General features: G+C 42.2%; 1 protein-coding gene across 2 annotated transcripts; it reads left to right on the forward strand.

Annotated features, from left to right (window-relative positions):
• Positions 1 to 328: 328 nt before the first annotated feature.
• Positions 329 to 24,720, forward strand: LOC112245248 (hepatocyte growth factor). Of its 2 annotated transcripts, none has more exons than XM_024413259.2 (18): positions 329 to 602; positions 1,943 to 2,099; positions 3,061 to 3,173; positions 3,486 to 3,600; positions 4,513 to 4,655; positions 5,253 to 5,373; positions 10,288 to 10,406; positions 11,559 to 11,724; positions 11,812 to 11,945; positions 16,183 to 16,276; positions 22,020 to 22,156; positions 22,272 to 22,304; positions 22,401 to 22,506; positions 22,664 to 22,738; positions 22,848 to 22,997; positions 23,099 to 23,205; positions 23,311 to 23,453; positions 23,576 to 24,720. In XM_024413259.2, exons 1-18 carry the CDS (start codon positions 554 to 556, stop codon positions 23,753 to 23,755), a joined length of 2,142 nt encoding a protein of 713 aa, XP_024269027.1. In that variant the 5' UTR covers positions 329 to 553; the 3' UTR covers positions 23,756 to 24,720. The 2 variants fall into 2 exon arrangements, with proteins under 2 accessions (XP_024269027.1, XP_024269028.1); XM_024413260.2 differs by having other exon boundaries at positions 330 to 602; positions 22,404 to 22,506.
• Positions 24,721 to 72,089: the final 47,369 nt, after the last annotated feature.

A 72,089-nucleotide genomic window follows, 5' to 3' on the forward strand; every position in this document is an offset into this window, starting at 1 on the left:
CTACAAAAAGAGAGAGATAAAAATGAAGATGCATAGTGTGTGTGTGTGTGTGTGTGTGTGAGAGATCGATTATAAAGGAGGCGAGGTGATTCCCCAAGTCCCAGGAGATATGGAGGAGAGGAGGTAGTTCATCCTGGTTGAGGATGATGTGTGTCACCCATCAAGACAGAACTGTTTATAGAAGCTCTAATAACTCTGATACTTTTGCTCATGTGTATCATGCTGTCATCACTGGAACTTATCCACTGATATTCCACTGATATACCTACCCAACATATTGTTCAACAGTGAGTGAGTGGGGGAGAGGAATAAAGTGGGAGGAGAACTGACAGTGTGTAATATGGCTGGCGCTGAGAGAGAGAGAGAGAGAGAGAGAGAGAGAGGTCCACACAGTGTGTTTCTACTCAGAGGCATCTCTGCTGTAGCTGAGTGAAAATCCCCAGTCTCTTCGTACCGTCGTCTGGACTTTATCAACGGACGGCAATACCTTTACTATTATTGGGATATCATATAGGTAATAGTTTGGATATCGTGAACAGCCTTTGAAACAACCATGTGGATTTACAACATCATTTTTATGCTCTTAATTGTCCACTATTCTGGTAAGTTGAGGAGACAGTCGTAATAGAAATTCAGCCTTGCAGCTTGTTATTGAGATTCAGCATAGTTGTTTAACTTTTCTCCAGCCTGGTCCCACCAAACTTATCTCAGCCTACATTGCATTTGTGATTTAATAAAATCTTATTTTACGAAGGTAGGTCCTGAGCCTAATGTCGAATGGTGGAGTTTATTGATATTTTCTTTTTTTTGCAGCACAGCACAATAACCTGTGTAAAATCTCTTACCTTGCAGTCAGCTGAGCAAGTTTTCCATTCTAACTGAGTACCATCTCTTCGATCTTGCTAATGTAACATGTCAGGGCAGAAGAGCTTTGATTAGATAAAAAAAAACTGTCCTCCTACAAAATTAAACTGTAAAAATAAACAACAAAAACATTTTGCGACGCTCTCTGTGGTGAATGGAGAAACTGTGAACCCCATCTCTATAGACTTTCAGTGATGATTCTACAGCAAACTTGCATAACATTATTTTATTTTTGAAAAGCCCAGAGAACCCTGTGTGCTTGGCGGCCCGCCTATTTTTATATATATTAAACTGCGTCTAACGATCTGTAGCACGAGATGCAGCCTCTTAGGTAGAAGCACGTGCACCATCTCCAGCTCTCATCTCTCCATTCAGCTATAGATGTGCTGGTGGAAATATAGACAATGTAAATTTGTGGTTCTCTCTCATGATAATCACTCATTCTAAAGCTTCTAGAAGAGTCTGACGTGGACTCTGATCCCCGTGCTTTCACTATTTAGAAGGAAAGTATATCATGTTTGTTACAGGCTATTGATAATACTTGTGTAGACTAGGTATTTGTCCATAATATGGTTCATATTAACTTAGACTTTTTTCTACTTTTATTGAGGAAGAAAATACCGGAGTTTTAAGAAACATACACATAGCCTGACTGTCTGCTACTGGGCTGTTTATGTATTCACGTATGAGTCAACACAGCATGGTGTGGTGATGAGAAACAACATAATTAGTCTATCAATCCCTGCTGGAGAGAGGAAGGGGGATTGAGAGAAACTGTGTGTGTGTGTGTGTGTGTGTGTGTGTGTGTGTGTGTGTGTGTGTGTGTGTGTGTGTGTGTGTGTGTGTGTGTGTGTGTGTGTGTGAACGTGAGAGAGAGAGAGAGAGAGAGAGAGAGAGAGAATGCATCCCATTAAGTCATGTGGCAGTGGAACCAGGCTAATTGACACATCATGATGCTGCTGGTTTTGTCTCAGTCCTGATGGGAACATCAACACAGCCTCACTGGCCAGGGGATGGACACTGCATTCAACACCTTTATTTCATGCTGTGTATGTGTGTGTGTGTGTGTGTACACTAGAGTGCAGGAGGAATGCATTGCAGGACTACCAGAGAAGCGATAGTGTGCGATTGGTCCAGCTGCCAGACTCTGCCCTCCAGACTATAAGCAGGAAGTTGAGCATAGTGAAGTGTGCCCGGGGCTGCAGCCGCAACAAGCGACTACTCTTCACCTGCAGGTACGTGTGGTGCATCTGTGAAAAAACTCCTGGGGTTCTGTGCCTGTAGCTTCACCTGCTGTGTTTCTATAACTTTCCCATCTCCGTATGATGTTTTGGCTACTCTGGGGATTGTTTTTCACCTGTAGGTAAATATATGTATTGTCCATGCCAGTATGACATCATCCCCTGGCTTTCCTTGGCAGCAGTCCAAACTCTCCATTGTAAATATGGCAGCTCTAACTCTTACTATAGTCTAATACCCTCCCATTCTCCAATGAGAAGTCTGGTTTCTCTTAGTGTCGTTCAGCAGCAGCAAGCTTGAGTCTGGTTTGCAGGACTAGGTTTCCCCTGGCAGACTGAGTCCTCTCTGATATCTCCTCTCAGCAGTAGCAGGCTAAGGGTCAATCCTATTTCAATTCAGGACATATACTGTATAGTCTCAGCCAGATTGATCAAGATCCACTTCGAAATCCGACATCCGTCCAGGTAAGCAGGACGTTGAGAGATGACTTCAAAACTGGCCACTAGGGCCAATGGTGAGCACTATTATCATCAAGTAGCTTGGGGTTTGCTAGGGTGTTCTGCGCGGGGATGGTGGATAGACGCAAGCCATGAGTTCCGGCTCTGAGGTTCGCATGTTCAATCTCAGTGCTAGGCACTCATTTTTTAATTTGTTTGTTTAAAACCTATCCCAAAACTTAACCCTTACCTTTACCATTCCAAATGAATGCCTAAACTTAACCATTATGTCAATTTTTTTTCCTTATCCCAAACCTTAACCCTTAATTTAACCATTCAGAATGAATGCTTAAACTTAGCCTTCGAAATGTGACGTTTCTTCAGTGAGACTGAGACCATGTTAATAGTCTACTATCTGCATGTTAATTGTAAGTTGCTTTGGATAAACATGCCTGTAAAATTATTATATTACGTAAATCGATCAATATCTCTCTCTTTCTCTCTCTGTTTCTCTCTCTAGAGCATTTCTGTACGATCAGAAAAACAGGAAATGCCAGTGGCTTTCATTCGACAGGAACTCACCAGGAGTCCATAGCCAACACGACTTCAACTACCAACTCTACCAGAAGAAATGTATTGTACTATATTCTCTCTCTCTCTCTCTCTCTCTCTCTCTGCGTCAGTAGAAAGGCACTGCAGTGCTTACACTATGTGTCTAAAGCAGGGCTGCATCTCTTTCTCCTTGTATCATCAGAGTTTGGTTGCCGGGTTAGCATTCTCACATATTGGAACAGTGAAATGGAGCATTATGGTAGATGTGAGACCTGTCTTAAAATGCTCTGTCAGATGAGTAAAACAGAAAAACATATTTTTCAGATTCTGTTCTTTCAAACACTCACAGTCTGTTTTTCCATTCCTTTGTTGACTCTTTCTCTCTCTCTGTAGCCTATGTGCAGGAGTGCATAGTAGGGACAGGAGTGAACTACAGAGGGAGGAGGTCAGTAACAGCCAGTGGAATAAAGTGCCAGGCATGGGCCTCTCCTATCCCTCACGAACACAAGTAAGCTAGAGCCTGTGTTTGTGTGTGCATGCGTGTGTGTGTGTGTGTGTGTGTATGTATATATAAGTTGGTGATTAGACCTAAGGGACCGGTTATTCATCAGTACTAGTCCTCTCTGACCTCACTCTAACACTACACAGTCAGGGATCATTTCCTGTTGTAGTCACACTGTTTATATATGTGTGTGAGAGAGAGAGAGTTTACACTATAGTAAAACCTAATTAATTTAGTGGTAAAGTATACAACCTGTGACAAACAGCAGCCCTGATACAGAGATAGTAGCAGAGGATGATGACATGCAGCCTTGTTACGGGAACAGAGAGAGAAAGTGAGTGAGATAGAGAGGGACAGGGAGGAGAGGACAGCGAGAGAGAGATAACAGAGACATCTCGTGCCAGAAGTTCATTAGAGCAGCACAACCAGAGGACAACCAACCATAACAACCCCCGCCTTCCTCATCCTTACTCTTCCTCCCATGTCTTCTCGTGTTCCCCTCTTACCTCCCCATTCTCATCTTTTCTCCTCTTCTCCTTCCTCCTCTCTCCTCTCCAGTGAGCTCACACTGGGACAAGCACACACACCTCCATCACACCGTTACCATATGTTGCATTATGTTGCCTAACTCTGTGCCTTCCAAACTGTTTCAGCTGTGACCCATATAAACCAAATGATCATGTGACTCAGCAAACAAAACCACAATCTAGTGAGGACCTCAGTCAGTACGTAGATGTGTATGACTCAGTGTTGTTTAACTACCACATGTTTCACAACACATGGAGCAGGCCTGGTCTACACTACGCAATGGAGATTTCCCTTCTGCTTCTCAACTTTCTGCACCAGATAGAAAGGGAATATTGTCCTGATGTTGGGAGGTATTGATTAACACTAACTGAAGTCCTTCTTTCGCTCCAGTTTCCTACCAAGGAGGAACAGGAAGAAGGACCTGAGAGAGAACTACTGTCGTAACCCTGACAATGCTACCTCAGGACCATGGTGTTTCACTACAGACCCCAATGTCAGACACCAGGACTGTGGAGTACCTCAATGCTCACAAGGTAGGACACATACACGCATGTCCATTTCCAGAATACCATTTAAGTGTACTGTCAGATATGAGCTCTCCCTTCTCCCTGTGGCACTGGACCATAGCCTGCTGTGGTATCTACAACTGAAGGACACAAACTGTCACAGGATAAATTATCCTCTGTGGATATTTTTTTATGTATGTATAGTGATGTGATTAGGTGTGTATGAGAATATACAAGACTATCAGGGATGTGTGTGTGTGTGAGTGAGGAATCTACTGGGTTGTTTTCAGTCTGAGGAAATGTAGTGGGTCTGTCCAGAGAGAGTGTTCTGGTCAAAGGAAAAATGACTGGTTAAGTTGATTTCAAAACAGGTTTCCAGTAATGACGAACACTGGAACCCACAAACAGACGGACGGACGGACGGAGAGACGGACGGACACACACACACACACACACACTGATTGTTGACTCATTTTACATTACATTCTAAATAGATAGACGGGACAATTATCCGGAAACATTTGTGGTACAGCACCGCATGTTGATTATGTATATTACAGTATATGCAAAAATAATGTCCATGGCATGTGAGAAGATTAAAATATCACCCTTGTGTGTGTCCAGTGGAGTGTGTGAGCTGTAACGGGGAGAGCTACAGAGGTCCCATGGATCACACAGAGACAGGATGGGAGTGTCAGCGCTGGGACCTGGAGGAACCACACAAACACCTCTTCCACCCCAAGAGGTAACACACACATATGCACGCACACACACACTCACTTTCTCTCAGTATGAGGCTCTGGGGCCTCTTCATTACAGAAACAAAGGGATGATTAAAGACGTGTTAACAAGTCTAACACTAATCCACACCACCTGCTGCTGGGGCAGGACACACACACACAATCACACACACACGCACACACCCTTCACCTCTGTGATGAAGATGCCCTCAGCACCTCTGAATCTCTGTTAGTATTACATAAAATAAAAAAATATTATTATATATAGATGTGTTTTTTTTCAGGGGAGCCCAATTGAGACCATGGTCTCATTTCCAATGGTGCCCTGAGACCATAAAGTAAAAGAACAAGCACACTACACCAGAACATCACCAACATCACAGCCATCATAAACAAGTTATTACATCAATGTTTCAAAACAAATGCACACCTCGGTGAACTCATTTATCATCAGGGTTTTAAAATGCCCTAGTGGCACCAGGGAATCCAAATGTAATTAATTGTATAAGTGATTCCAAAAATGTGGCGCATGAAAACTAAAAGCTGATTTCCCAAATTCCATGGAGACTCAAGGAATCTGAATAGTTACCAAACCTGTTCACAGGGTTGGTTATCTCATTCTTTTATACGTTAGCAATTAAGTTCGGGAAGTTGGAAGCTTGTGTAGTAGGGCTTTGTAAACACAAATGGAGTAATGCATTTATCTAAGGGACTTTAATGAGGGCCAGCCAACCTTTTGATACGGGATGCAGTGGTGAATATTAAATCTATCACCAGGAGGAATGAGATGGAGAACACCTGCACTATAAAAAGTAATCACTTCTGCTAACATTTTTGGCTGGGAACCAGTTGCCTAGAACCATTCAAGTAACCCAACTCAATGTATTTCAATGTTCAATACGCACAAAAAGCTTCTTTCTCTCAAACGTTGTGCACAAATTTGTTTTCATCCCTTTTAGTGAGCATTGATCCTTTGCCATCTACCTGATATGTGTGGCATATCAAGGGCATAATCATTACACAGGTATACATTGTGCTGGGGAGGATAAAAGGCCATGCTAAAATGTATAGTTTTGTCACACAACACAATGCCACAGATGTCTCAAGTTTTGAGGGAGCATGCAATTGGCATTTTTTATTTATTTTATTTTACCTTTATTTAACTAGGCAAGTCAGTTAAGAACAAATTCTTATTTTCAATGACGGCCTAGGAACAGTGGGTTAACTGCCTGTTCAGGGGCAGAACGACAGATTTGTACCTTGTCAGCTCGGGCATGATTACTGCATTTTAGAGAATTTGGTAGTACCTCCAACCGGCCTCACAACCGCAGACCACGTGTATGGAGTCGTGTGGGCGAACAGTTTGCTGATGTCCACATTGTGACCACAGTGCCCCATGGTGGCGGTGTGGTTATGGTATGGGCAGGCAGGCATAAGCTACGGACAACGAACACAATTGCATTTTCATCTATAGCAATTTAAATGCACAGAGATACCATGATGAAATCCTGAGGCCCATTATCGTGTCATTCATCCGCCGCCATCACCTCATGTTTTAGCATGATAATGCACGGCCCCATGTCACAAGTATCTGGAAACAATTCCTGGAAGCTTAAAATGTACCAGTTCTTCCATGGCCTGCATACTCACCAGACATGTCACCCATTGAGCATGTTAGGGATGCTCTGAATCGACGTGTATGAGAACGTGTTCCAGTTCCCGCCAATATCCAGTAACTTCGCACAGCCATTGAAGAGGAGTGGGACAACATTCCACAGGCCTCAATCAACAGCCTGATTAACTCGATGCAAAGGAGATGTGTCGCGCTGCATTAGGTAAATGGTGGTCACACCAGATACTGACTGGTTTTCTGATACACGACCCTAGCTCTTGGTATCTGTGACCAATAGATGCATATCTGTATTCCTAGTCATGTGAAATCCATAAATTAGGGCCCTATAATGTTTTTCAATTGGCTGATTTCCTCATATGAACTGTAAATCAGTAATAAAAACTGTTGCATGTTACATTTGTTTTTGTTCATTAATACTTTTGATGATCTGAAATATTCTGCTTTTAAAAATGTTTATGCTGTTTTCAAATGAAACACAATACCTTGCTCTTGTTAAAGTTTTTTTAATTTATTTTTTCTATGGCAAGACCTGAAAAGAGTTGTCTAGCAATAATCAACAACAAATTTGATAGAGCTTGAAGATTTTTTAAAAGAATAATGGGCAAATGTTGCACCGGGTTTCGAAAGCTCTTTACATGCTGACTAGACCGGGCACGCACGTGCATCTGCGTGCGCAAACACGCACATATTGATTTTGTTCATTCACACTAGACACGATCAGGACACACAGGTTGAAATATCAAAACAAACTCTGAACCAACTATATTCATTTGGGGACAGGTCAAAACACATAAAACCATCATGGACATTTAGCTAGCTAGCTTGCTGATTCTAGCTAATTTGCCCTGGGATATAAACATTGGGTTGTTATTTGTGACCGACAGCCTTGATTCGGTCATATGAGGCAAAAATATGAATAGTGTTTTTTACATTTGATAAAAGCAGAGACACAGAGCTACAAACTGGTATATCATACACTGCATTTGAGGACCAATGTGAAAGTAATTCTGCTTTGAAAGTTGATAACCTCTACAGGATTTGTGTCCCTATACCAGGACTGTTGAGCTAACGTGCACTAATGTGATTAGCATGATTTTGTAAGTAACAGCAAACTTTCCAGGACATAGACATGTCTTATATGGGCAGAACGCTTAAATTCTTGTTAATCTAACTGCAGTGTCCAATTTACAGTAGCTATTACAGTGAAAAAATACCATGCTATTTTTTGAGTAGAGCGCACAACAACAAATAACTTTTATCACGGCAACTGGTTTGATACATTCACCTCTGAAGGTATATAATGTACTTACATTCAGTAATCTTGCTCTGATTTGTCATCCTGAGGCTCCCAGCGATAAAATGTAGCATAGTTTTGTTTGATAAAATAAATCTTTATATTCAAATGTAGGAACTGGGTTCTAGTTTGAATACCTGCTGTCTTTGGCTCCACATCCACCCCGCCATCTAGATTTGTGAAAGTTAGTGTAAGCTAATGATCCATAATGTAAGACATTCCTGGGAGTGTGTAAACTTACATGTTGTATTACCATATACCATTACCATCTGCAGTTATTAACTTGAAAATGTATAAATTGACCAATTCGGCACATTTGGGCAGACTTGATACAAAATACAGTGCAGTATTGCAATGCTCCACTGGATCAATCTGAAACTTTGCACACACACTGTTGCCATCTAGTGACCAACATCTACATTGGGCCTAAACTGCAATATTATATTATGTCCTTCAGGTCCTGAGCAACAGGCAGTTAGATTTGGGTATGTAATTTTAGGCTTTTTTTTTAATGGTCAGATCCTTGTAACCACAGTTTTGAGAAAATGGTCTATGAATGTTTTGGTATGCACTGGAGACCTCATAGTTGTCTACACCCATTCAGCATTTTTTACACCCTCTTAAGCTTTAGCACCACCCATCTCTTTAAGGATTGATCCAAGTGTTCTGTCCTAACAACAGCAGTCAAGCACCTAAGCTAGCTAGCTAACGTTGTTTTTTTCCAGACACAAATGAGAGCTCAGTGACCATTATACTCACCCTAGCAGAGCTGGTTAGGCAATTTTTTTTATGTTATCCAGAGCGTTGGTGACTGCAGCTGCGCTCCTTGCAACAGTTAACACTTTTTCCCAAACATTTACTGACACCGGCCATATTCAAAGGGTGTTGAGCGTTCATAAATTTGTCAGTTATTCTGCACTCTGGCACAATCCGAGTGCACTGAAATTGGAGAAGATAGACATAGCTGGTAAAGTCGCTCTGGCTATCAACAGTTATGAATAATAAGATCATGCTGGTGAGCCAGCCAGCTAACGTTAGCTAGCTAGCTAACAGTATACTTTAACTTGAAATAAAAACAATTTTCTGCCAAAATTAGAAATGTGTAATATCTAAAAATGTAGCTTGCTAGACTATCGTATACATCATCCCTGTCACAGATGCCAATGTTGCCCTTTGTTTGAAGATGTAATCCATAGACGGGTGTTTTCTTCTTCTCCTTAGCTATCATACTCTGATTCCACTGATTTCAAAACTCGGTCCTCCAGAAAGTGGAGAGCAACACTTACGCAGTTCTAAAAGCTACGTTAGACAGGATTATCTATGCATACTGACCAGCTCAAATAGACAGAAGCGTGCTACAGTATATGGCAGACCAATCCAAACTCATCTCTCGTCATGTCCAGCCCACTCATTATCTCAGCCAATCATTGCTGTCTTTTTCTGTGGCTAAACCAACTAGGCTTTTAATTTAACAATTTTACTCATATTTACAGATATTATTAAGGCACAGGAAGGTTTGCCTTTTCCAGAAGTAGTTTCTGCCAAAAAACAAATGATTTAAAAAAAAGTTTACGTTCTAATGCCTCTGCTGTGAAGTAGTGACCAGAGACATATGAAATGAGTCACATTTTACCTGACATGCACAAGGTCCTTTTTTTCTGGGTCTTTGTAGAATTTGGACCCATTTTGAGTCATACAAAATTGCGTGTTCTCTACTCAGACAATTAATCCACAAATTAAAGGGAAACCTAGTTAGTTTCTAGTAATCTTTCCTCCTTCTTCTGTGGACTCGGGGCGGCAGGTAGCCTAGTAGTTAGAGCATTAGGCCAGTAACTGAAAGGATGCTGGATCGAATCCCGGAGCTGACAAGGTAAAAATCTGTCTTTCTGCCCGTGAACAAGTCAGTTAACCAGTTAACCTCATTGCTCATGTGTATCTCTGTCACAATGACTTGTTGAAATCCTACTCTTCCCTCTGTATGTTGTGTTGCAGGTATCCTGATAAAGGCCTGGTTGATAACTACTGTAGGAACCCAGATGGACGTCAACGACCGTGGTGTTTCACCACGGACCCACACACACTCTGGGAGTACTGCAACATCACAGCCTGCTGTGAGTGTCTGTGTGTGCATGCATGTGTGTCTGTGTGTGGTGTGAGTAACTACTCCAAATGTACAGCTTCCTTTACCTGTCATTCCGCCCCCTCCTCTCTCTCTGATTGGCTAAGGGTGAGGAATGCTGTTTGAAGGAACACACACCCTCTCATTTTACTCTGGTGTCCTGCTTCATTCACTGTTTATTGTTCTAAACAGGCCCTTGCAACTGTTCTGTAATTCTAGTACTTTTCACACACACAAACACACACGCACGCACAAGCATGCGCACACTCACACACGCACACATACAGTACATGCGTACACAAACACAAACGTATGTGCACACACACTTTAGAAAGCTCAGGTACTCTGCTATATAAACCTCATATCAGACACACAAAGTCACACATATTATGGTCCAGTTACATATAAGATGAGGGGTGTGTGTGTACCTGTTTATACAAGAGAGGAAGAGAGAGAAATACATCTCTATAGTCATCATATTTCTGCTTGTTGAGGGCTGAAGTGAAGAGAGTCTATCTATAGAAGGTTGACAGAGAACAGCACTTAAACGCTGCAAGTGTGTTTTGTTTTTCTCTGTTTGGCTCTTCACTGCTCTGTTTGAGTAATCAGGAGCTCTGGAACTCGGTCTTTACAAGATGGCGTCTTTTCAGTTGGACTCTTTCTTTGTCTCATTGTAGTCTGATACAGGCCTTGGAAGTCAACCCAGTCTAGTTTTATGGTCTAACCCTTAAACGTGGTGTTATTGAAACCCAAGGCAGAAGGAAAGACATAGAAACAAAGAGTTATATTGTTTTGGCCTGTTCTACTCCCTGTACCTGTCTTTATTATCCTTACTAGTAGCAGTCTATTTTCAGACAGATCCACAGATCCACTGTGAGTTTAGATTCTGGACAGCTAATATGCTACCGTATATTTCTGGGAAAATTGAGTCAGAATTATGTCCTTCTTATTGCAACTTAATTCATCAGCTAATTGAGTACAATGTATTGTATAGAGCAGTTAAGTCCAAGTCAGCCTTGTCCTTGTTACAGTGTCCGAGTGGCACGTTGGCCTCAAGGAGAAACTATTTCAGTATAACAGAGGGTATAGGTGATATGGCTATGTTTAATCTGTCTCTGTCTCTTTCTCTCTCTCCCTTTCTCAGCCACAGACAGTGTGGTAGAGTTGGAAGTGACTACTATGTGTTTCTGGGGTCAAGGTGAAGGCTACAGAGGGTCAGTAGCAGTAACACCCAGTGGGGTGATCTGTCAACGCTGGGACTCACAGTACCCCCACAACCACTCATACCTTCCCCAGAACTACCGCTGCAAGTGAGTGAACCGCACTTGTATCGACAGCCCTACACACAATATGTTTGTCTTTGTGTGAATCTATCTTTGTGTGTGTGTGTGTTTCAGAGACCTGACGGAGAACAACTGCAGGAACCCAGATGGACGTGACCTCCCATGGTGCTTCACTTCAGACCCTAACGTTCGCACAGCGTTCTGCACTAACATCCCCCGCTGTGGCAAACAGAACACTGAACCTCAAGGTGAGAGCCTATTGTAACATAGCTCCAGGAGATGATACAAGTCTTCAGGTCTCAGACAATCATAGTTCAATGAGTGCTGTAGAGTGTGCAAAGCTGTCAAGGCAAAGGGTGGCTAATTTGAAGAATCTATTTTGATTTGTTTAACACTTGTTTGGTTACTACATGATTCCATATGTGTTATTTCATAGTTTTGATGTCTTCACTATTATTCTATAATGTAGAAAATAGCTATAGATAGATAAATAGATAAATAAATAGATAAATAGATAAATAAAGAAAAACCATGGAATGAGTAGATGTTTCCAAAATTTTGACTGGTACTGTATATTTAAGACCAAAAACTTTTACTGAAGTAGTATTTTACTGGGTAACTTTTACTTGAGTAATTTTCTATTAAGTTAACTTTACTTTTACTCAAGTATGACAATTGGCTACTTTTTCCACCACTGTGAATTATTTTGCTGTAACAATATTGGTAAAATGAAGATCCCACATCTGTAGGACTCTGGTAATGGATAGCCCACTACACATAAACAAACTAGCTCTGACACATTGGACAGTGAGGTGAGGCTCTGTCCCATTGGATAGAAGCTATAAACCATGGGATAGAGAGGAGAAAGAAGCTACTGTATGTCCCATTGTATAGTATCAAAAAGGAGGAGCTGTGAGGGACTCTGTGGGATTCATATTATGTAGGGTTGTGCTTTTCTCACACTCACATGGGAACCTCGTGCCTGGGACAGTTTTGTGACAGTTGTTTTATGGTCATACTCGACTCGCTAAAAGTACAATAGCCCTTATTCAGCTATCCAGTTAGCTAAACACTCATTCAAATAACTCTGTGAGAAGCAGGGTGCCGTTTTGGAAGTTTCTTGAATCACAGTGTGAAACTGCAACAAACACAAAAGTATATGTTTTCAGTTACAGTAATATAGAGCACAGAATGTCTTCCACAATAACTGTACTAAATGTATGAAATAAGGAATAAGAGTATTCACTCGAGAGCCAAGTATAAAATAAAGTTACTAGAATGCAACTGTATGCTTGATATTGCTCAGCTACGTGTCCCTAGGGAGAAATAGCATTAAAGCTTATGCAAAGTACTTAAACTACCACAAGGGGGTGCTAAACAACTAACAGGTCCAGAACACTCCACGCCTGGGGTCTTTAACGATCCCCATTAACCTAACTCTGACCACTGGGGTCTTCTGAAGAAAGAAGGAGAACCACTTCAGAGGTAGGCCGGGAGAAGACCTTCAGAGTTCCCTCCTTGACAATTCTCACATTGACTTTCCTCACCATCCCATCCCAGCTGTTAAGGGTGTTCACAACAATGGCCATAGGCCATTTATTTATTTTAGGCTGACTGTCCTTCATTAAGACAACTTCCCCTTCTTTAAGATCTGTGCTCTTGTCCTGCCACCACCGTTTCCAAAAGGTGTCAGCAAGACTTTGTACCTGCTTCCACTCTTGCTTGTAGAGTTCTACTTCCCAGAACATGCCTGGTGGAGGAGGGGGGATACCAGTCTTCTGTGTCAAGAGCATAGCTGGGATGAGGATGAGGGGTGATTCCGGGTCTGAAGATACTTGGATGAAAGCCTGGCATTCGTCACAGCAGTGACCTCAGCCATCAGTGTTGTCAGGACTTTGTGTGTAAGGCGTGAAGTTCCACTTTAGAGGATCATGCAGTCGAGGATGCGACGTGCAATACCAATCATCTGCTCCCATGCACCACCCATATGGGATGAGTGAGGAGGGTTGAACACCCAGGTACATTTCTGTTCTTGGAGATACCTCTCCATGCTCTCTGAACTGGAGCTTGATCCTTCATCCTCAGTAAGCACCAACAAAGTTTGTACCGCAATCTGAACGTATCTGCTTTGCTATACCTCTGATTGAGAATAATCTTCTCAGGAAATTTATGAAGCTGGAAGCACTTAGTGATTCAATTACTTCTTTGTGTACAGCTCTTGTGCATAAGCACAAGAACATCGCCACCCACCATTTGCTATTGGCATGTCCTCCTCTGGTGCGGCGTGAGACCACCTCCCATGGTCCAAAAACGTCCACACCGACGTAGGTGAAAGGTGGTGCTACCTGTAACCGCTCAGCTGGCAGTTCTGTCATCTGCTGGTGTTCCGTCTTCCCGTGGAGCTTCTTGAACACGACACACTTGAAGAGTGCACTCCTGATACATCTCTTAGCTCCAGCCAACCAGAGTCCATCTGCTCGCATGGCATCCTCTGTGAAATGTCTCCCTTGATGTTTCATGGCAGTGACACACAAGTAAGGTTGCCAGGTGGTGACGAACTGGATTGATGATGGTGTTGACATGGTTTGTTCCTAATTTAGATTGCTTGATTTGGTCTCCAACTCTGAGCAGCCCGTCACTGTCAACGATAAGATGCAGACTTCGTAGACTGCTGTCAGTGGGAAAACTGTGTTCTGCTGTTATGCACCTAAATTCCTCTGCATAACACTCGTCTTGGACACTTTGGCTCTTTCCAGCTCTTCTTCAGTGGGATTCTTCAGACAGATGTTCCATCCATGGCAGCTGCTCTCTTGTGCAGACTGAGAGAAGATCCGAGCTATGTGGATTAAGCGTGCTACTGTCCTTATGAGACTGTTCCATTTGGAGAAACGCTCAAAACGTTTGGAGCTCAGCAGGTTCTTGGAGACTTGAGTGACATTAGAAGTCACCTGTGGCCGTATCTCAGAGTCGGAAGCAGAGTTGATAAGGCCAAACAACTCTAGATATTTGGAGGAGTGCAGGGCAGGATTCTGAAGAAAAGCTGGTCCAGACAGCCATGTCGTGTTGCTGAGGAGGGCTACTGTTACGGATCTAAACTCATGGTCAGCTGGGTTGAGATCTGCGGGCACGTACCTCCATTGGTCTGGGGACGTGGATTGCCAAATACGCTGAACTCTGTTGCTCACGTAGCCGTAGCACCACCTTGTTTGGTTGTGGATGTACACAAGCACCACTTTGCTGTCCGAATAGTATGTGATGCTGTCAAACTTCAGATCCATCTCCTCAACTATCAACTCTGCGATCTGGACTGCCACCATGGCTGCACATAGTTCCAGTCTAGGGATAGTGAGTTCTGACTGGGGAGCCAGCTTGGCCTTTCCAAAGACAAAGCCAACTTCACTTTTTTTGCTTTGGCAATAACTATACTAGCCCTTGAACTGGCTGAGACCTCGAACTGACTGATGATTTGTAAGAGCGCAAACTTATGGACTGTGAATCGAATGCTCCATGTTTCTCTTTAATGTTTTCATCTTTCTGCGTAGAATTGTCCTTACTACTTTCCTCCATGATGTGAGGTAGCATGGCATGTAGGGGAAGACTTAAGCTGGCGATGTCGTGATGGCTTGTTCTGCGCCGAGATGACAGCCCATTAAATCTTTAATCCTTACTGCTAAACATGGAGGTTCCTCTCTTACGGGTAGCCGTGCCTGTCTTTTCACTATACTGGACTCGCTAAATGTACAGTAGCCCTTAGCCAGCTATCCAGTTAGCTAAGCATTCATTCAAATAACTCAGTGAGAAGCAGGGTGCCGTTTTGGAAGTTTACTTGAATCAGTGTGAAACTGCAACAAACACAAAAGTACATGTTTTCAGTTACAGTAATATAGAGCAGAATGTCATCCACAATAACTGTACTAAATGTATGAAATAAGGAATAAGAGTACTCAATCTAGAGCCACATATAAAATAAAGTTACTAGAATACAACTGTATGCTTGATATTGCTAAGCTAGGTGTCCCTAGGGAGAAATAGCAGTGAAGCTAATGAAAAGTAGCTAACAGCTAACTTAATTATTCATATTTTACAGAAACATTAACATTATGTGATAAACATTTATCTTGTGTTAATAAATACATGTACTTACAGACATTGCGCCATATGAAGCTTATAAAGAATGATGTTGAAGGATTGTAACTACTCTGTCACACTTACACATTGCTTCACATCTGAAACTGCTTCCTGTCACATGACACAAACAGGTAAATTCTACACTGCTGCACATAAACTGCCACTAGGTGGTGCTAAACAACTAACAGGTCCAGAACAGTCATGTTGTGGACTACCAGTCAGGACAACAGAGATCAGTATAGTTTTCCTAATATAGGGGCTGGTTTGTAATATTAGGGGCTGGTTTGTAATATTCTATTACATTAACATAAATATGTTTTCATATTTCATTAGCTTGGTCTCATGTATGTGTTTCAGACTGCTACACGGGTAGTGGAGAGAACTACAGAGGCGAGGTTTCCAGGACCAGGTCAGGTCTTCCCTGTTCCCTCTGGAGTGACCACAGCAACAGGTAACAAAACCACACACTACACATCTTTGTGTGTGTGTGTGTGTGTGTGGGTGGATGCCAGAGGGAGTGCCCTACCTATATGGAAAAACCACATGCATTTCGCATTTAAATGGATGAAGTGTCCCAAAAACACTTCTTGTTTTTGCATGACCTGACATATCAAACAAAATGGATGACGTAATACACAATTTGATGACGTAAGTAAACAAAAAATGTGAGCACTACTGTCTGAAATCATACAAACGTTTGAGAGTGCGTCTTTAACCTGTAGTTGACCCCCTCGTTGGGATTCCCCACGTCCCCATAAAGACAAAGGCTATTTTAAGCTTATAGTAGGTGTTAGGTTTAGATCTAGGGTTACAGTTAGAATTAGAGATAGGGGTTAGGGAAAACATATGCTGTGTGTGTGTGTGTGTGTGTGTGTGTGTGTGTGTGTGTGTGTGTGTGTGTGTGTGTGTGTGTGTGTGTGTGTGTGTGTGAGCATCTGGGGGACATGCTTCAAGCCTCACCTCTGAACCTCACCTCTGAACCTGAGCCTCCTCATTTTTCGGGAACACTTCAAATCCAAACAGCTCCTCTGCTTGGCTCCCACCCAGGAGTTAGACGTCAGAGGTCAGGAATAGAGTTTAATATTTTCCCGGTAATTTACAAATGTTTCATCCTGAGAATTAATCACTTTCCCCCCGGGTGATCTGGTATTTCCAGTCAAAACCAGAAGTGTCATTCTAAACATATAAAGCATATAAATATGTCTCAATTTGATTAGAGCATGAATCGGCATGAAAATTCAAGCATGATGCTACCTGAGCTTGATGAGCCATACATTAAAGACATTTTAAGAGTCCATTCCCAAAAGAGTGTAAAAGATTGTGCAGTTATCCAAGACAGCATTTACGGTGCATTCGGAAAGTATTCAGGCACGTTGACCTTTTCCACAATTTGTTACGTTACAGCGTTATTCTAAAATGGATGAAATAGTTTTTTCTCCTCATCAATCTACACACAATAGCCCATAATGACAAAGCAAAAACAGGTTTTAAGACATTTTTGCAAATGTATTAAAAATAAAAAAGGGAATTGACATATTTACCTCAGTATTCAGCCACTTTACTCAGTACTTTGTTGAAGCACCTATGGCAGCAATTACAGTCTCGAGATCCTCTCAAGCTCTGTTAGGTTGGATGGGGAGCATTGCTACACAGCTATTTTCAGGTCTTTCCAGAGATGTTCGTTCAGGTTAAAGTCCAGGTTCTGGCTGGGCCACTCAAGGACATTTAGGGACTTGTCCCTAATCCACTCCTGCGCTGTCTTGGCTATGTGCTTAGGGTCAATGTCCTGTTGGAAGGTGAACTCTCTCCCCAGTGTGCGGCCCTGAGCGCTCTGAAGCAGGTTTTCATCAAGGATCTCTCTGTACTTTGCTCCGTTCATCTTTCCCTCGATCCGGACTAGTTTCCTATTCTCTGCAGCTGAAAAACATCCCCACAGCGTGATGCGGCTACCACCAAGCTTCACCGCAGGGATGGTGACAGGTTTCCTCTAGACATTACGCTTGGCATTCAGGCCAAAGAGTTAAATCTTGTTTTCATCATACCAGATAATATTTTTTTTCATGGTCTGAAAGTCCTTAAGGTACCAACTTGGCAAACTCCAAGCAGGCTGTCATGTGCATTTTACTGAGGAGTGTATTCCATCTGGCCTTTCTACCTTAAACGCCTTATTGGTGGAGTGCTGCAGAGATTGTTGTCCTTCTGGAAGGTTCTCCCATCTCCAAAGTGGAACTCTAGAGCTCTGTCAGAGTGACAATTTTTTTCGACCTCATGGCTTGGTTTTTGCTCTGACATGCACTGTCTACCGTGGGATCTTATATAAACACGTGTGTGCCTTTCCAAAACATGCCAATCAATTGAATTTACCACAGGTGAATACCAGTCAAATTGTAAAAACATCTCAAGGATGATCAATGGAAACAGGATGCACCTGAGCTCAATTTTGAGTCTCATAGCAAAGGGTCTGAATACTTACGTAAATAAGGTATTCTGTTTTTTTTTTATTTTTTACATTTGCAAACATTTCTAAAAACTTGTTTTTGTTTTGTCATTATGGGGCTTGTCTGTAGATTGATGAGGATTGGATTTGATTTAATGCATTTTAGAATAAGGCTGTAACATAACAAAATGTGCAAAAGTTCAAGGGGTCTGAATACTTTCCGAATGCACTGTATAATATACTGTTTATGCTACCGCACATTAAGCATGACAGAAAAACATAAAAGGCCATAAAAGTAGCTATGCTCTCTTTGGTTTATAAATGTGTTAAGCTCCAGTAGGCTAATATTTTTGAGTGTGGATTGTATTACTGTACTGTATTGTATTGTATTATACTGTATTATAGGACTGGAATTACTAACCTCTTTCAATGAAGCTCGGAGAGAACATGCGATGCTGGTGCAGGATATGTGTTCAACAAGTCGGTTTGTGATATTTCTGCCCTGCTAGAGCTGCCCTGGTCAAATGTAAGTCCTGTTATTGTGAAGAGGAAACATCTAGGAGCAACAACGGCTCTTCCGCAAAATGGTAGGCCACACAAGCTCACAGAACGGAACCGCTGAGTACGGAAGCGTGTAGCGCGTAAAAATAGTCTCACTCACTACCAAACTGCTTCTGGAAGTAATGTCAGCACAATAACTGTTTGTCTGGAGCTTCATCGACTGGGGTTCCATTGTTGAGCAGCCGCACACAAACTTATTATCACCATGCGCAATGCCAAGAGTCGGCTAGTGGTGTAAAGATCGTTGCCTTTGGACTCTGGAGCAGTGAAAATGCCTTCTCTGGAGTGATGAATCACGCTTCACCATCTGGCAGCCCTACGGACTAATTTTGGTTTGGCTGATGCCAGGAGAACGCTACCCGCCCCAATGCAAGATGCCAACTGTAACATTTGGTCTGTGGCTGTTTTTCATGGTTTGGCCAAAGCCCCTTAGTTCCAGTGAAGGGAAATCTTAGCGTTATAGCATGCAATGACATTCTAGACGATTCAGTGCGTCCAACTTTGTGGCAACAGTTTGGGGAAGGCCCTTTCCTATTCCAGCATGACAATGCCCGTGCAAAAAGAGAGGTCCATACAGAAATGGTTTGTCGAGATCGGTGTGGAAGAACTTGACTGGCCTGCAAAAAGCCCTGACCTCAAACCCATCGAACACATTTGGGATGAATTGGAACACCAACTGCAAGCCAGCTTAATCACCAAACATCAGTGCCCGACCTCCCTAACGCTCTTCTGGCTGAATTGAAGCAAGTCCCCGCAACAATGGTCCAACATCTATTGGAAATCCTTCTCTGAAGAGTGGATGCTGTTATAGCAGCAAAGGGGGGACCAACTCAATATTAATGCCCATGCTTTTGGAATGAGATGTTTGAAAAGCAGGTGTCTACATACTTTTGGTCATGTAGTGTGTACTGATCTATATACAGTTGAAGTTATTCAACAATGTAGAAAATAGCAAAAATAAAGAAAAACCCTGGAATTACTAGGTGTGTCCAAACTTTTGACTGGTACATAAAAAAAAAATATATATATATATATATATATATATATATATGAATCTTGAACAGTATTATCTGTTTTGGAGGCAATTTTAAAGGAATAGATTGTGAGAAAGATTGCAATCGTGTGCATGCTTATTCATTGATTTAAAGCAATGATTTTCAAGTGATAGGCTGTTTTAACATCAACAACAACAAAATCTTTACAATTAAAAAGTTAAGGTGACCCCCGAAAGCCAGATGGAGATGTGTAAATTAGATGCGCATTCGGTCATTATTACAGTAGCATAATCTATGCTGCCAACTAGTGTAACAGGGTTATATTGGTGATTCCCCTTGCCACTTTATTGTTAAGCCAATGGGTTTTTGGTTTTAGTTTTGTCTTGCCTTCACCTACTCAACATGGTATCTTATTGGCTGGTTTGCGTGGCTTGCTTACGAGGGAGGATGTTTCAGTTAGAATCGTCCCAGTGAACAAGCACCAAACCAGCAGTAAGTTGTTGTATGTCAAAAGTGATTTTTATACTCCCAAGTGATGATTTAAATGTACAATTTATATCAAATTGTTTTGCAAATGTTATTAGAACACCACACATAAGATTTAGTGTTTTTTGGTGCATATTTGTTATGCATTTTGTTGTAGAGAATTCCAGCTAATACTAGCTAGCAACTTACTGTGTCTGTTGGGGGGGGTTCGTATATATTTTGTACAGTGCGTGAGTGCAGAGTTGGATGGTGAGCCGTGCCTTGCATGACGTGCAATTTTGTGCTGTTTCTATCGGAATACATCTCCATGACTGGTGCTACAAGTTGGAGTTTGTGTCGATGATTGTTTGTACACAACGCAAGAAGAGTACTGTTACACTAGCTCTCAAAGTCGCACTTCAGAATTAGACGTTCATCCATGTTTCTCAAATGTCAAAATTCGAGGTTGTTGCAAACGTCAAATTTCAAAGTGTTTAAGGTTAAGTTTAGGCATTAACTCAACATTTTTAAGGTTTAGTTTAAATGTATTAATTAACTCTGAAATCTTAAGGTTAGGCATTAACTCTGAATGGTTAACGCAAGGGTTAAGGTTTGGGATAGGCTTTCTATCGCTGGATTCGAAATTCCAACTTTTGAAATCCAAGGTAGATCCACCATCCCTGTCCACAACCGAAACCATCCCCGTCTACTACTGAAACCTACTTGAAGGTAACAGCGTTCACTGTTGCCCCTAGTGGCCGGTTTCCACATCATCTCCCAATGTCCTCAGACATGGATGGATGTCGAATACTGACTTGTATCAAGAGTGACGTGGCTGATGCTGCAGAAAATGTAGGCCTACCTGTCACAGAAAAAAAGTTACCACGATGAGATGATACATGCATTGTAAACTGCGCTCCTATTGAGATGAGCTGTCTGTCCCCACCCTGCGCATTGATTTTTAAATGTATTTTACCTTTATTTAACTAGGCAAGTCAGTTAATGAGAACACATTTTCATTTACACTGACTGCCTACTTGTAAAGCCTCCCTAGCCATACCTGGGCCAATTGTGCACCACCCTATGGGACTCCCAGCCGGTTGTGGTACAGCCTTGGATCGAACTTGGGTCTGTAGTGACGCCTCTAGCACTGCAATGCAGTGCCTTAGACTGCTGTGCCACTCAGGGATTTAGCATGTAGATAGAAGGCCATAGAGAAGACAGATTTAGACATTGCATACAATTGAACAGTTCCATTTCACATCATGCTGTTCATATAAATAATTTCTTATAATATACCGGTTTTCTCGCAGTTATTTATCCCGTGAAAAGGAAGTGGGTTTGGGCAGGAAATCTCGGTAACCCGTTTCCCGGTATTCAACCCTAGTCAGGGATCAGCGGTTTATTGTTTATGTTAAAGAGACTCAGAGGGATCATCCCTCTCTCACACTCAAACTCACACTCACACACACACTCGCTGTGCGTCAGTGATGGGTCCTCCTCTGAATTCCCCTCTTCTTATCATCCAGGAATGTCTGGGAAAGAATTCTGTTGGTCACGTTCCAAACATTACGATAATTTCTCTGTCAGTGGAGGTGTGAGGGTGTATGTGAGGGAGAGAGAGAGAGAAAAAGAGAGCGAGAAATCATACACACCTGTGGTAGGCTCAATATGCTAGGCTGACTATCTCTTACACTGTTATATAAACTCTACGCTTCTTCTTTGCGTGTGTTTAGTGGTGACAGAGATGCGGCGGTGCTGACTGTCAGACAGGAGGGGAGTTTCTGTAGGAACCCAGACAGAGATACATACGGCCCCTGGTGTTACACTAACAGCACTGCTATACCCTGGGACTACTGCAGCATCAAACTATGTGAGTCACACACACACACACACACACAACTGCTGTAGTGGCATCATCACTGTGTTGTCACTGAGACCTGAGAGACCTGAGACCTCCGTCTTGTGTTTCATCCTCTGTCATACAGGTGAACCATCAGAGAACACCATTCCACAGAGAGGTCAGTCCTTCAACTCACGCCTTCTGGTTTTCATCTTGTGCCTCTTCGGGTAAACCATGTTTTTTCAACATAGTTTCCTCTTTCTCAACTTGTCAGTAGAGGTGTCCAAGGTGTTGTGTTTCATCCATAAGAGGACCAGGATAGTAGGAGGAGCTCCAATTGCCATTACAGACGGAAGCTGGATGGTCAGCATACAGAAAGGGTAACCACACATAGACACACAATTGGCTTTGCATCTCTGTATTATATAGGTGTAAACTGCTCTTGTGGCAGATGTATAGACCATCTGTCCCAGTGTTGGAGTTGGCAAAGGTCCATCCCCAGTGTGTGATATCATGTGTGTTGTGTTTCTTCACCAGGTCCAGTCACTGGTGTGGAGGTTCTCTTATACGGGAGGAGTGGGTTCTCACTGACAGACAGTGTTTCTCCTCATGGTAACTGGACCTCTCTCTCTCTCCCTCTCAATATTCATTTTTAGCTCTATTCCTTTCTTCCTCTGTACCTATTTCTTTCTTATACTTACATCCACCTGTCTCCAACCAGTGTTCCAGACCTGAGTGAGTACCGTGTTTGGTTGGGTGTGTCAGACCTCCGTGGCTCGGCTCCTAACGGCTCCTTCAGACAGGAAGTCTCCATCTCCCATGTGGTCTGTGGTCCTGAGGGCTCCAACCTGGCCCTCATACGGCTGGCCAAGTGAGTGCATAAACAGAAATATACAAACACAGCTGGTCGTTACATAGTTCTACTCCTGAAATAACTTTTTGTTGATATGATTATGTCTTTGTCTCTGTAAGGCCTGCCCTCCCTGCAGACAGTGTTCACACCATTCAGCTGCCGGTGGCTGGGTGCTCTATTGCTGAGGGTACGATGTGTAGCATGTATGGATGGGGCGAAACCAAAGGTACACACACATACCGATCATACCCATCAGGATTTTATCATCTAGATAAGGAACTGGTTATTCATTAGCTCTACTGATCAAAATCTCCCCCCTTCTTTCGCTCAGGGACGGGTCATGAGGGTGTTCTGAAGGTGGTCCATCTGCCCATGGTCAGTAATGAGAGGTGTAGAGAACAACACAGAGGGAACCTCCACATCACAGACACCAAGATCTGCGCTGGGGGGAGGAGGGATGAGGGGGTCTGTGAGGTAAGGAGGCTGGTGAACTGCTAAAGAAATGTTCTGCACTGAAACACTTGAACAGAGTTTTCCCTCACCAGGAGAGTACTGTATGTCCTTATTAACATATGTTTTATGTCTCTCTCCGTCAGAGGGACTATGGTGGCCCCTTAGTGTGCCAGGAAGGAGAGAGCAGGGTCATAGTGGGAGTCAGTGTCCATGGCAGAGGCTGTGCCCGTGCCAACCGCCCTGGCATCTTCATCAACATCCCCTTCTACACACAGTGGATCCACAAGGTGTTCAGACACTACCCTGAACCTCAGATCAACTAGAGACAAACCTTTATCCCATCATCAACTAGAGACCCAACCTTGAGACATCCTACAACCAGTGGATCCATAAGATCTTCAGACACTATCCTGACCCTTACCCTGATCTGACCAACTAGAACCACCTTGATATAGATACGTGTAAGTCCAGTAAGGAACAGCTGAGTCCTTGTGCATTTGAAAGGGGGGATCCAGCCATATTGTAAATATCAGACGCAACTCCAGACTTGATGTTGGACTGCTAAAAGACTCATCATGGGCTGTGGAGTGGAACATAATTGTGTTGATAAGACTGCTGGATTGATCTTTAGATAATATAAATATGTATTGTTACAAACATGCTACTAAGGACAACAGAGGTGTGGATATGTTGTCGGCCAAAGACCATGTCCTGAAGCTGGTAAGGTTTGGAGTCAGAAAGACGCTGTAGATAAGATGGTAAAAGTGGGAATACACTTGATTCCGGACGTTACTTGAATGTACTGAAAACCAAAAGGCAGCAGCTCTCCACTTCTGTAGTGTGCTTCTGTAGGGCACTGTCAAGGGAACTAAAATACAGCTGGGTCGTTCCACCAATTCGGTGCCTTTTGAGAAGTGTAAAACATTTAATTTGACCAAATTTTAACATTCTGCCACAAAGAGCACATGTTCAACTTAAAAAATAAAACATTTCCCCATCTCAAGAGGTTAAATAAAAAAAGGGGTTGATGATATCATCTTAAATCAGCCATAAAACCCTTGTGAAAGGGGGATGGAAGTGTCAATTGAATGCCAGCTTCACAAAATGTTTTAAATTGTTAAAACATTTCTAGCCTGTCTATCTATGGGTAACAGCGTTGACGTGTTATGCTTGACCGGCTCAGTTTTCCACCACAAAACACCAGAAAATTACCAAAAAGAGTATAACCAGCTCACCTGCTTTTACATTAGGCTACCCCGGGGCGGCAGGGTAGCCTAGTGGTTAGAGCGTTGGACTAGTAACCGGAAGGTTGCAAGTTCAAACCCCCGAGCTGACAAGGTACAAATCTGTCGTTCTGCCCCTGAACAGGCGGTTAACCCACTGTTCCTAGGCCGTCATTGAAAATAAGAATTTGTTCTTAACTGACTTGCCTAGTTAAATAAAGGTAAAATAAAAAATAAAGAAATCATGATTTGACTAGTAGATCTTCAATGTTTCTTTTGATTAAAATATTTATGTAGGAATAGTTTCACCATATTAAAATTAGAGTTCAATTCACATAACAGGTTTGACCTTAAAATGAGGGATAGAGGTAAATGAATCACAAATGACATGAAATGAATAATAATCTTCAGAAATGACTTTACAAAGCAACAAAAATAACTAGGGCTTTACAATGATGGTGAAAACATGGAGAAATGTGGTTAAGGGGGTTAAAATCATCCTAGAAGTCACAGAGGGTTCATGAAAAAAAACATGTAAAAAGGCTGACTTCATCAAGTCTTCATTCATATATAAATCTGATATATTGAATATATTGACATGGAATTCTCCATGTGGTCTATATTAAAGGGCACTTCATTTAATGTAACAGACTTTCAAAATGCAATATTGGTGCACAATTTCTACTTTAATATCAAAGGGAAGCAAAAGGCTCTCTTTTCGTGGAACAACCCAGATCTGTACATCTGAGGGTATTTTACTGTACTATGCCTATAAGTGTCTCAGTGTAAATAGTTTTCTGAGTGTAAATCTGACAGGCTGAATGTGATATGGGTCTTATAGACCTGTGAGAGGATGGGGACGTTGGCCTTTTTAGGAACACGGAAAGATCAACATGAAGCCGTTGAAGGTAAATACATGTATGTGTAAATATGTTTTATTTCTGTGTATTGTAAAGGTGAAAGTGTATGCAGCTACAAGGCTTTCCAGTTTCCCCTGACCCTCTCCCTCTCCTTTCTATCAATTTTAACTCTCCTTGTCATCTGTTCTCCCCTTCTCTCTTCCTGCAGTGATGTAATCTGTTTGATACACACACAATCAGTATGACTGATTATGTGTGTGTGTGTGTTTGTATGTGCGTGTGTGTGTCCGAGTGGGTTCTGTGAATTCTATCAGAGTGAGTTATATTCCCTCACCTCCCTCAGCCTCTGGCAGACATCCAGTAACTATCTACTCTGGAAATGAATTTTCACAGAATCTGTCACTGCAAACTGTTATCAAAATGGAGCTGTTGGCTACTGTATGTTCAGTGTTATTGTGAGAGTATTAGCCTCTATCTCTATCACACATTGATCTGACTATTTCACCTGTGAATGTGAGTGGTCCCTCAAACAAGTATAGCTTTAATTGTTTTTTGTGTGTGTATTTGTAAATGTAGTGAAGTTGCATTCTGTGTCTGTGTGTATATGTGTGATGTGAATTTTTTATGCTGCTATACAAGGTTGTAAAATATTACATTATATGTACATGTATACTATAGGCTACTGTTCATATATTGTTTTTTAATTTGAATACTCCATGTCAATATTACAGTACTATGATATACCTGTAGTACACCGTGTTCCTATCTTAATGTAAGTTAATCATTGAATACTGTTTTAATGTGTTTATATTTTAGTGTTACAGTATATTACGTCATGGTACCATACCCACATACAATGAGTTTGTTCATTTAATTTGCATTAGGTGGTTGTGAGTGCAATCATTAGGCCTAATTTCAATTTCAATGTTTCAGCGAGAATTTGATGCGTTCATCACCAGGCGTTATAACAGTAGACCTTCTAACAGGTGTCTATTCAATTCCATTCAGAAAGCATCCATCAAGGGATGGAAGGAAGATGTATTTGACGCGTATCTCACATAGGTCTGTCATGCATATTGAAAACTCCAACACTGACATACATGGGACAAGAAAATAAAAAGGTAGGCGCTAATGTCTATAAAAAAGTATGGAAATGTATGCACTCACTACTGTAAGTAAAATAAAATAACAATAATAATGGCGCCGGAAGGGAGGGCTGCCATTTTACGGACTCCTAACCAACTGTGTTATTTTGTTTTTTCGCATTGTTTGTAACTCATTTTGTACATACTGTTGCTTCTCCCGTCTCTTATGACCGAAAAGGGCTTCTGGACATCAAAATAGCAATAACTCACCTCGAACTGGACAAAGATTTTTCTTTAATATGTCCGATGCAAAGGATATAATGCTTTGTCAAGAAAAAGCCCAAATCCTTGTCAGTGTGAAGAAAAGAGTAGAAAAAGGGCAGTGTGCCTTGTATAAATTCGCAGATGAGTAGGTAAACCACCACTACCCTCTGAATTATTGGCCAATGTGCTATCATTGGAAAACAAACTAAACAATCTGCGATTAAGACTATCCTACCAACGATACATTAAAAACTGTAATATCTTATGTTTCACCGAGACTTTACTGAACACCGATAATAGAAAAATGAATACATTTTTTTTTAAATGGAATTAAGGATTTTTTGTGGATGTTTACTTTTGCGTTGAATTTGCAGCCTACTGTAGAAGAAGCCTGGTGGGAGGCCGGGAGCAAATTGTTGGCCAGCCTCAAGGTCTGTCAGAGGGCGCTATTATTCCTTACAACATTCACCCTCTGATGTCCCAATGCAACAAAAATAAAAACGTAGAAAATATGTCTTAATATAACACAATGCTAGTGGCTATTTCTACTTCCTGAGGTTGCGTATGGAGCTCAGTCAGGTTGCAGCAGTCTGTTGTTTACCCATAGCTTTAGATGGAGAATTATAATGCCCAAAAAGCATATTTTAGCATGGGCTGCACCATTGAGGACTTTCACCATTTTGAAGTACTGGGTGGAACTTCCTATCGACGGGTTGGTTGATAACGTCACAAAAATGATACAATCTGCCATGTGAGGAATCTATGGTGGCTCGTTTCAACTCATTGTCATTGCTACCATGTCTGGTTTGTGGTGTTTTGACTCATGTGAAGTCTATGCTAATATGGCAAAAATATTGTTAGCTAGCTAATAAAGAACTGTAGCAATGTATTTGAGAGACAACAAGTGCTCATTGTGAAAATGTGTTTCGGTTTTCAATAAATATGTGGAGACAAAATATAGTTTACATGTTGTCAACAATCTAAGCCAACCCCATCTGTTTTGCCACACAGTTGTGCACGCATTGGTTTTCTTGCACGGGTCGGTTTTGTTGCTAAACAACCCACCCGTCTAGTTGTTAAGGAAGGATCATATAATTCCATCCAGGTCACCAGGAGGGATCAGCCAATGAATTATACTCGTGAGAAAACATTCCAGAACTGCAGCTGGCTGTAAACAGCCAACCTTGGCTTTATACCCATTCAATCAGCACACTCCAGGTGGCACTATGCATCTGTTCAGTTTGTTTTCCAACAAATAGAAGTAGTAAAAGAAGAAACTTCAGTTTGCAGTATGCACCCATTCAGTTTGTTTTCCAACTCAGAGTACAATAAGAAACTCAAGGTGGCAGGATGCACCCATTCAGTTTGTTTTCCAACTCATAGTCAAATAAGAAACTCAAGGTGGCAGGATGCACCCATTCAGTTTGTTTTCCAACTCATAGTCAAATAAGAAACTCCAGGTGGCAGGATGCACCCATTCAATTTGTTTTCCAACTCATAGTAAAATAAGAAACGTCAGGTGGCAGTATGCACCTGTTCAGTTTGTTATACAACTCATAGAAGTGGTAAAATAAGAAACTCCAGGTGGCAGTATGTACCCATTCAGTTTGTTGGCGAACTCATAGAAGTTCAAAATGGAGATAGCCTCAATGGTGCTGCCCGAGCTCTCACATTTGCTATAATGGAACAGATACAACGATGCAGTGTATGTGTTTAGAAAACCAGTCAGTATCTGGTGTGACCACCACTTGCCTCATGCAGAGTGACACATCTCCTTTGCATAGAATTGGTCAGGCTGTTGATTGTGGCCTGTGGAATGTTGTCTCACTCCTCTTCAATGGCTGTGTGAAGCTGGTGGATATTGTTGGGAACTGGAACACGCTTTCGTACAAATCGATCCAGAGCATCCCACACATGCTCAAGTGATGATATGTCTGGTGAGTATGCAGCCCATGGACAAACTGGGACATTTCAGCTTCCTGGAATTGTGTACAGATCCTAGCGACATGGGTCCATGCATTATCATGCTGAAACATGAGGTGACGGCGGCGGATGAATGGCACGACAATGGGCCTCAGTATCTATTCACGGTATCTCTGTGAATTCAAATTGCCATCGATAAATGCAATCGTGTTCATTATCTGTAGCTTATGCCTGTCCATACCATAACCCCACCACAATCATGGGGCACTCTGTTCACAACGTTGACATCAGCAAACCGCTCGCCCACACGACATCATCTGCCCGGTACAGTTGAAACCGGGATTCATCTGTGAAGAGCACACTTCTCCACATGCCAGTTGCCATCGAAGGTGAGCATTTGCCCACTGAAGTCGGTTACGACACGGAACTGCAGTCAGGTCAAGACCCTGGTGAGGACAACGAGCGTGCAGTCGAGCTTCCCATACACGGTTTCTGACAGTTTCTGCAGAAATTATTTGGTTGTGAAAACCAACAGTTTCAGCAGCTGTCTGGGTGCCTGGTCTCAGACGATCCCGCAGGTGAAAAAGCCAGATGTGGAGGTCCCAGGGTTTCTTGGTTACACGTAGTCTGCGATTGTAATGCCGGTTGGATGTACTGCCAAATTCTCTGAAACAATGTTTGAGGTGACTTATGGTAGAGAAATTAACATTAATTTCCCTGGCAACAGCTCTGGTGTACATTCCTGCAGGCACCATGCCAATTAAACACTCCCTCAAAACTTGAGACATCGAGTGGCGAAGTGGTCTAAAGTACTGCATCGCAGTGCTTGAGGTGTCACTACAGACCTGGGTTCGATCCCAGGCTGCGTCACAACCAGCTGTGACTGGGAGTCCCATGGGCCATGCACAATTGGGTTGGATTAAGGGAGGGTTTGGCCAGGGAGGCTTTACTTGGCTCATCACGCTCTAGCGACTCCTTGTGGTAGCCCGGACTCCTGCAGGCTGACTTCAGTCATCAGTTGAACGGTGTTTCCTCCAGCACATTGGAGCTGTCTTCCGGGTTAAGTTGGCGGATGTAAAGAAGCATGGTTTGGGGGATCATGTTTCGGACGATGCATGACTCAACCTCCGCCTCTCCCGAGCCCGTAGGGATAGTTGCAGCAATGACACAAGATTGTAATTGGGGAGAAAAAGGAGGTTAAAAAAATAAAAACTTGTGGCATTGTGTTGTGTGACAAAACTGTACATTGGTCTTTTATTGTACCCAGCACAAGGGGCAACTGGGTAATGATCATGCTGTTTAATCAGATTATTGATATGACACACCTGTCTAGTGGATGGATTATCTTGGCAAAGGTGTGAAAGGGGTTTAAACAAATTTGTGCACGGAATGTTAGACAAATAAGCTTTTTGTGCGTGTGGATTATTTTTGGAATCATTTATTTCAGCTCATGAAACATGGGATCGACACTTTACATATTGCATTTATATTTTTGTTCAGTATAGTAAAGGAGAAAACCGACATCTTTGCACCGTGCATGGAGGATGTTTTATGTACGAGCTGGTCGCGGGGGACGCGATGTATAACCCACTGGGCAGGCTGAGTTGGGACGTCAGAGGTCAAACAATGTCAGGAATAATAGCGCCCTTTGGTCGTATCTTGGGGCTGGTTGTTGGCTGAGTAAGCTAGTCTACAGTTGGTCGTGAATCAGCTGCCTGAAGTGTACCTCATCATTAGCCTACACCCAGTATGGAAATGACATATTTCATGTTTCACCTCAATGGCGGACGAGATGCAGAATCTGGTCAAACCCTCCTCAGATGCATCCTAAATGATGGTATTATTTCGAAGCTAGTTAGACTGAAATGCTGTGAGAAGGATCACCCGTCTAGCCTATTTATAGGCAAACAACTACTGTATGTGTGGAGTCATTATGGAACTCTGCTGTAGAGACACTGGTTGGCCACTGGGCTGTGCTAGCGTACAGGCAATATGTGGAGGATGAATAAGACCTAAATATCCATGAGCCACACACACAGGAACACACATTCAGGGCTCTCTTTGGCTCAGGACTGTGTGTTTGTCACAGCAGTGAAGTTGAGCTAGAGCAGGGTTCTCTCCCTGACGGTGTCTTTAATGTTGGCTGCTCTTATAGCCCTGCACCCACATCATGGCCCACATAACCCACTCTGTATCCAAAAAACGCTTAACAGGGACATGACTGAGAGACACTGAAACCCAAGGGAGAAAGAGGGGAGGAGGGGTGGAAAGGGAAGGGAGAGAGAGGGAGAGGGGATTAAATACTGAATCCATTGATGTAGCATTAAAGGTCCAACGCAGCCATTTTTATCTCAATATCAAATAATTTCTGGGTAACAATTAAGTACCTCACTGTGATTGATTTAAAATTAAATTGTCAAAATAGCTTCTTAGCAAAGGGCAATTTCTCAAGCAAGAATTTTGCTAGCACTGTCTGGGAGTGGTCTGAGTGGGTAGGGGAAAACAAAAAAATAGTTGTTATTGGCAGAGAAGTTTGGAACTCTCTTTATATTGGTCGATTAAACCTCCATCCCAACCAGGTCATACACTAAAAGGGCATTATTGTCATTTTCACAATTTCACAGTATTATTACAACCTCATATTGTGACCTGGCCAGTTTACTAGGAACACTCCCCTAGTATGGATTGGACCCCCCTTTGCATCCAGAACAGACTGAATTATTCAGGGAACGGATTCTACAGGGTGTCGGAAACTTTCGTTGCTCAATTGGTATCAAGGGACATAACGTGTGCCAGGAAAACATTCCCCACGCCACGGCCCCCCCTTGGGTTGTGCTGTGAGGGAGATCTTTGGCTATACTCGGCCTTGTCTCAGGATGGTAAGTTGGTGGTTGAAGATATCCCTCTAGTCGTGTGGCGGCTGTACATTGGCAAAGTGGGTGGGGTCATATCCTGCCTGTTTTGCCTTGTCCGGGGGTGTCCTCGGATGGAGCCACAGTGTCTCCTTACCCCTCCTGTCTCAGCCTCCAGTATTTATGCTGCAGTAGTTTATGTGTCGGGGGGCTAGGGTCAGTCTGTTATATCTGGAATATTTCTCCAGTGTCCTGTGTGAATTTAAGTATGCTCTCATTCTTTCTCTCTTTCTATTTCTTTCTCTCTCTCAGAGGACCTGAGCCCTAGGACCATGCCTCAGGACTACCTGGCATGATGACTCCTTGCTGTCCCCAGTCCACCTGGCTGTGCTACTGCTCCAGTTTCGACTGTTCTGCCTGCGGCTATGGAACCCTGACCTGTTCACCGGACGTGCTACCTTGTCCCAGACCTACTGTTTTCAACTCTCTAGAAACAGCAGGAGCGGTAGAGATACTCTGAATGATCGGCTATGAAAAGCCAATTGACATTTACTCCTGAGGTGCTGACCTGTTGCACCCTCGACAAGCACTGTGATTATTTTTATTTGACCCTGCTGGTCATCTATGATGATTTGAACATCTTGGCCATGTTCTGTTATAATCTCCACCCGGCACAGCCGAAAGAGGACTGGCCACCCCTCATAGCCTGGTTCCTCTCTAGGTTTCTTCCTATGTTCTGGCCTTTCTAGGGAGTTTTTCCTAGCCAACGTGCTTTAACACCTGCATTGCTTGCTGTTTGGGGTTTTAGGCTGGGTTTCTGTACAGCACTTTGTGACATCAGTTGATGTAAGAAGGGCTTTATTAATACATTTGATTGATTGATTGATACACCACCGCCACCAGCTTGTACCAGGCAGGATCCTGACACTGCCATCAGCATGGGAGAGCAGAAACCGGGATTCGTCGGACCAGGCAATGTTTTTTCACTCCTCAATTGTCCAGAATTATTGATTACGTGCCCACTGGAGCCTCTACTTGTTTTTTTTCCTGATGTGAGGTCATCTGCTGCAATAGCCGTTCCATAACATGGATCGGCGAGTTGTGCGTTCCAAAATGCCGTTCTGCACACCACTGTTATACTGCTCCGCTACTTGTCTATTTGTGGCCCGCCAATACTTGCCATTCTTCTTTGACCTCTCTCATCAACATGCTGTTTTCGCCCCCCACAGGACTACATCTGACTGGACATTTTTTGTTTGTCGCACCATTATTGCTAAACCCTAGACACTGTCATGCATGAAAAGTCCAGAAGGGCAGCAAATATCTAAGATACTGGATCCTGCTTGCCAGGCACCGAAGATCATACCACACTCAGTGGCTTAGGTAACTTGTTTTGCCCATTACTGTTATATACAGTTGAAGTTGGACGTTTACATACACTAGGTTGGAGTCATTCAAACTAGTTTTTCAACCACTCCACAAATTTCTTGTTAACAAAGTATAGTTTTGGCAAGTCGGTTAGGACATCTACTTTGTGCATTTCCAACAATTGTTTACAGACAGATGATATTACTTATAATTCACTATTTCACATTTCCAGTGGGTCAGAAGTTTACATACCCTAGTTGACTGTGCCTTTAAAGAGCTTGGAAAATTCCAGAAAATGATGTCATGGCTTTAGAAGATTCTGACAGGCTAATTGACATAATTTGAGTCCATTGGAGGTGTACCTGTGGATGTATTTCAAGGCCTACCTTCAAACTCAGTGCCTCTGCTTGACGACATTGGAAAATCAAAAGAAATCAGCCAAGACCTCAGAAAAAAAATGTAGACTTCCACAAGTCTGAATAATTCTTAGGAGCAATTTCCAAACGCCTGAAAGTACCGCGTTCATCTGTACAAACAATAGTACGCAAGTATAAACACCATGGGACCACGCAACCGTCATACCGCTCAGGAAGGAGACGCGTTCCTAGAGATGAACGTACTTTGGTACGTTCACAGAACAACAGCAAAGGACCATGTGAAGATTCTGGAGGAAACAGGTACAAACGTATCTATATCCACACTAAAACGAGTCCTATATCGACATAACCTGAAAGACCACTCAGCAAGGAAGAAGCCACTGCTCCAAACCCGCCATAAAGAAGCCAGACTACGGTTTGCAACTGCACATGGGGACAAAGATCGTACTTTTTTGGTCTGGTCTGATGAAACAAAAATAGAACTCTTTGGCCATAATGACCATCGTTATGTTTCGAGGAAAAAGGGGGAGTCTTGCAAGCTGAAGAACACCATCCCAACCATGAAGCACGGAGGTGGCAGCATCATGTTGTGGACAATGGACAATGACCGCAAGCATACTTCCAAAGTTCTGGCATAATGGCTTAAGGACAACAAAGTTAATGTATTGGAGTGTCCATCACAAAGCCCTGCCCTAAATCCTATAGAACATTTCGTTGGGCAGAAATGAAAAAGCATGTGAAAGCAAGGAGGCCTACAAAATGACTCAGTTACACCAGCTATGTAAGGAGGAATGGGCCAAAATTCACCCAACTTATTGTGGGAAGCTTGTGGAAGGATACCTGAAACGTTTGACCCAAGTTAAACAACTTAAAGGCAATGCTACCAAATACTAATTGAGTAAACTTCTGACCCACTGGGAATTTAAAATAAATCGTAACTGACAAAACACAGAGAATTTTTACTAGGATTAAATGTCAGGAATTGTGAAAAACTGAGTTTAAATGTATTTGGCTAAGGTGTATGTAAACTTCTGACTTCAACTGTATATATATTTTGTGTATTTTACCCCCTTTTTTCTCCCAATTTCATTTACAATCTTGTCTCATCACTGCAACTCCAAAACAGGTTTGGGAGAGGCGAAGGTGAAGTCAGTCCGAAACATGACCTGCCTAATCGTGCTCCATAACACCCGCCAGCCTAACCTGGAAGCCTACCGCACCAATGTTTCAGAGGAAACACCATTCAACTGGCGACCGGGGTCAACCCAGGTCTGTAGTAATGCCTCTAGTAGTGCGATGCAATGCCTTAGATGGCTGCGCCCCTCGGCAGGCCCGTTCTACTCATTCTATTGTTCAATCAAACAGGAACTGAATGTCTCGATACCTGTCTGTCTGCTTTATATAGCAAGCCACGGCCACAATCCATTTTTGTGAACAGTGTTATGTACCTAATAAACTAGCCAGTGAGTGAATATATAAAACAGGACAATCATGTGTTTTACTGCACTGGGTCTTTAAAGAATTTAAAGCCAGCAGAAAATAGATTCTCATTTGCAACTGCGACCTGGCCAAGATAAAGCATAGCAGTGTGAACAGACAACACAGAGTTACACATGGAGTAAACCATTAACAAGTCAATAACACAGTAGGGGGAAAAAAAGAGTCTATATACATTGTGCAAAAGGCATGAGGAGGTAGGCGAATAATTACAATTTTGCAGATTAACACTGGAGTGATAAATGATCAGATGGTCATGTACAGGTAGAGATATTGGTGTGCAGAAAAGTAAATAAATATAAACCGTATGGGGATGAGGTAGGTAAAATTGGGTGGGCTATTTACCGATAGACTATGTACAGCTGCAGCGATCGGTTAGCTGCTGAGATAGCAGATGTTTGAAGTTGGTGAGGGAGATAAAAGTCTCCAACTTCAGCGATTTTTGCAATTCGTTCCAGTCACAGGCAGCAGAGAACTGGAACGAAAGGCAGCCAAATGAGGTGTTGGCTATAGGGATGATCAGTGAGATACACCTGCTGGAGCGCATGCTACGGGTGGGTGTTGCCATCGTGACCAGTGAACTGAGATAAGGCGGAGCTTTACCTAGCATGGACTTGTAGATGACCTGGAGCCAGTGGGTCTGGCGACGAATATGTAGCGAGGGCCAGCCGACTAGAGCATACAGGTCGCAGTGGTGGGTGGTATAAGGTGCTTTAGTAACAAAACGGATGGCACTGTGATAAACTGCATCCAGTTTGCTGAGTAGAGTGTTGGAAGGTATTTTGTAGATGACATCGCCGAAGTCGAGGATCGGTAGGATAGTCAGTTTTACTAGGGTAAGTTTGGCGGCGTGAGTGAAGGAGGCTTTGTTGAGGAATAGAAAGCCAACTCTAGATTTGATTTTAGATTGGAGATGCTTGATATGAGTCTGGAAGGAGAGTTTACAGTCTAGCCAGACACCTAGGTACTTATAGATGTCCACATATTCTAGGTCGGAACCATCCAGGGTGGTGATGCTATTCGGGCGTGCGGGTGCAGGCAGCGAACGGTTGAAAAGCATGCATTTGGTTTTACTAGCGATTAAGAGCAGTTGGAGGCCACGGAAGGAGTGCTGTATGGCATTGAAGCTCGTTTGGAGGTTAGATAGCACAGTGTCCAAGGACGGGCCGGAAGTATACAGAATGGTGTCGTCTGCGTAGAGGTGGATCAGGGAATCGCCCGCAGCAAGAGCAACATCATTGATATATACAGAGAAAAGAGTCGGCCCGAGAATTGAACCCTGTGGCACCCCCATAGAGACTGCCAGAGGACCGGACAGCATGCCCTCCGATTTGACACACTAAACTCTGTCTGCAAAGTAGTTGGTGAACCAGGCAAGGCAGTCATCAGAAAAACCGAGGCTACTGAGTCTGCCGATAAGAATATGGTGATTGACAGAGTCGAAAGCCTTGGCAAGGTCGATGAAGATGGCTGCACAGTATCGTCTTTTATCGATGGGTTATGCAGGCCCTCATGGTGTGAGAGTTCAGAGTCATGACAATTAAGGTGACCTTTGGCGTGATGTAAAGTTGCTGTTTTCGTTGTTCAAGGTAAGATGAGCCAGTCACTGAGGTAAGGAAGGATCTTGATCCCCTCTAGCTGGAGGAAGCTCAGGGCTGCACTCAAGCATCTTGGAGCCAGGGAGCCGAATCACAGGAAACGTCTGTGTTCAGGTAACACAGGAATGTAAAAGTAAGCATTCTTTAAGTCTAGGGACGTGAACCATTCCCTTGTGGCTACGGTCAACCATCCGCAACATGTGGAAGGGGAGAACTTTTAGGAAAACATTGAACCGTTTTAAATCCAGAACTGGATGGAAGCCTCTGTCTTTCTTGGAACCAGGAAATAGGTTAAGTAAAATCTGTTATGATGCTTTTAATCTTGTGACCGCACTCTTCTCCAGGAGAGATGTAATATTCTGGTTGAGGGTGTAAGCTTTCAGGAGGTCTGTGGTCATTCTGACCCCTGAGAATGGTGGGGGTCAGCGTCGGAACAGCAGCCTGTACCCTTGAAAGAGTCACGACTACCCATGGGTCTGAGGAGTGAGATGCCCAGTAGGTCAGCTGCTGCTGTTTGCCGAATCACGCCATAGCTTCTACCCCTACGAGTGTTTGTGGCTGCGTCACCACCTGGGTCTGGCAAGCACCTGCGTTAGGCTGGTGATAGGGCCAGGTGTGTGTGTAGTGAGAGCGGCAAGGTTCACGTACATCAGGCCTCCCTCTGCCACAAGTCTGTGATACCTTGTTTCTGGCCTGACACGGCTGTTTTCTACGCTTGATGGCCCGCTCAGTCAAGGGGCTGAAGAGCTGTCCAGGGACCACTGGGAGCTTTCTCAGCATCCGTCTGGAGTGGTCGGACATGGTGGCTTAAGCGAATCAGGCCTGCCGAAGAGTCACAAACGTGTCATTCAGGTTGCAGAAGCCCAGGTCTGTGTGCACTGGTTGGAGCATATTTTTCTTTTCTAGCATGAGCACTGGGAGAGAATTCCCAATACGGGCCATGCGGGCTGCTGTGTCGTAGCCCCATGACAGTAGTTAATCAGTGGACCTGCACTGAGGTCTGGGGCAGCGGACGTCATACTTCCGGACTTCATCTGGGGAGATAATCAGCTATGCTATGCATTCATCCACCTTAGGCATATAGTAGAGCCCATGTTGTTTTGCGTCGCTCATGGCAGATGGAGTCTAACTATCCTTGCCGTGGTGGGCAAGAGCACGCCGGTCTGCCAAGCATCTTTGAAGCCCCGTAAGAAAAGCTGGTGAAGGTGGCACACCTTCAGGGGCTGTGGCTTGAGGGTCATTAAGCTCTAGCCGAGCTAAGGCCGCACGCAGGACAGCATGTAGTGAGGCAGAGCTTTCTTCTGACTGTGATCAGAGCCTTGGATTGACTCCTCTGACCATTCTTAGCGTTGATGTTGAATGGGTCCACAATACTATTTGGCAGTTCCCTAGCCATGTTGGCTGAGTCCTCATCCTGTTCAATAAAGGCCGCCATCGGTTTCATGACTTTTCCCTATTTTGGTGGCCCTGGAAAGGGTCCTGGTGAACAATGCCAGACGCTGGTAAATTATCTGTGGAAACCAGGCCCTCAACTCTGGCTAGCCATGCTCCACTCCTCCACAGGCAGGATGGCACAAATAATGCAGGGGTAAGAGAGGGCCTTTCACAGGTGACCAATGCCTAGGAAGGTCAGGCACAGGTCATGACCATCTTCCATCTTCCACTTGTAGTTCAGCTCCACAAGAGGAGCAGCCATGCACAGCATCATGGTGATGTTTTGTTCTCGCAGCACTTTTAATCCTATCATACTCACTGTATATTTTTTTTATTCCATATTTGTTTCATTTGGAGCTGCGAGAACAACTAAATAATAATTCAGAAACATAATATGTACCAGTATGTAATATGCTGTTCATTTATCTAAATGTTGATTATACGATCTGTCTGTTCTATTGATGTTTGATCTGAGTTTGATTGGTTATATGTAGGAATTCCTATAGGGGCACACTTGGCTTCCCAGCTCACCCATTACAAGTGATTGAAGCCGAAGCTACATCTCCATGTGATTTATTTATGTATTTATACCCTTTCGGGTATGAATGCAATTTATAATGTATTTGTTCATGTCAGAATGTTACAGATGTGACTGTGTGTTATTTAGTCAGCAGCAAAGATGTTTACAACAGAACATTTCTATAGTTAGACCACTTTGAAATGAGCTGTTTTGCTAGCGAGCTTTCTAGAAGGTTGCTCACTTGCATGAGGTGACTATAAATATGGAAGTATAGACTAGCCAAATTGTTTACCCTGAGCATAACCCCAAAACTAAGGACTTATTAGCCAGCTCTACTTTCTTGTTTATGATTTGTTGTCATGGAGGACTGATTGGGCTCATTGATTCGAAAATAAACTAAAATAAACGCTGCGCTCATGGAATGGCATGCTTGATCATTACTGAAAAGTGCTATTTACAGTGCCTTCGGAAAGTATTCAGACACCCTGACATTTTCCAAATTGCGATACGTTACAGCCTTATTCTAAAATGTATTACATTTTTAAAAATCTACACACAATACCCCATAATGACAAAGCAAAAACAAGTCTTTAGAAATGTTTGCTAATTTATGTATATATATATATTTTTTTTTATCACATCTACATAAGTAAACCCTTTACTCAGTACTTTGTTGAAGCACCTTAGGGCAGCGATTACAGCATTGAGTCTACAAGCTTTGGCCGCCTGTATTCGGGAAGTTACTCCCATTCTTCTCTGCAGATCCTCTCAAGCTCTGTCAGTTGTAGGAGAGCGTTGCTACACAGCTATTTGCAGGTCTCCCCAAAGATGTTCAATCGGGTTCAAACCTGGGCTCTGGCTGGGCCACTCAAGGACATTCAGAGACTTGTCACGAAGCCACTCCTGCATTGTCTTGGCTGTGTGCTTAGGCCCGTTGTCCTGTTGGAAGGTGAACGTTCGCCCCAGTCTGAGATCCTGAGTGCTCTGGAGCCGGTTTACATCAAGGATTCTCTGCACTTTGCTCCGTTAATCTTTTCCTCAATCCTGACTAGTCTTCAAGTCCCTGCTGCTGAAAAACATTGCCACAGCATTATGCTGCGACCACCATGCTTGGCCAGATGATGAGCGGTGCCTGGTTTTCTCCTGATGTGATTCTTGGCATTAAGGCCAAAAAGTTCAATCTTGGTTTCCTCAGACCAAAGAATATTTTTTCTCATGTGCTGAGAGTCCTTTAGGTGCCTCTTGGCAAACTCCAAGCCGGAAGTCCATCTGGAAGGTTCTCCACAGAGGAACTCTGCAACTCTGTCAGAGTGACCATCAGGTTCTTGGTCACCTTCCTGACCAAGGCCCTTCTCCCCCGATTGCTCATTTTGGCCAGGTGGCCAGCTCTAGGAAGAGTCTTGATGATTCCAAACTTCTTCCATTTTAGAATGATGGAGATCACTGTGTTCTTGGGGACCTTCAATGCTGCAGACATTGTTTGGTACCCTTCCCCAGATCTGTGCCTCGACACAATCCTGTCTTGGAGCTCTATGGACAATACCTTCGACCTCATGGCTTGGTTTTTGCTCTGACATGCACTGTCAACTATGGGACCTTATATAGACAGGTGTGTGCCTTTCCAAATCATGCTCAAGCAATTTCATTTACCACATGTGGAGTTGTAGAAGTTGTAGAAACATCTTAAGGATGATCAATGGAACCAGGATGTAACTGAGCTAAATTTTGAGTCTCATAGCAAAGAGTCTGAATAATTATGTAAATAAGGTATTTCTGTTTATTTTTTTCATACATTTGCAAAAATGTCTAAAAACCTATTTTTCATTTGTCATTATGGGGTATTGTGTGCAGATTGATGAGGGAAAAATGTATTTAATCAATTTTCGAATAAGGCTGTAATGTGGAAAAGGGGAAGGGGTCTGAATACTTTCAGAATGCACTGTAAATACATTTTTTTATTTGTATTGACAGTTCATAGTATTATCACAGATGTGTCTTGTTTCCGGAAAGTAGGCATATGTTGCACGTTACTACATTACAGGAGAGGCATTTGAACATAAAAATAATATTTTATCAAAATGAGTTTTTTTTGCAGAAATGCCTTCTGGAACATGTGAAATTTCATCTGCCTTAATAACAAACTTGTATGCCATCTGTAAATATGAATACATTTTGTTAAATTATGAGCCTAGGTGGTTTAACCACGGAAAAAGTCAGGAACCTTTCCGCTAGCCATGATTGGCTGAGATAATGGATGGGCTGGAGATGCTGCGAGATGAGTTTGGCTGGTCTGCCATGTAGCACGCTTCTGCTCAGTGTGTGTAGGTAATCATTTCTAACATGGCTATTTTGAAAGATATCACAAGGAACTGCATAAGCGTTGCTAATGCTCTCCACTTTCTTAAGGACCGAGTTTTGAAATCAGTGGAATGCAGAGTGTAAGCAGAGTAAGATTGCTAAGGAGATACATTTCTGGCTTTTTATTGCAAATAATGTGATGGGAGTCAAAAAGAGAAAACACATAAGAAGTCTGTTGTATAAAACACTTGTCCCTGCATTGCATCTTCAAACTAAGGGCAGCCATAGCATCCATGACAGAGAGAGTGAAGCGCTCATCCATGTATACTAGCTAAAGTTAACTGGATGGCTCGCTTGCTAACGTTATATGTATGATCTTTGTAGTAATATTATTATTTTTTTATCTCAGAGCCATTTGCATTGCTAGTTATAGACTAATGTTAGCTAACACTGAATCTCGCTAGTTGGTTAGCTTAATTTGCCAGCTGATTCGTGCAGGGTAGTGGTGTTATGAGTTGGGATAATGGTTCATTGTTTAGCTAGCTAGCTACATGTCTAAATAAAAGACTCCACGATGCAAGTAACCAATTCACTGTACCGTTTACACCTTCTGTATCCTGTGCATGTGACAAATAAACTTAGATTTTATTTGATATAGTGTGTGTTTCCCAGAGACAGTAATGTGATAAACAACATGACCTGCACCAAAGTCAAAATAGGATATAACGTTAGGCCAACAAGACCATGTCCAAGTTCTACAATTCTCTGGTAGAATGCCTTGCTTTTATTTTATCACACTTACAACCATAAGCTATTTTCTGTAATTAGCTTCCCGTTGTAAATAATTATCTTGTTGTGAGATTATTTTCCAGTAATAACGAATATAATTGAACTAAAGTTAACACTTTGTCAAGTAAATGATCTATTCATTATTTTAACTGGCTAGCCAGCTAACTTAACGTTAGTTAGCTAGCTAACAAGCTAGAAATGAACCAAAACATTGTTTAGAAAGTTGCTTTTAGTTGCCTGGTTTGCTATATTGATATATACTAAATTCATTTTTACACTGATGGGTTTATTGGTGTTAAAATACACCAGTTATGCTATTTTAGACCACCAGGCTGCTGAGGTCATGCATTCTGTCATTTTTGTGTTTATATTTTTCATAATGACAACGACAAGTTTGATGTTGGACGACAATAGAATGTTCATGATGTCACTGCGACAACTGTCTACAGACACGTCGATAAGTATAAACTAGCCTTTAGTCATGAAATCTTTGGTTGTTAAGTGTACTACCATACTCACTGTGTTTAACACATGGACTCGCATGTGAATCCTTAACGATATAGGTGGGGCTAAGGCTTAAGATGATGTGAAAGATGCTGAATGTGTGTAGACAGGAGGGGCTCTCCAGTAGGTGCACCAAATAATTCAAGGGCCATTTTCTTAAAAGTGGGGTGACAAGTTGATCAACTTTCAATGCAGAATTACTTTCCCATTGCTCCTCAACTGTAGTGGGTGATATACAATTTTCTAGCTCTGAGTCTGTACTTTTATCCAATGTATAAAACAACATTCCAAGTTTTGCTACGTAAGACCACCAAGTACTTCTGGACATCAGATTGACAGTCACTAACCTCGATTTCAACTTCAAATCTGACTTCAATTCTGACTCAGCTGTTCCTTTGTTACCATACCAGACCCAATTCCTTTGCTTCATGGGCTACCAAAACGCTATAGGCGTAGATACGGTAGATGAGCCAGCATCCTGGTGAGACTGAGGCAAAGAGAAAATTGACCGGCACTCCCCTCTGTTCTGTTGGCAAACGTCCAGTCACTCGAGAATAAGATGGATGAGCTTAGTTTGAAAGTCTCCTATCAGAGAGACTTGAAAATCTACAATATTATGTGCCCAGCAGAGACGTGGCTGGATGACTCCATATACGTAGAACTCAGTTGTTTCTCAATGCAGCGACACCATCGGACAAAACCGTCCTCGGGCAAGTCCAAAGGAGGATGGGTGTGACTTTTCATAAACAACAACTTCCAGTGTGAAGGAAATCTCAAGCTTTTGCTCACCTTATATAGAATAGCTCGTGGTAAGCTGCAGACCATTTTATCTAACAAAAGAGTTCTCATCTGTAATTATCATGGCTGTCTACATCACCTGCACAGTTGTTAAGATGGCCTGATAGCGCCTCTTCCCCCACAGGAGGCTGAAAATATTTAGCATGAGCCCTGTGATCCAGAGGCTTTTATCTATCAAGAGAGTTCTCATCTGTTATTATCACAGCTGTCTACATCAGGGGTTCCCAACCCTGGGGGTGCACCCCTCAAAGGGGGCTCCAATGTTTCATGTTGGGGGTGTGGGACCTTCCTTGAACAAACATATTTACATTTTTATACTGATCTAAAACTATGCATATAGTCGTGATGACTTAGGCTAGAAACAAGCGGTAAAATGCCAGAGGAAGATGCAACTCTAAAGCACATGGGAATGTAGTATGGCTCTATGACATTCTGAAAGCTGAGCTATAACTTTCTAAAGTCAAAGAGTCAAATTAATTGAACTTTGCATGGGAAGTAATCTTATACAACGTGTGACTCTGTCGCTATCAATTGATCTATCCACTTTATGTAAAACAGAATATGTATATTTAAATTGAGAGTTCATATAAATTATGATAATAAATCACATATGTCAAGAGTGTAGTTACACTATGTAGAATTACAAAAACTAGCTTCAAAACAACATTTTCCTAGGTCCCTTTAGTGACATTTTTCAACTGTTAAAAAGGGGGCCCTAGGAAAAAAAGATTGGGAACCCCTTGTCTACATCCCTCCACAAGCCAACATCACTTTGGTACTCAATGAACTGTATGGGGCCATAAACAAACAAGAAACTTCTCACCCAGAGGCAGTGCTTCTGGATGATGGAGACTTTAACGCATAGAGACTTAAAAAACTTTGACCAACACTTCCTGCATCACTCTGGGCACTAACATTCTATACCACTTGTATTCTACCCACAGAATTGCATACAAGATCCTCCCTTGCCCTCCTTTTGGCAAATCTGACCACAACTGTATTCTCCTGCTTCTTCTTTACAAACAAAAGCTCAAATTGACTTTCCAGTGTCGTGCTCAACACGGAAGTGGTCTGATGAAGCAGACGCAAGGCTACAAGACTATTTTGCTAGTACAGACTGGGATTCCATCCAACAGCATTGAATTGGATTCCATCCAACAGCATTGAAGAGTTTAACACATCAATAAGTACCTACTAGCTCAGCATTTAACAACATAGTCCCCTCTAAGCTCATCACCAAGCTGGGGACCCTGGAATTGAATATCTCCTTCTGCAACTGAATCCTGGACTTCCTGATGGGCAGGCGACAGGTGGTGAGGGTAAGCAACAACACCTCTCCCACGCTGACCCTCAACATGTGGGCCCCTCATTGTTGTTTGCTTTGTCCCCTCCTGTACTCCCTGTTCAACCACAACTGCACACGACTCCAACACCATCATCAAGTTTCCTGACAACACGATGGTGGTAGGCCTGATCACCGACGGCAATGAAACAGCCTACAGGGAGGAGGTCAAAGACTTTTCAGTGTGGTACCAGGATAATAACTTCTCCCTCAATGTCTGTGAGACCAAGGAGGGCATGACAGCGCCTCTTTCCATTCAGGAAGCTGAAAAGATTTGGCATGGGCCCTCAGATCCTCAAAAAGTTCTACAACTGACTCATCGAGAGCATCTTGACGGGCTGTATTACCGCTTGATATGGCAAATGCACCACCCTTGAAGACAAAGCGCTGCAAAAGGTGGTGTGGACAGCCCAGTACATCACTGTGGGTTGAACTCCCTGCCATCCAGGAGATATCAGGCGATGTCAGAGAAAGGCCCAAAAAATTGCCACCCAAGCCATACTGTTCACTCTGCCACCATCTGGCAAATGGTACCGGAGCATCGGCTCTCGGAACAACAGGCTCCTAGACAGTTCTACACTCAACCCATAAGACTGATAAATAGTGAATTAAATGGTTATTCTGAGTATCTGCACTAACCCTATCTTGAACTGACTCTATGCACACTCACAAAACTATATATGCACACTATATACACACTCACACTCTCACACAAAACCCACACACATTCACATACACTACATACACACGCACACACATAACACACACACACATAATGACACAACACAAACACATGCACACGTACGCACGCATGTATAGACACAGAAACACACACACTTTTACACTCATCATATGCTGCTGCTAATCTGTCCTTTATTTTACTCTTATTATTATCTATCCTAAAGCCCAGTTGCTTCCTTCAAGTACCTACAGTTGAAGTCGGAAGTTTACATACACCTTAGCCAAATACATTTAAACTCAGTTTTTCACAATTCCTGACATTTAATCCCAGTAAAAAGTCACTGTCTTTGGTCAGTTAGGATCACCACTTTATTTTAAGAATGTGAAATGTCAGAATAATAGTAGAGAGAATGATTTATTTCAGTTTTATTTCTTTCATCACATTCCCAGTGGGTCAGCAGTTTACATACACTCAATTAGTATTTGGTAGCATTGCCTTTAAATTGCTTGACTTGGGTTAAACGTTTCGGGTAGCCTTCCACAAGCTTCCCACAATAAGTTGGGTGAATATTGGCCCACTCCTCCTGACAGAGCTGGTGTAACTGAGTCAGGTGTGTAGGCCTCCTTGCTCGCACACGCTTTTTTAGTTCTGCCCACAAATTTTCTATGGGATTTAGGTCGGGGCTTTGTGATGGCCAATTCAATACCTTGACTTTGTTGTCCATAAGCCATTTTGCCAGAACTTTAGAAGTATGCTTGGAGTCATTGTCCATTTGGAAGACCCATTTGAGACCAAGCTTTAACTTCCTGACTAATGTCTTGAGATGTTGCTTCAATATATCCACATAATTTTCCTCCCTCATGAAGCCATCTATTTTGTGAAGTGCACCAGTCCCTCCTGCAGCAAAGCACCCCAACAACATGATGCTGCCACCCCCGTGCTTCACGGTTGGAATGGTGTTCTTCGGCTTGCAAGCCTCCCCCTTTTTCCTCCAAACATAACGATGGTCATTATGGCCAAACAGTTCTATTTTTATTTCATCAGACCAGTGGACATTTCTCCAAGACATACAATCTTTGTCCCCATGTGCAGTTACAAACCGTAGTCTGACTTTTTTATGGCGGTTTTGGAGCAGTGGCTTCTTCCTTGCTGTGCGGCCTTTCAGGTTATGTTGTTATAGGACTCGTTTTACTGTGGATATAGATACTTTGTACCTGTTTCCTCCAGCATCTTCACAAAGTCCTTTGCTGTTGTTCTGGGATTGATTTGCACATTTCGCACCAAAATACGCTCATCTCTTGGACACAGAACGCGTCTCCTTCCTGAGCGGTATGACGGCTGCGTGGTCCCATGGTGTTTATACATGCGTACTATTGTTTGTACAGATGAACGTGGTACCTTCAGGCATTTGGAAATTGCTCCCAAGGATGAACCAGACTTGTGGAGGTCTACACATTTTTGTGTAGACTTGTGGAGGTCTTGGCTGATTTCTTTTGATTTTCCCATTATGTCAAGCAAAGAGACACGGAGTTTGAAGGTCGGCCTTGAAATAAATCCACAGGTACACCTCCAATTGACTCAAATGATGTCAATTAGCCTATCAGAATTTTCTAAAGCCATGACATCATTTTCTGGAATTTCCCAAGCTGTTTAAATGCAGTCAACTATGTGTATGTAAACTTCTGACCCACTTGACCCAAGTGAAATAATCTGTCTGTAAACAATTGATGGAAATATTACTTGTGTCATGGACCAAGTAGATGTCCTAACCGACTTGCCAAAACTATAGTTTGTTAACAAGAAATGTGTGGAGTGGTTAAAAAACAAGTTTTAATGACTCCAACCTAAGTCTATGTAAACTTCTGACTTCAACTGTATCTATCTCAAACACCTCCTACTCCTGCATATTAATCTGGTACTGGTACTGGTACTCAATATATATATAGCCTCATTCATGTGTATTTTTTCCTCGTTTTACTATTTGAGTTTCTTACTCTGCATCGTTAGGAAGGGCTCGTAAGCAATTTTTTACTCTGCATCATTGGGAAAGCCTCGCAAGGAAGCATTTCACAATAAAGTCTACACCCGTTCTGACAAATACAATTTTATTTGATTTGAAGCATGAAGCTAAAGTTATGGCAGGCAGCAGGCTGTTAATCTGTTTTCAAAGATGTACAATAAATTAGTAGTGATCATTTTAAAAGAACAATAACTACTTACCCATACATTTGAACACCACCGCAGAATCTTTGCCAATCACCATCTTCCAAGTTGTTTTGTTGTTTACTTATTATAGTGAATGGAAAAATGTCAATCTTTGTGTAAAAAATCTAAAGATTAGTAGTCAATCATGGTACCAGTAATTGCTTCTAATACACCAGATGTCTGTTTTTATTTTCATTTCGCACCCAGAAGAAGTTAAATGGATACTTTTGTTGCTAATGGCAGCCTACAGTACCCTGGTCGGCCTTCATCTTGAGTTACTACTCAATGAAAGGGGGAAGCACTGAGCCCCCGTCTCTTCCTGGAGTAGCTCAAACAGCCCATGTTATATCTTCATGAGATGCAATAATAACCCACTTCATTAGGCTTCAAAGCGTTATTGAGTCTTCACATTCATTCATATATATATTGTTATAGAGACACACACTCACTCACACACACATACACACACGGCCACCAGTCTCCCAGCAGACGTGTTGTGTCTTCTCTAAAGGCTCAGACAGCGTGACAACCCTGGCTCCCATCTGGTTAATGACCCGTAGCACACAGCTACTGTCACGGACCATCACGCCTGGTTGACTGCTGACTGCTCATACATGTAGGAGGGAGGGAAGGAGGGAGGGAGAGGGAAGTGAGAGAGGGATAAAGAGGGCCATAAGGCTGATGAAAATGCTCTCTGTCATTACGATATTCACTATTGGTTTTAATCTTACTGCTGTGTTTCTTAAAGAACAACTAAATGTGCTTTTAAAGGTTGGCTGTATAACATTTGAAATAGAATAGGAGTAAAAGTCCTTATAAGTGATGTGTATGAGTTCTCAGGCAGATCAGTCAGTGCAGTTCTCATGCAGATCAGTCAGCTTTATATTCACTCTACAGAGGCCATGACTGCATGTAGAGCTTGAAGTACATTTAGAGATATTTACAGCCACGTACCACAGTCCCCCCCCTATTTGTCTGTGTGTTAAAACATGTTATTGTCATGTGCATCGGTACAGTGAAATGCCTTTCTTTCTTGCTCTTTCCCAACAATGCAGTAATTACAATAAAAAAAAATCTAAAAAAGTAAAATAGAACAAAAACACACAACAGAAATGTTGCATAATAAAAATATCCCCATAAAACTCACTCAGTTTAAGCTCAATCGACCATATGCGCCTATGTCGCACTTACACATCTGCGGTCAAAGGTGACAGAGCTAGAGCAGTGTTTATCAGACAATGAGACATCCGGAAAATCAGTCTACTCACAAAATGTCTGTAGCGTCTGAACGGTTTGGCCTACAAACTATTAGGACCCCTCTATGGAAAAATGAGATGAACAAAAACACGTAGGTCTGAAGGTCCCCCAGTACCAGTTGAAAACATGAATGATAGTATATATAAAAACTGCTTAGATCCAAAAATAAGGGATTAAATACATGTAGAGAAAACAAACAAATGTTTCCTTTCTTATATCTCCCAGATATAGGACAGACACTTTAGATGTTCAATGTAGTGAATTTGTTAATCATTGCGTTTGTATGGGCTTATAGCAGTAAGGCCAAAAATAAATGTAACGTTTTTTTTATTCTTCAAGGGGTCTTGAAATTCTAAATCAAGCCTCTCTTCCTCACTCATCTCTGCGGCCACTCTCTCCATCTCTGTGGTCCCTCTCAGTTGTAGCCATCTAGGAAGGATGGGTGGAGGGACCCACATGAAACAAATACTACAGTACTTGCTATATAATTCTGTTATAAACTGTACAATACTGTAGAATACTACAGTATACTACACACTGTGGTATCCCTTCATCATGTTTAGTGCCTACTATAGAATGTTGTAGTATACTGTAGAATACTATAGTAAATATTACAGTATCATCCACACAAAAAAACATACCTACAATTTATGGGAAATTTGCTATTTTAGTAGTTCTCCTCAAGGAGAAAGCCTTGTCACCTCTGTGTCAAATATAATAAAACAAAACACTAAAGTAAATACTCCAGTGATGTCCTCAAAATCACTACAATAAAATACTACAGTATACTACAGTCTGCAAAAACACTACATTATATAATATGGTATACTACAGTCCAAAAACACTACAGTAATTACTATAGTAGATAATACAGTTGTTTTTACTACAGTATTATCTACTATAGTAATTACTGTAGTGTTTTTGGACTGTAGTATACCGTATTATATAATAATAATATACTGCAGCAAACTGTAAATACCACAATACTACAGTAAAGTCCACAAAAACACTCCAGTAAATACTGTAGTATTCACACAATTGTATATACTATAGTATTTTTTCATGTGGGGATGGAGGGGTTGGAGGTGTGTTTCTGTGTGTGACACCTCTTAGTCTCCTGTTATAGTTGTGTGTGTGTGTGTGTGTGTGTGTGTGTGTGTGTGTGTGTGTGTGTGTGTGTGTATAGGTAAGTCAGTGCGTGAGTGTGTCTGTGAGTTTCCTCACCTGTATGTGTATACTGTATGTATGTGTGTTTGCCAGCTCTCCTGCAGTCTGTGAGTATGTGTAGTGCGTCACCCTGCTCTCTCTGTCCCAGGTCCCCGGTAGGAATGGGCATATGGTAACCCTGGGATGCGGGCTGGACTTAATGACGTTACTGTCACCACAAACACACTTCTGACATCACTGGCCTCCTCCTGAAACTAAGGCAGAGAAACCAGAGCCCTGTAGGCATCCTAACGTTGCCAAAGAGGAGAGAGAATCCACACTCATGTACATGACTAAAGGTATGTGCCCGTCGAACATCTCATCCTAAAATCATGGGCATTAATATGGAATTGGCACCCCCTTTGCTGTTATAACAGCCAATATTCTTCTGGGCTTTCCACTAGATGTTGGAACATTATTGTTGGGAATTGCTTCCATTCAGCCACAAGATAATTAGTGATGTCGGAAACTGATGTTGGGGAATTAGGCTAGGCTCACAGACGACGTTCCAATTCATCACAAAGGTATTTGATGGGGTTGAGGTCAGGCCTCTGTGCAGGCCAGTCAAGTTCTTCTACACCAATCTCAACAAACTATTTCTGTATGGACCTTGCTTTTTGCAGGGGGGCATTGTCATGCTGAAACAGGAATGAGCCTTCCCCAAACTGCTGCCACAAAGTTGGAAGCACAGAATCATCTAGAATGTCATTGTATGCTGTAGTGTTAAGATTTCCCATCACTGGAACTAGGGGGCCAAGCCTGAACCATAAAAAACAGCCCCAGACCATTATTCCTCCTCCACCAAACTTTACAGTTGGCACTATGCATTAGGGCAGGTAGCTTTCTCCTTGCATCCGCCAAACCCAGATTTGTCTTTCGGAATGCCAGATGGTTAAGCGTGATTCATCACTCCAGAGAACGCGTTTCCACCGCTCCAGAGTTCAATTGCTGCAGGCTTTAGACCACTCCAGCCGATGCTTGGCATTGGCAATGCCGATCTTAGGCTTCTGTGCAGCTGCTTTGCCATGGAAACCCGTTTCATGAAACTCCTGACGAAAGGTTATTGTGTTCACCTTCCTTCCATTGGCAGTTTTGAACTGGGTAGTGAGTGTTGCAACTGAGGATAGATGATTTTTACGCGCTTCAGGACTCGGTCCTGTTCTGTGAGCTTGTGTGGCCTACCACTTCACGGGTAAGCCATTGTTGCTCCTAGACGTTTCCACTTCCCAATAACAGCACTTACAGTTCACCGGGGCAGCTCTAGCAGGGCAGAAATTTAACAAACAGACTTTTTGGACGGTGGCATCCTATGATGGTCCAACGTTGAAAGTCTCTGAGATCTTCAGTAAGGCCATTCTACTGCCAATGTTTGTCCATGGAGATTGCATGGCTGTGTGCTCGATTTTATACATCTGTCAGCAACGGTGTGGCTGAAATAGCAGAATGCCCTAATTTGAATATACTTTTGTATATATTGTGTATCACAACACTGAGATTTTAACACTTGCAAATTTGCTGTGTGACTGTGTCTGTCTGTGTATCTGTGTGTCTGTTTATATGTACAGTATCAGTCAAAAGTTATAGACACACCTACTTATTCAAGAGTTTAAAAAAATATTTGTATTTATTTTCAACACTGTTGAATAGTAGTAAAGACTTCAAAACTATGAAATAACACTTATGGAATTCTGTAGTAACCAAATAATTGTTAATTGTTAAACAAATCAAAATATATTTTATATTTGAGATTCTTCAAAATAGCCAACCTTTGCTTTGATGACAGCATTGCACACTCTTGGCATTCTCTCAAACAGCTTCATGAGGAAGGCTTTTTCAACCGTCTTGAAGGAGTTCCCACATACACTGAGCACTTGATGGTTGCTTTTCCTTCACTCTGCGGTCCAACTAATCCCAAACCATCTCAACTGGGTTGAGGTCAGGTGATTGTAGAGGCCAGGTTATCTGATGCAACACTCCCCCACTCTCCTTCTTTGTCAAATTATCCTGACACAGCCTGGAGGTGTGTATTGTGTCATTGTCTTGCTGAAAAACAAATGATAGTCTCACTAAGCACAATCCAGACGGGATGGTGTATCACTGCAGAATGCTGTGGTAGTCACGCTGGTTACGTGTGCCTTGAATTCTAAATAAATCACTGAGAGTGTCACCAGCAAAGCACCCCCGCATCATCACACCTCCTCCTCCATGCTTTACGGGCGGGAACCATACATGCAGAGATCATCCATTCACCTACTCTGCGTCACACAAAGACACGGCTGTTGGAACCATAATTCTCAAATTTGGACTCATCAGACAAAAGGACAGATTTCCACCGGTCTAATGTCCATTGCTCGTGTTTCTTGGCCCAAGCAATTCCAACATGAAGGCCTGATTCACGCAGTTTCCTCTGAATAGTTCATGTTGAGATGTGTCTGTTACTTGAACTCTGTGAAGCATTTATTTGGGCTGCAATCTGAGGTACAGTTAACTCTAATGTACTTACCTTCTGCAGCATTGTTAACTATGGGTCTTCCTTTCCTGTGGCAGTCCTCATGACAGCTAGTTTCATCATAGCGCTTGATGGTTTTTGCGACTGCAAATGTTTCAGATTGACTGACCATATCTTAAAGTAATGATGGACTGTCGTTTCTCTTTGCTTATTTGAGCTGTTCTTGCGATAGTATGGACTTGGTGTTTTACCAAATAGGGCTATCTTCTGTATACCACCCCGACCTTGTCACAACAGAAGTCATTGCCTCAAACGCATCAAGAAGGAAAGAAATTCCACAAATAAAATGTGAACAACACACCTGTTAATTGAAATGATTTCCAGATGACTACCTCATGAAGCTGGTTGGGAGAATGCCAAGAGTGTGTAATGCTGTCATCAAAGCAAAGGTAGGCTATTTTGAAGAATCTCAAATATGAAATATATTTTGATTTGTTTAACACTTTTTTTCATTACAAAACCCAGCAAAAAAAGAAAAACCCTCTCTCTGTTACTTTCAGCAAACATAACATGTGTAAATATTTGTATGAACATAGCAAGATTCAACAACTGAGCCATACACTGACCAGGTTCCACAGACATGTGACTAACATAAATTGAATAATGTGTCCCTGAACAAAGGGGGGGTCAAAATCCAAAGTAACAGTCAGTATCTGGTGTGGCCACCAGCTGCATTAAGTACTGCAGTGCATCTCCTCCTCATGGACTGCACCAGATTGACCAGTTCTTGCTGTGAGATGTTACCCCACTCTTACACCAAGGCACCTGCAAGTTCCCGGACATTTCTGAGGGGAATGGCCCTAGCTCTCACCCTCCGATCCAACAGGTCCCAGATGTGCTCAATGGGATTGAGATCCGGGCTCTTCGCTGGCCATGGCAGAACACGGACATTCCTGTCTTGCAGGAAATCATGCACAGAACGAGCAGTATGGCTGATGGCGTTGTCATGCTGGAGGGTCATGTCAGGATGAACCTGCAGGAAGGGTACCACATGAGGTACCACATGAGGGAGGAGGATGTCTTTTCTGTAAAGCACAGCGTTGAGATTGCCTGCAATGACATCAAGCTCAGTCCGATGATGCTGTGACACACCACCCCAGACCATGATGGACCCTCCACCTCCAAATTGATCCCTCTCCAGAGTAGAGGTCCCGGTGTAATGCTCATTCCTTTGACAATAAACGCGAATCCGACCATCACCCATGGTGAGACAAAACATGACTCGTCAGTGAAGAGCACTTTTTGCCAGTTCTGTCTGTTCCAGCGACGGTGGGTTTGTGCCCATAGGCGACGTTGTTGCCGGTGATTTATTTTGAGGACCTGCCTTACAACAGGCCTACAAGCCCTCAGTCCAGCCTCTCTCAGCCTATTGCGGACAGTCTGTGTACTGATGGAGGGATTGTATGTTCCTGATGTAACTCAGACAGTTGTTGTAGCTATCCTGTACCTGTCCCGCAGGTGTGATGTTCGGATGTACCGATCCTGTAAGGTGTTGTTACACGTGGTCTGCCACTGCGAGGACAATCAGCTGTCCGTCTTGTCTCCCTGTAATGCTGTCTTAGGCGTCTCACAATACGGACATTGCAATTTATTGCCCTGGCCACATCTGCAGTCCTCATGCCTCCTTGCAGTATGCCTAAGGCACGTTCACACAGATGAGCAGGGACCCTGGTCATTTCTTTTGGTGTTTTTCAAAGCCAGCAGAAAGGCCTCTTTAGTGTCCTAAGTTTTCATAACTGTGACCTTAATTGCCTACCGTCTGTAAGCTGTTAGTGTCTCAACAACCATTCCACAGGTGCATGTTCATTAATTGTTTATGGTTCATTGAACAAGCAAGCAGTGATTAAACCCTATGCAATGAAGATCTGTGAAGTTATTTGGATTTTTACAAATTATCTTTGAAAGACAGGGTCCTGAAAAAGGGACGTTTCCTTTATTTCATAGTTTTGATGTCTTCTTTATAAATAAATAAAAACCCTGGAATGAGTAGGTTTGTCTAAACTTTTGACTGGTTCTGTATCTCTTCACGCGTGTGTGTGTGTGTGTGTGTGTGTGTGTGTGTGTGTGTGTGTGTGTGTGTGTGTGTGTGTGTGTGTGTGTGTGTGTGTGTGTGTGTGTGTGTGTGTGTGTGTGTGTGTGTGTGTCCTAGGGTATATGCTCTGTAATCTCTCTCCCACTGATCTGATTCAGGCTGACTGCTTGTGACCTTGTAGACTCAGTCAGAGGACTAGAGGACTAGTGTTCACTGCCAACTGTGCTACAGGGTTTACCAAATCTCTCTCTCCTCTCGCTCTCTCTCTGTGTGTGTGTGTTTACACAGCATTTACAGTGTTTCCCATTAAAGGGGGGTGAACTGACTGGTTTAGCCTCGGTTTCACTCCTCCTCATTAGGAAATGTGACTGAAATCAATTGTGTGTCTTGGAGGTGTGCTTTGATGCGGGTGTCTCTTGTGTGAGTTCGACACGTGGGAAGTGTTTATACATTCACTCTGCCAAACCCTTCTACATAGCAAACCAGGTAATGTGTCATGTGATGTGTCTTTCACCAATTTGCTTCAGCCAGCCGGTACGACCTTGGCAAAATTGATTTAACTTTGGATTGCACAATGTAAATGGGACAAGATTTTCGTGTTGCATACCGTTTTTTTTGTTTTCTCATTTGATGCTTTTTTTGGGGGGGGCTTATGTTTTTAGTCATTAAAATTTGGAGCTAAAATATTTTCTCATGTACCTTGTATAATTTACTGATGGTCCCCAACTAGCAAATATGGGTATCCAAAATGAAACCAAATTTACCAAGGTCATATTGCGTTCCACACTCAGGTGTTTAAGTTGGGCATTACAAACGGTCACGTGCACCTGTGCTCAAAATTATTTATTACTTGAGTGCTACAAGCTGTGAGCAGGATTAAAATAAACCCAACCCAAGGAAAACTGTTACATACTAGATTCCGTACATGTCGCAAATCTCTGTTTGGGACGATCTTACACTTTGTAGTCAATTTTGACACTATAATACATGTTTCTGATTAATATTGATGCCACAGAGGCCAGTTTTAACCAGAGAAGCTGCTTTTTTGGTTCAGTTGCACATGAACTGTGTCACATCTGGCCGTGATTGGGAGTCCTATAGGGCCGTGCACAATTGGCCCACCATCAGCTTGGCCGGGGTAGGCCGTCATTGTAAATAAAAATTTGTTCTTAACTGACTTGCCTAGTTAAATAAAGTAAACAAATAAATAAATAATAACAATAACTCCACACTAATCAATTAACTAGTCTAACTCCACAAAAGTACCAACTGTGAAGACCACTCAGGTCTAATAACTGTGATTGATTCCTGAATGACACCCCCCATACTGCGGTCAGCTAGCCTGTTAGGGATGATGCGAATTTTCGCAGCTTTTCGCAACTTTTTGTTAAAAATTGCGCAACATTTCAACGTCCTGCTACTCATGCCAGGAATATAGTATATGCATATGATAAGTATGTGTGTATAGAAAACACTCTGAAGTCTCTAAAACTGGTTAAATCATGTCTGTGGCTATAACAGAACGTGTTTAGGAGTAAAAATCCCAGGGAAAACTGTTCACCAAAAACACAAAAAAAATATTCATCCGCCAGTCTTTGTATTGTCTAAGGCGATAGAAAATAGATGAGGTCCCGTTTACAATGCCTACAGCTTCCACACGATGTCGCCAGTACTGGCATTTCATTGCATGTTTATCCTTTGTGGGATGACGTTTAGGCACTTCCTGTCTTGGGGTGCACCGAGGAAGTTATGAAAGTGAAAAAAATGGACGATGATTTCAAGACTTGCTGCTATCGAATACAGATCGCCCTGTGATCAATTTGATCGATTATTAACGTTTATTAATACCTAAAGTTGGTTTACAAAAGTAGTTTGAAGTGATTTGTAAAAGTTTATAGGCAACTTTTTTAATTTTAAAAAGTGACGTTGCGTCTTGTAAAGGTGAATTTTCCTGGATCAGACGGCCTTCATAAATGGACATTTTGGGTATACAATGACGGATTTAATCGGGAAAAAGACCCAATTGTGATGTTTATGGGACATATAGGAGTGCCAACAAAGAAGCTCGTCAAAGGTAATGAATGTTTTATATTTTATTTCTGCGTTTTGTGTAGCGCCGGCTACCGCTAAATCTTTTGTTTAGGTCTCGTTCAGGTATTTCGGGGGGTGCATGCTATCAAATAATAGCTTCTCATGCTTTCGCCGAAAAGCATTTTACAAATCTGACATGTTGGCTAGATTCACAACGAGTGTAGCTTTAATTGAGTACCTTGCATGTGTGTTTTAATGAAAGTTTGAGTTTTATCGAGTACTACAGGTGGCGCTCTGAAATTTCACAGATTTTGGTTCCTGTACAGGGACCAAATTCCGCATCATCCCTAACAGGCTCTAGACTAGGGGAACACTTTGTCTCAGACACACGCACACATGCACACACACACACACACATGCACACACACTCACACACACACAGGCACACACACACATCCACACGCACTCACACACACGCACACACAGCTACATGTCCCTTGTCCTCTGGCTGCTGCCTTGTGGGTTCAGCTGAAGATCGAAGCTCTCTCTGAGGCAATGTCTGTTGTCTCTCTGTGTGTGTTTTTGTGCATACGTGCGCTTGAGTTAGTGTTTGTGTGTGAGTGCGTGCGTGCATGTTCTTGCGTAAGTGTTTGTCTGTATGTTTGTGTCTGTGTGCAAGCGTGTGTGTGTGTGTGTGTGTGTGTGTGTGTGTGTGTGTGTGTGTGTGTGTGCGTACGTGTGTGGGTGTCAGGCTGCCATTGTCAGCCTACTGAATGATTGATCCTTCCAGAACTCGACTGCTGTCCAAATACACTCATGCTATTTTTCTTCCTGTCTTTTACATTCCATAATATTCTCTTCTGTGTTCTATTCTTTAAGTGATTATGTTGGTTCTGGTTCAATAGTTTGTTCATGAGGAGTGGTAATTTCCCTTGGACTGATAGGTCTAATCATCCTCTATCTCACAGATAGTCTTCTCCTAAAGGAAATATTAAGATGCAAAGTCACAAACAATAATCTTACATTATGATTTGTTAATGCAGTGAAAATACAAACTAGATGACAGCAATATTGATCATGTCCCCTTCTTGTCGAAAGGGGATGAGAAGAAGCACAAGCACCTGAATGCTCATGACTCCTTTCTACTCATATCAAAATTACGATGTTTCTCTGAATTGCCTTTTGAAAGCCTAGCACTGTAAAATCATATTTTATAATTTAACTAGTCATGTTGGCAATGGAACAAGCTTTCAAATCATGCCCACCTGACCCGGATTGCCAGTTACAGATGTCAGATCTTAACTTGATCACTCCTTTGACGCAAATAATGTTCCTGCTGCATTAGGAAATTCAAATGAACCTTGTGATTCCTTGAAAATGAGCAGTTCTCTTTCTCTCCATGCGTTGGCAGCCAAGTAAATGGGATCAGGCCTGCTATCAAAATAATATTCTCTCTCGCTCAAACGCTATGCCTAGGTCCTATTACTGCAACATGAAATGTATTTATTTTCATCTGAAATGCAGCCATACTCATCAACAACTTGTTTTATATATCTTAATAACAGAAGATAGATATTTGTTTCCACTAGGCTATGACATTTACGAAGGAACAGTCAAAATTGAGTTCAACTGTGGTCTAGTGGTTAGGGCTGCTGCCTTCTATGCACCCATACAGTATAGGCCTACCATATGGTTTCGATTCTGTGCCCTTCTGGCACAAATAACTCAATCCCCCGATTGACTTGATTTAGTTACACATCTCAAATATGGACGGTCCAGGGATATTTATTGATAAGAAATGAAGAAATGATTATACCAGACACTTTTCTTTTAAAGACAGTTGTATTTAATGGATAACATAAATAGGAAACACATACAATAATAACAGTAGGCTACACCAACATTACTTTTCATTCATACAGAGTGTCAGGTAAATTGCCACACTAGATTTTCTGTGTTAAACAAGGAAATACTTGATTTCTATTGTGTGGAATGCTTGTCAAATAGATAAATCTCCCTTAGTCTGTTCCAAAAGGACTAAGTTGTTCTGATAATAATAGCAACTAGAGAGCAAACTTATCTTGAAAGACTTTGGTTGCAAGCAAGACTAAGGTAACACCGAAGTCATCTTTTAGGGAGCGGTATTGAGATCAGCTGTGTTGGTGAATTTAGCACATATTGATGTTTTAACGAAACATCAGCTGGTGATAATCTAGTGCCATTGATGGATGCAATTGGACCCTTGCTATTTGATTAATGTTCCAATACATTCTGTAGGCTACCCATTAGCCTATTCATTGTCACATAATGAAAGGTGTGAAAACCGATAATAGGCTACTGTTTGTGTTTCCCTGGCTGAGTTGATGAGCTGATTTGGGCCATCAATTGATTGACAGATGTAGGCCTACTGTAGAATGGTAAACTTTCCTCCAGTGTGGATGCTGGGGTATATAGCGGCCGTTTTACAGGCTCCTGACCAATTATGCTGTTTTCTTTGTTCTTTTGTGCTGATCTGAACTTTTTTGCACTTAATATTTCAGCCATCGTTGAACATGCACTTGTGGAACGGTCGTTAAGACACTAACAGCTTACAGACAGTAGGCAATTAAGGTCACAGTTATGAAAACTTTAAGATACTAAAGAGGCCTTTCTACTGACTCTGAAAAACACCAAAAGAAAGATGCCCAGGGTCCCTGCTCATCTGCCTGAACATGCCTTAGGCATGCTGCAAGGACGCATGAGGACTGCAGATGAGTCCATGGCAAAAAATTGCAATGTCCGTACTGTGAGACACCAGAATGGCAACAACAACTGCCCGAATTACACCAGGAACGCACACTCCCTCCATCAGTGCTCAGACTGTCCGCAATAGGCTGAGAGAGGCTGGACTGAGGGCTTGTAGGCCTGTCCTCACCAGACATCACCGGCAACAACGTCGCCTATGAGCGCAAACCCACTGTCGCAGGACCAGACAGAACTGGCAAGAACTGCTCTTCACTGACTAGTCACGGTTTTCTCTCACCAGGGGTGATGTTCGGATTCGCGTTTATCATTGAAGGAATGAGCGTTACACCGAGGCCTGTACTCTGGAGAGGGATCGATTTGGAGGTGGAGGGTCCATCATGGTCTGGGGCGGTGTGACACAGCATCATCGGAATGAGCTTGTTGTCATTGCAGGCAATCTCAACGCTGTGCATTACAGGGACGACATTCTCATCCCTCATGTGGTACCCTTCCTGCAAGCTCATCCTGACATGACCCTCCAGAATGACAATGCCACCAGCCATACTGCTCGTTCTGTGCGTGATTTCTTGCAAGACAGGAATGTCAGTGTTCTGCCATGGCCAGCGAAGAGCCCAGATCTCAATCCCATTGAGCACGTCTGGGATCTGTTGCATTGGAGAGTGAGGGCTAGGGCCATTCCCCCCAGAAATGTCCGGGAACTTTCAGGTGCCTTGGTCTAAGTGTGGGGTAACATCTCACAGCAAGAATTCGCACATCTGGTGCAGTCTATGAGGAGGAGATGCACTGCAGTACTTAATGCAGCTGATGGCCACACCAGATACTGGCTGTTACTTTTGATTTTGACTCCCCCTTTGTTCAGGGACACATTATTCCATTTATGTTAGTCACATGTCTGTGGAACTTGTTCGGTATGTCTCAGTTGTTGAGTCTTGTTATATTCATACAAATATTTACACATGTTAAGTTTGCTCAAAATAAACGCAGTTGACAGTGATAGGTTTCTTTTTTTGAGTTTACATACAAGCAACAACATCACACAAACATCAACTGCATCATACCTTCCCAGACCCACATGCTCACACCCACATATTCAGCGCCGGCATAACTCTCCGCCACTTGGCCTCAAACTGCACCAATTTGTCTCTCTCCATTGCCCACACACATTTAAATAAAAAACTATTTGACCTTTTCATTGTGATAACGACAGTGGATTGGCGATAACCAGTTTTGAAGGATATGTTTTTTCAAGATGATTGATGAAAAAAGCATCATAACTTTTGGACTTAATAACATTCCCACAAAACATGGAATATTGAGTCATTCTTAGCTTTACACTTAAAACTTGTTGGGGATAGGGGGCAGTATTTTCACTTTGGATGAATTGCGTGCCCATAGTGAACTGCATCCTACTCTGTCCTAGATTGCTAGTATACTCATATTATTATTACTATTGGATAGAAAACACTCTGAAGTTTCTAAACTGTTTGAATTATGTCTGTGAGTATAACAGAACTCATAGGGCAGGCAATCTTCCAAACAAGAAGTGAAATTCTGAATGTGGGTCAAATTTGACGTCATCGCCCCTTCCTTTCCCAACAAGATATGGATCTGGTAGCACTTCCTACGCCTTCCACTAGATGTCCTCATTCAGTAGAATGTGGAATGGAGCTTCTGGTGTGAACTTTGACCGAATGGGAGGGGAAATAGTCATGGTCTTGGCAGAATGCAGTTTCCCTGTGGCGCATTTCTCTGTGGGTGCCACCATCATTCCATTTGGCTGCAGATGAAAACGTATGATCCGGTTGGAACGTTATTGGATATATATGAAAATAACATCCTGAAGATTGATTCTCTACTTAGTTTGACCAGTTTATTCGACCTGGAATATATCTTTTTGAAGTTTTCGTGCGAGTTGTCCTGGACCAGCGTCAGCTTTTGGGCACGTGAGCTGAAAGTGCTAGCAAATGCAGCTAATTAGACACTAGTATTGGACATTTATGGAACAAAACAACGATTTATTGTGGAACTACGACTCCTTGCACTGCATTCTGATGAAAGATCATCAAAGGTAAGGGAATATTTATGATGTAATTTCTTATTTCTGTTGAGTCCAACATGGCGGAGAAATACTTTTACATCTGAGCGCTGTCTCAGATTATTGCATGGTAGGCTTTTTTCGTAACGTTGAAAAAAAATCTGACTCAGCGGTTGCATTAAGAACCAGTGTATCTTTAATTATATGTAGAACATGTATCTTTAGTCAAAGTTTATGATGAGTATTTCTGTTATCTGGCGTAGGTTTCTATAATTCCTCCGGATATTTTGAAGGCATTTCTGAACATGGCGTCAATGTAAACCGAGATTTGTGGATATAAATATGCATATATTTTTTTTTCGAACAAAACATAAATGTATTGTGTAACATGTGATATGAGTGTCATCTGCAGAAGATTTTCAAAAGGTTAGTGATTCATTTTATCTCTAATCCTGCTTTTGTGACTCTATCTTTGTCTGGAAAAAATGGCTGTGTTTTTCCTTTGATTTGGTGGTGGTCTAACATAAATATATGTTGTGTTTTCGCTGTAAAACATTTTAAAAATCGGACATGATGGGTAGATGAACAAGATGTTTATCTTTCATTTGCTGTATTGGACTTGTTAATGTGTGAAAGTTAAATATTTCTAAAGAATATTTTTGAATTCCCTGTGCCACCTTTTTTGCTGAATGGGGGGGTGGAGTTCCCCTCGGGGATTGCCTTGCCATAACAGGTAGACAGGACCCTACTCTTGTGCTGTAGAATTAGTGAATTCTGACTCTTGTATAATAAATTCTATACATTAGTTTAGGACGTATTGTTCACCCGGGACCAGGCCCTAATCCCTGACACTTTAAAAAAAATGTTTACATTTCTTTTATTTTTTATTTTACCCCGTTTTCTCCCCAATTTCGTGGTATCCAATTGTTTTTAGTAGCTACTATCTTGACTCATCACTACAACTCCCGTACGGGCTCGGGAGAGACCAAGGTGGAAAGTCATGCGTCTTCCGATACACAACCCAACCAACCCGCACTGCTTTTTAACACAGCTCGCATCCAACCTGGAAGCCAGCCGCACCAATGTGTCGGAGGAAACACCGTGCACCTGGCCCGGCCCGCCATAGGAGTCGCTGGTGTGCGATGAGAAAAGGATATCCCTACAGGCCAAACCCTCCCTAACCCGGATGACGTTAGGCCACTTGTGCGTCACCCCACGAACCTCCCGGTCGCGGCCGGTTATGACAGGGCCTGGGCGCGAACCCAGAGTCTCTGGTGGCACAGCTGACACTGCAGTTCAGCGCCCTTAACCACTGCGCGACCCGGGAAGCCCTATCCCTGACACTTTGAAGAGGAAAATACGACGATATAGAGGCAGACGTGTGGGCACTGATGAAACTTCGGCAGTTAGAATAAACCGCCTCTATTCTCTGTTCTACTGGTGAATGTACAATAACAGGAGAACAAACTAGACAAGGTCTGTTCCAGACTAACCTATCAACTGGACTTGAAAAACTGTAATATCCTATGTTTCATGGAGTCGTGGTTGAACGAGGACATAGTTAATCATCTGTAAGCTGTTAGTGTCTTAATGACCGCTCCACAGGTGCATGTTCATTCCTTGTTTATGGTTCATTGAACCAGCATTGGAAACAGTGTTTAAACCCTTTACAATGAAGATCTGTGAAGGTTTTTGGATTTTTACAAATTATCTTTGAAAGACAGGGTCCTGAATAAGGGACACAAACAAAAATCGCCATACAAATCTGTCCGTTTAAGAAATCTGTTCCCAAGTATAAAAGAGAGACACATGATCATATACAGTACAAAGATAAGCAAGATTTGAAATGATTGTTTTAGTCAAACATTATATATGTTGGGCTTCTTGCATTCAATTTGCAGTCTACAAATGATTTGTAATTATGTTCCAGCCCTCCCCCCGACCAGCCGCTCCAGGAAAAAATCAGACCGAGGCTGAATCTAGTTGGTAATCCCTGGCCTAAACACTGATCAAGCAAAATGAATGACTAAACATTCAAATCCTGTTTCTGCAGGATTATTTTTGCTGTGACAATATAGGTCAAATTAAGATCCTACATTTGTACTTGTACTTTCAATAAGAACCTTCCATTTTGGTTTTCCATCTCCAAACGTTTTGGTGATGGCATGAATGACCCTAACCTGCTGTGAAGAAGTAGAGCCTGATGGGGTGAGTTAGGACCAACACAGAACAGAGGCTAACAGTAGCAATGAACCTTAGGGCAAGGTGAGTCAGACATACAGACACTCATGGACACATAAACACACAGAGTCTATTTGACTGTATTGCACTGTGACTCAAATAAAATCACAGGACTTTTCTATAATGCACCTTTGAAATGACAATGATTCTGACACTTATGACACATTCACCTGCAGTTACACCCATTCTCTCTCTCTCTTTCTCTCTCTCGCTATCTCTCTCCTTCTCCCTCTCTCTCCTTCTCAGATCGTGACTGCAATGACAAAGGCTCTCGTTCTGGGGAAGTTGCTCTCCATGTTCAGACACCCTCGTTGCCTGGGAAACCGGTAGAAAGTTGTGAGGCGATGCACTGCAGCAAAAAAAACACCAGTCACACACTCAGACAAGCACAAATGCACACACACACACACACACACATACGCTCACGCACAAATAAATACACACATGTGTAATAATGTTATATTATCTTTCTTTTACTTTTTTGTGTACATTTCCATCACATTTTTAACTGAGTCGCGTTCCATTCTTGAAGTGATAAAATTATACAGACTTGATACAGAACTTGCCAACTACCAACTTCCCTATTCTGGTCATGATGAGATTATAGATAGGTGAAATTTAAAATATTTGTTATTTATCAAATGGCATGCACCAATCCTTAATTAACACTGTTTTGCATTTGATCATTTCACAATCTGTCATCTGGACATGCATGCGTTCTGAGTTTAGCTATCTCATATTTAACTACAACACATCCCTGGTGGTTCTCCCTTTACGGTCACTAGTCTCGTAGATCCCAGGGGAGGATGTCGGCTTCTCTCTGACATTTCAAAAGGGGACATACAACTCTCCCAACAAATCACAAGTTTGGATAGGCAGGGTTTATATGCGGGTGAAAGTTGTGCTCATGTTTAGCTAGTGCAAGAAGCGAATATGGAAGTGACGTTACCGGTGACGCAATTCCCAATTCAGATTCGTCCTCTCTGTCCCAACTGATGCCGGAACTTCTACAGACATGTTAAGCTGGAGCATTGGTATATTACCAGAAGCAACCTGTCTGTCTAGAGCAGTGGAGGCTCCTCAGAGGAGGAAGGGGAGGACCATCTTCCTAGGTGATTTCATACAAATAAAAACAGCGAAACATTTACAAAATTATCATTTTTAGATAAAACTATACCAAACATATTCACATCACCAAATAATTGATTAAAACACATGGTTTTACAAGGTAGCCTCAACAGCACTCTGTATGGTTGCACCATGGTTTAGCCTGAGGACAGCTAGTTTCTGTTCTCCTCTAGGTACAGTACATTGACATAAAAATACATAACATAAGAGTCTCATGGTTCTCATTCCCCTGACACAGACTTACACAGTAATTATGACAACTTCCGGAAAACATCCTACAACCTATCGGAGCTCTTGCAGCATGAACTGACATGTTGTCCATCCAATTAAAGGACCAGAGAATTAATCTAGTACTGAAAGCATATGTTATAGCTAGCCAGTACTGTAGTGCATACAATGTGGTGAGTACTTGACTCAGAGAAAAACAATAGTTGATCAATTTTTAACAAATTAGTTGTTTTTTTAACTTAAGGAGAAGCGAGAGAGAGAGAGAGCTAACTAGAGTATATATATGTATAAAAAAAAAAATCTTCTCACTTTCACTTTTACTGGCGAATGCAGCTTGCTAGTTTAGCCTTCTCAAACACCTGGCTCAAACAGAAATGGATGCTATGTTCGCTAGCTGGCTATGGCTATCCAACACTGGAACTCTTCCAAGTCAAGGTAAGCTTTTGGTTTTATTAATTTATTGCCACGGGGTCCGCCAGTGTAACTGCTCAACTGCTTGCTGACTGACACTGTACTGCATAATTGTAGCGGTTTTGGTAACGCATTAGTTCTAGTACCTTTGTTGACTATGACGTTAGCTAATATGGTGACAACTATGTTGGCTGTGTGTAGCGGTTAGCGGTTATGATATGAATGTTTGGCTTGGAAATGTTTTTTTTCCGCCTGGTCACAGACAGCTGATTTGTATATATATATATATATGTGTACTGAAGTCCACAAGCAAAGGGAAAATGTGAGAGGAGGAGCGCTCATAGATGTGAGAAGGAATTATGTTATCATGATGTTTGTATGTGGCTGCTACGAAAGTGAACTGTGTTTGCGTGTGATCGGCGGTGTATTCATTCAACTGATTCTGTTGAAAAACATTTCTTAAACGGAAGCAAATGGAACCAAACCTGAATTTGTCCAATAGAAGCTCTTGTTTGTAGCTGTTGAACTAATGATTACACCCTAGATCAGCTAGATGCAGGCAAGAGTGTGCAAGGTGGTTTTGAATGTGTCACCGTCTGTCACCTTGATTACTCTAATTTTTCTCTCGACCTCTGCATCAACCATGTAAACTTTCCTACCTGCTGTAGGCTAGGTTGTAGCTACCTCATGATGGGTATAGGGAAAGTTAGAGTATCATGTAATAGCATAAACCTATTGATGTTACATTGAGCTGGGTGAATGGAATATGAATGATAGTCATTCAATATTCTGTATTAGATATAAGACCATGCTCATAAAATGTAAATAAATGTCCCTCATCTTAAATGGCACTGACTGCCACTGGTCTATAGAGACTAGATGGTCACCTCTACATCATGTGTGTGTGGCTTGTTATCTCTGACCAGAGTCATGATTGTGACATGAACAGAATAACATAACACACCACAGGAGGTCACATACACACACCTTTTTGAAGTCTTGCTAATGAAGATAAGATCTCCCTCTCTCTATCCCCACTCTTAGAGAAAGACAATGAGAGTGAGATACCACTATCTCGCAGTTATTTAAGAGATATCAGACCCAATCCCCCACTCTTAATCTCTCTCTCGCTCGCTCTCTCTCTCTCTCTCTCTCTCTAGATTGAGCAATAGAGACAGACAGATAGAAATACAGAGATATTAGGATCGTCATGTTCTGATGTGACCTCCCTCAAGAACATTCACACACACACACACACACACACACACACACACACACACACACACACACACACACACACACACACACACACACACAGCAATAATGGAGGACAGATGGATATTTTTCAGTAACACTTTAGTTGATACCCAGCATCATAACAAATTATGACACGGTCATAACCATGTCATTATATGTCATAACAGCTGACATAACTTTTCAGAACCTTTTATAATATGGTAATAACACTGAAATGACATATACAGTATTTAAACCTGTAGTGACATATAGTGCATTATTTTATGGTTAGTTATGACACCTAAGTAAGAATGTAAAAACCCACAAAACCTACCACACAAGGCAAAACGTCCCATTACACCATACCCTACGTGTCAACAGTATGCTTATATTTTTATTTTTTTATTGACCATATCAAATTATCATTGTAATTGTGCACACATTGATGTCAGACATGCACCTACCTCAATGCTCTGTTGCTGATAACTGGAATGAATGCAGGAGCAGATTTCAGGAGCAGGACAAGACACCCTCTTTTTGACTGATGACTGATATATGGGCATGTACTGTACGTGATAGGCCAATCTGGCTTATATGATTATGATGCATCTTGACAGTGTCATAAAGTGTATTTTCTTAGTCCAAGTAAAGTGACACAGAATGGTCATAATGCTTCTTGACAGTGTCATAAAGTGTATTTTCTTAGTACAAGTAAAGTGACACAGAATGGTCATAATGCTTCTTGACAGTGTCATAAAGTGTATTTTCTTAGTACAAGTAAAGTGACACAGAATGGTCATAATGCTTCTTAACAGTGTCATAAAGTGCATTTTCTTAGTCAAAGTAAAGTGACACAGGATGGTTATAATGCTTCATGAAAGTGTCGTAAGGTGTATTTTCTTAGTCAAAGTAAAGTGACACAGGATGGTTATAATGCTTCATGAAAGTGTCGTAAGGCGTATTTTCTTAGTCAAAGTAAAGTGACACAGGATGGTTATAATGCTTCATGAAAGTGTCGTAAGGTGTATTTTCTAGGTCAAAGTAAAGTGACACAGGATGGTTATAATGCTTCATGAAAGTGTCGTAAGATGTATTTTCTTAGTCAAAGTAAAGTGACACAGGATGGTTATAATGCTTCATGAAAGTGTCGTAAGGTGTATTTTCTTAGTCAAAGTAAAGTGACACAGGATGGTTAAAATGCTTCATGAAAGTGTCGTAAGGTGTATTTTCTTAGTCAAAGTAAAGTGACACAGAATGGTTATAATGCTTCATGAAAGTGTCGTAAGGTGTATTTTGTTCGTTATTTAACATATTATTTTTTTTAAACACGACTGTAAAGAATTCATTACAACAGTAAATGATTTAAGAAATAAACGAAAGGAAACCTCTTGGCATGGAAAAAACTCAGTTGAATAAATGTGGGTTTTGACACTCTTATGTAGCTGTCATATCCAGCCATAAAATAACACAACATGTGTTACAACAGGATATGGGTTATGACATATAATGACATTGTTATAAGCAATACACCTACAGATATTGGATCTCAATTTGATCTGTTTCTTCACAGGAGGAAAATAATCCTGCAGCAGGATTTTAATATATTTAGAAATATTTAGAATCAGCACAAGGGAGCAGCTGGAAGAGGTGTTTGAATACAATGCAGTACGGTACCTACCTTGGACATTAGACTGCACATCCACTGGCGGCAGTTCAATTTGCCTATGTAGTCTACATGCAGGCTACAAAGCTTCTTGTGTAAATTATTTTGTTGTTTATAATACATTTACATATTTGTAGAGGGTAGATGTATTTTTCATTAGGGAACATCTGATCAATTGTTTTATTATGTGTTCAAGGCAAGCAATAGGCAAGTAATAGGCAGAATACATTACTGATGGCCTCAGTGCCTGTGTGGTCCAGCGGTTATAGCCCGGTTACAGTCAGCATGGGTTTGAATCTGGCCCACTGCCCTTTGTCCCGTCTTTCCAACACTGTTTTATCTATGGACTGCCCCACTCCTTAAAAAAACATTTTAAAGAAATCATTGGAAAAATAACAATTCAACTGTGGGTGGACGTTCAACATAAAACATGATTATCAATAATACAGGGTAGGCTAAATTGATTCATAGAACATCCACTGACCTAGCAAGCAACAATAGATGCTATGCTAACTGATTCCACTATTGAAAGAGAAAACAAATAAATAAATACAAAATAAACTCTATATGCTGAGACTCAGGACAGAGAATTTCAGGGCGAAATAAAACATTCAATGACGAGACCATCATGCTGCCCGTCTCTGCATGATTGAAGAAGGCAATGGAGCTTTTTAAAAATGGTGGGTGGGGAAGTGAAAGCTGCTGCGTGATAGTGAAAAGGGGAGATATGTCGTGTGGGGAAACTGCTTTTTTCACCCGATTTGTCCAACTTATCACCTCTAAAAATGTAAATAAAACACTATAAAGAGTTTATATAAAATTCACAAAAACAAAGGTGTGTGTGTGTGTGTGTGTGTGTGTGTGTGTGTGTGTGTGTGTGTGTGTGTGTGTGTGTGTGTGTGTGTGTGTGTGTGTGTGTGTGTGTGTGTGTGTGTGTGTGTGTGTTCCTGGCCTCAGATACTAAGTGCTAGATCCAGTGTCAGGCAGCACACCGCTTAATAGGTGCTACCTTGTGAAAGAAATCACATAACTTTCCTGAGCCACACACACACACTGCCCCTGGCCCCAGTTGTCCTCCAGGCCAGGTTTAAATTAGATTGGCCTTAAACCTGATTATGGCACTTTAGATCACCATTGATGCTATTGTCAGGTCTTACCTGCTTAAGACAGTGGGACAAACACACAATCTCTGCTATCTCTCAACCTACCTTCACGTATACATCAAAACCATTTACCCTCCTAAGGGTCTACATGAGTTTGCACACACACGCGCTTGTGCATGCACATACACACAACTCAGTAATACCTTACATAATTCCTACAAAAGCCTTTGGAGGCTGTAGGTAAAACATTAGTATTTGGTTTAGGATCATGTTAGTGTTTGCTGCAAATCTGTTGTCACCCCTGAGCAGTGGAGCAGTGTTTTGTGGTATTTCACAGTGATCAACCTGCCAGACAGTGATGGGTTGAGAGGGGCTGGGCAGGGGGTTTAGGGGGATAGGGGAGAGTGGGCGACTGAACTGGGCGACTTCAACCTCCCGCCATCGATTAATTTCTTTCTACCTCTTTCTTTCCAATCCTTTCCTCTTTGGACCTCTCCCTTTCCCAGTCACCTCCCACTCACAATGCAGGTAATGCACTTGACCTCATCTCTACTAGATGCTGTTCGCCTACTAATCTCACTGCAAACCCCCTCCAGGTCTCTTATCACTACCTTGTTTTCTTTTCTGTATCCCTCTCATCCACACTACCCACTCAGCCCCTATCCAAATGGTGCGCCGCAATTTTCTCTCTCTCTCCCACTATTCTCTTCTCTTCTATCCTTTCATCTCTCCCTTCTGCTAAATCCTTATTTCTCCTGTCCCCTGATTCTGCATCTTAGACACTGTACCCTTTCCCCCCGGCCTGCTCTAGCCTCCCCTCTTGCTCAGTGGCCGAGTGACACTTGCGAGATCACAGAAAAGGGCTGAGTGAAAATGGAGCAAAACTAAACTTCCGGAGGACCTATCATCCTTTCACTACCTCCTCAATACCTTCACTTCCTCTGTATCTGCTGCTAAAGCCACTTTCAATCACTTTACATTTCAAGTGTCTGCCTCTAACCCTAGGAAACACTTTCCCACCTTCTCTTCCCTCCTTAATCCACCACCTCCCTCTCAGCGGACAACTTTGTCAACCACTTTCAAAAAACAGTTGGTGACATCCGCTCCTCATTCACTTAGATTATTGAGTCCACTGGTCTCACCCACACAGAACTACCCTACGCCATGACCTCTTTCTCCATTCTCTCTCCAGATGAATTCCTGCTAGTAGCTTTTTGTCCAGACCATCTCTAGAGACCTTCCCACATTCCTCACTTCCCTCATCAACTCATCCCTAACCACTGCATGCATCCCCTCGGACCTCAAAATGGCCAGAGTTGCTCCCCTGCTCAAGAAACCAACACTTGACTCCTCTTTCCAAAACACATGAGCATGCTATCATTTACCAACTCTCTCGTTATCTCTCTCAGAACGATCTGCTTGAACCTAACCAATCAGCTTTCAAGACAGGTCACTCAACTGAGACTGCTTTCCTCTGCGTCACGGAGGCTCTCAATACTTTCAAAGCTGACTTTTTCTCCTCTGTTCTCATCCTCCTAGATCTATGTACTGCCTTTGACACCTTTAGCCACCAGGCCCTCCTCACCCTCTCAGGCTGGGCGTTTCAGGCTTTGCACACTCTTGGATTGCATCCGATATTGTAGGCCGCTCCTACCAGTTGACGTGGACAGGATCTGTGTCTGCACCATGTACTCTAACTACTGGTGTCCCCCAGTGCTTGGTTCTTGGCCCTCTCCTCTTCTCTCTATACACCAAGTCACTCTGGTCTGTTATATCCTCAAATAGTCTCCCCTATCATTGCTATGTGAATGACACTCTACTACTTTTCTCCTTCCCCCTTCTTACATCCAAGTGGCAACACACATCTTTGTGTGCCTGGCTGAGATCTCAGCTTGGACATCGGCCTATCACCTCAAGCTCAACCTCGAAAAGATGCTTCTGCTTTTTCTCCCAGGGAAGGCCTGTCTGCTCCAAAACCTCTCCATCACGGTTGACAGGATTGGTTGATTTCCAGTTTATAAGAAAACCTTTTTTTTAGATGATTGACGAGAAAAGTATCATCCAACCCATCGGGTATCTCATTGCAACCTCATATGCCATGTCTTGAAAAATGCAGATGGATATAAAAATACATTTACATTGTAATATTTCTGAAAGCCAACTTTCTAACTCTGCCATTCACTTTTGGACTTTATAACATTCCCAGAAGGATTATTGAGTCATTATTAGTTTTACACTTCAGACATGACTTTACCGCTGTGCTGTAGAATTTGTCAATTTTGTTTCTTCTTTAGTAAATTCTATACATTAATGTATATTGGATTAAGAGAACATTTTCGTTAACTGGTGTCTTGTTAGTTCCAACATTCCCTCCATCTTGTGCCAATATTAGTTTATCTTTAAGTTTTGGTTCCAATAGTTTATAATTTTTTCTAAGATAGTGTCAGTTGGATAGGCTCTCTGCAAGGTGTTGTATAGCTGTCACGCCCTGACCATAGAGGGCTGTTTATTCTCCATGTTGGTTGGGTCGGGGTGTGATTTAGGGTGGGTTATCTAGGGGAATTGTACATCTATTTTGGCCTGATATGGTTCCTAATCAGAGGCAGCTGTTTATCGTTTATCGTGCTTCTACACCTGCATTGCTTGCTGTTTGGGGTTTTAGGCTGGGTTTCTGTACAGCACTTTGAGATATCAGCTGATGTACGAAGGGCTATATAAATAAATTTGATTTGATTTGATTTGATCGTTGTCTCCGATTGGGATTATATTTAGGTAGCCATTTTCCCATTGTGCTTTGTGGGACCTTGTCTATGTATAGTTGCCTGTGAGCATATTATTTAGCTTAATTTTTCCTTTATTCGCTTTATTGTTTTTGTGCTTTAAGTTTTCTCTTCCTAATAAAGGATGGAAACATACCACGCTGCATCTTGGTCCACTCCTTATAACGATCGTGACAATAGCTTACCTATCATGGCCCAAAAATGTAAAATCGACATTTTGTGATATAAGTTAAGTATTTGACAATATCTACATTTGTCAATCCAAAATTGCTTTTTAAAGCTGTACTGGAAATACAGTACATTTACTTCCTATTACTAAGACATTTACGGTTTACATGCCTTTAGTTTTCCATGTGAACCAATTTATCTGCAAATTCTGAAAAGATATCCAAGGAATGTACTTAAGGTTGTGTTAAGGGAGTGATATTGGTTC

Source organism: Oncorhynchus tshawytscha, linkage group LG06 (assembly GCF_018296145.1).
Source record: "Oncorhynchus tshawytscha isolate Ot180627B linkage group LG06, Otsh_v2.0, whole genome shotgun sequence".
Classification (NCBI taxonomy): Eukaryota; Metazoa; Chordata; class Actinopteri; order Salmoniformes; family Salmonidae; genus Oncorhynchus; species Oncorhynchus tshawytscha.

Excerpts from the sequence above, each read along its gene's own strand:
- LOC112245248 (XM_024413259.2), top strand. The coding sequence starts at position 554 with ATGTGGATTTACAACATCATTTTTATGCTCTTAATTGTCCACTATTCT. Across the intron at positions 2,100-3,060 it reads CGACTACTCTTCACCTGCAG|AGCATTTCTGTACGATCAGA; the intron begins GTACGTGTGGTG and ends TTCTCTCTCTAG. Across the intron at positions 22,305-22,400 it reads GAACACCATTCCACAGAGAG|TAGAGGTGTCCAAGGTGTTG; the intron begins GTCAGTCCTTCA and ends TCAACTTGTCAG.